The sequence below is a fragment of the Budorcas taxicolor genome, chromosome 11 (genome assembly GCF_023091745.1).
Source record: "Budorcas taxicolor isolate Tak-1 chromosome 11, Takin1.1, whole genome shotgun sequence".
NCBI classification, from domain to species: Eukaryota; Metazoa; Chordata; class Mammalia; order Artiodactyla; family Bovidae; genus Budorcas; species Budorcas taxicolor.
Window position 1 is genome coordinate 99,653,518 of NC_068920.1, and position 72,089 is coordinate 99,725,606.

Sequence of the window (72,089 nt, forward strand, 5' to 3'; positions counted from 1 at the left end):
TGTGAAGAGCTGACTCATTGGAAAAGACTCTGATGCTGGGAGGGATTGGGGGCAGGAGGAGAAGGGGACGACAGAGGATGAGATGGCTGGATGGCATCACGGACTCGATGGACATGAGTCTTAGTGAACTCTGGGAGATGGTGATGGACAGGGAGGCCTGGCATGCTGCGATTCATGGGGTCGCAAAGAGTCGGACACAAGTGAGAGACTGAACTGAACTGAACTAAAGAGCTATTCTTGAGATGATCATAGAACATGGTCCTTGGGATCTGAGAATGTTTAAAAAATATACTATACATTCTCTAGAGACTTCAAGTAAAGCAAAAGAGAAGGGATGTTGTATGTGCTAATCATTTGGGAAGACAGTGAAGGAGCCACATTGTGCAGTGCCCACCACAGTACATGGGCAGGATGCACTGAAGCAGTCACTAAAATTGCCTTGAAGGCAGCCAAACCTCAATGAAGAGGGCAGAAAAATTATGAGAAGGGAAAGGACACCAATTAGATTGACCTTTAAGAAGGTTCCCTACTACATATATGCAGGTGTGAGTAGGCTGCCTGCTAAGGAAATCATTAGCTCTCTGACCTAAGGCAGTTCATGTAGAAAATATTAAGTTACCCACTAAATTCCAAATTAAATTGTGGGCTTAGAATGTTTGATTATAATATTTCCTATCAAAGTAACATTAAGTGTCAGAAAAACAGAAATCAAGTATATGCTTAATTTGATAATATCAGCTTTTATACAAGAAGCTCAAATTATAGCTGTTTCATTTTTATTTATTATGAATCTATTTTGGAGCACAAATAATGATGGATTTTGTGACCTCTAAATAAGGACACTGGGTAGGATAAATTTTAGCAATAATACTTTAAATGAAGAGTTTGATTTTACTTAGGCAGTCACTGCATCTCATGGAATCAGATTTCATTAACACTCACTAAAGATGAATTCCTAGGATATTCCCAAATAAATTGACAATTTTTGTTCACTTGTGCCACCATTTTACTCAGAAGCCAGCACAGAATGTACTGAGGCCAAAGACAATGAAATTATCTGTCTCTGGGATTAAGGTTGCATTCAAAAGAGGCAGGATACACTTGACTCCCTATGAAAATGGGATTAGATTCAAACCTTTAAGAATTTGTTGTTCAGCTCACTGTGCACTCACTGGAGAGCCAAATAGTCTGTAACAGAAATGAGTGCAAAATAAAGTGCTCTTGAATGTTATAAGATTGACATTTTGTCAATACTTGCTCATTACAGAATTAACAGTGAAAAACAGAAATAATGGTTAAAAATCTCATTAATATATTAAAATGAAATATTGATAAATAATAATTTTAAACTTTAAATGTTAAATATTTATTTATTTAGTGGTGCCAGGTGTTAGTTGTAGCATGTGGGATCTGGCTCCCTGACTAGGGATCAAACCTGGGCTCTCTGTATTGGCACTGCGGTCTTAGCTGCTGGACCACCAGAGAAATCCCTAAATCTTTAACCCATTTAAAGATATATTAAAAATTCTGTAGATCCATTTAAACCTAATTGCTTTTAATAAAGCCAGGTGATATAAAAGACAGCTGATTACTGAAATCTGTGAGATTATCAAAACTGCTAGCATGATTAAATTTGACTCACACATTCCTTTCTGAATTGCTGTAGCTGTTGCTTGCTATTTATTTTTCCTGAATACTCTCAACCTGTTTCACTTCCCTTTTCTTGTTCACATCAACCCAGAATCAAAACTTTTATTTCTTCCTCTGTAGGCAACTCAAGTACCATCTCTTCTTAGTGTCAATCTCAATCCTCACCTCCACCAGCAAATGTTTCAGGATGCTCCACCCTAAAAGCAGCTGCAGCAGAGGCTTCCTGCAAAGCCTATCTGTGACCTTGCCATCTATGGAATTTGTTGACTTCTGTTTCTAGAGCAAGGTCAGAACCAGTCTTTCCTATGTCCACTAATTTTGCACTTAGTTATCTTTGATATTCCATGCATTACTTTAACTTTTTATTTATTGTTTCACCTGAAAATAAATAATGCACTATCTACACATCCAATGATTCAAATAAGACGGGAAATAGTAATTGTCATTTTTTCTATCTTGAACAGAAATAATCCAAAATTTTTAAAAGTAAAAACCCTCAAGTTAATTGCATTTACATCAGTATACTCCAGTACACTTCTCACCAGGGAAGATGAAAATATGGTAGGTTTCTGTCTTTGATTTTATACATGATAATCAGCATGACTTGTTGTTGTAGAGTAGGGGATGGTAAACTTCAAGTCCAAATCCAGCCCACCACCTATTTTTGTAAATGAAGTATTATTGGAACATACCCACACATACATTTACCTATTGTCTATGGCTGACTTTGTACAGCAACAGAATGAAGTAGCTATAACAGAGACTCAATGGCCTGCAAATCTTATTTATGACCTGGCAACTTACAAAATGTGCCAAGACCATTTCTATGTCAAGGTAGGAAACATTGTAGATATTTTAATCATTAAAAGCCTAGCTTCTGCTATTTAGGTATCATTCACTGACACAAGGAAATAGGGATTCAGTGAGAACTGGTAGCAATAAGTGAAGAAGTGCTCCAAATATGATGGAGCCATATCAAAAGAGCACAGGAGCCAATCAGAAAGAGCTCCCAATGGTCAAAGCTGGACTAATTTGAAGCACAGAATAAGTCGTGATAGTATTGGATTATAACCCATGGAACAAAATTTTTAGTCATGAATGAGTCCATGTTGAATAAGTAAATAAATGTAGAATAAATGAGGGAAACAGAAAATCACCAATAGAATACCATAATAACAGATGCAGGAAAGACCCACCAATGGAAGCTGAAATTCATGATCAAAAATTTAAGGAGAAACAGCAGTGCAACAGGGTTGCAAAATATTTTCCCTAAGATAGTCATTAATTTCAAATAGAAAAATATTAACGTAGAGAAACCCAGCAGACACTGCCTTAACCAGCCGATCAAAGTTAACATCGCCAGTAAAAAATCATAAGGAGATAATTTAACTGTTTGATAAGATACACTGTGGGAAGGGCTTCCCCAGAGGGCTCAGCAGTAAAGAATCTGACTGCCAATGCAGGAGACACAAGTTCAATCCCTGGTCAGGGAAGATTCCACCTGCCACAGAGCAAATAAGTCCATGCACCATACCTACTAAGCCTGCTCTCTAGAGACTGGGAGCTGTAAATACTAAGTCCATGCACCAAACCTACTGAAGCCCACACACCTAGAACCTGTGGTCCACGGCAAGAGAAGTCACCACAATGACAAGCCCAGGCACCACAACTGGAGAATAGCCCTCACTCTCCACAACTAGAGAATAGCCCGCGCAGCAGTGAGGACTCAACACAGCCAGAAATGAAATAAATAAATAAGTAAAATTATAAAAAAAAAATCAGACAAACTCAAAATGAGTGACAGTCACAAAAATAACTAACTAGCACTATTCAAAATGCCAAGGTCATGAAAGACAGATGAACTGTCACTGATTGGCAGGTATTAAAGAGACCACAAAAAATGCAATGTGGTGTCTTATATGGCATCCCAGAATAGAGAAAGGACATAGTGGAAAACTGGTGAAAGATGAAATGTCTTTAATAAATTAATAACATTGTTACAATGCTAGTTTCTTAGTTTTTACTACTGTGTTTGAGTTACAGAAATATAAATATTAGTGGAAACTGGGTAAAAGTTAGGCAGGGAGCCACTGTACTATTTTTGCAAATTTTCTGTGAGTTTAAAATGACTTCAAACTGAAAAGTGAAAAATGTGTTGGGAAAAAAAGAAATAATTTTCTGATTAAGGGAATGAATAGAAATACAACGTGCTATTGTTTTTAGTGACAACAGCTCCAGGTTATAATATTTAGGTTAATAAAATCTCTATACTGTCATGGCTGTTGGATTATTCTTAGGTAGAAGGAGTTTCTTTGACTTTCACGTAATCACAGAATTTTAACCTAGGAAAGCAGAAGAAATCCTAATTGAGTAGAAGATAAGAAAGGCGTGACAGGATCACATAAGACTAGAAGGCTCTTGTCCCTGAGGGTCCTCAAAGCCATTTATTCCCTGCACATTCTGATAGCATGAAGAAGACAGACCCAGAGATGGTACAGCTGGAATAAGGCTGGACTGTGGAGGCCTTAGGGGTGCCTTCCCTCCACTTTCCCTCTAAAAGAGAAATTTTCTCTTTCTTGTACTCTTGAGAAGGATCTGGTGTCTCTGTGTGGCTTATGGAAATCACTGTTACTATTTTAGAGGAATATCTTATGTTGGAATAAGGAATATAGAAAATGAGAGTGGATCATATGCAGAAACAAAAATTAGAAAAGGGAAAAAAATTTATTTTAAAGGATAAATTCTTATATAAATGACACATTGACACATTTTTTCCTAAATTTACATTAAAATTGGAGAGTTTGGAAACAAATCACATTATAATGTATTAATTTCAATCATTTGGCCCAACACTCTGCTAGTCTCTATTGAAAAAAATAAAGATAAATTACGCTATCTCTGTCCTCAAATGCTTGTCCTCTTTTGAGGCAACAAATGAACTCTTGAGAAATAAGAAAAATTAGGGAAAAAAGTAAGAGTGTATACAAATGGGATAGCTATTTAGAAAGATAGATACTTGTTAAAGGGAGCATTTAGCATGGATGTCATGAGGATTATGAGAGATAACTTGCTCCTTGAAAGAGGATAAAAATATTACCAAAATATTGCCTTTATTGTAAAGATCAGCTAAAATACTACAGGAAAGAAACTAAGTCCTATCCTTACAAAATACATTTTAAAATGTTCAGGTTTATTACAAGCCTAAAAGTGAGAAATGCAATTTTAAATTATTGGAACAAAATGTAATAAAATTTCCTACTTCAAACAACGCACAAAGTGCCCAAAGTTTGTTGTTCAGTTGCTAAGTCATGTCTGACTCTTTGTGACCCCATGAACTGCAGCAGGCCAGGTTTCCTTAACACATTTAACTAAATCAAAAAATTTAAATTCTTGATCAAAAGACTCTATAAAAACTGTAAGAAATGAAATCAGATATCAATTTGGCAGAAGAGATCAGCAATTAATTGAGAAAAAAATTAGAAATCAAGAATATGTATTATTACCTCAACTAAAAAAGGATATATATACATAATTCAGGAGGCTCATGAGCTTGAATGAAAACAAAGTTACTTCTTTATCATCATTAAGCTCTAACTAAAATCTTATCAGTTTCTTTTACTACAAATGTAGAGCACAAACCAGAGTGGCATGAGTCATACTTGAGACCATTGAAATTAAAGTTTATAGGTTTTTTTCCCCCATGGAACATTATAGTTGTTACATACATCCAGAAATACTGTTTGCTCTCATCACTTCTTCCAAATTATGGAAGTGTATATTCACTACTAGATCTTATTATTTCATGCATTAATGAAGAAAGATAAGTGTTGCTATATTACAATTAGTTTTTTAAATATATTGTATAGTTATCCTTTAATATAATTGAGTTCCTTTGTAATCCTATGATTTTTATTAAAGAAAATTGTAAATGTTCCCCAAAAAGGAGATCATTAACTTCACAAGACTACCGAAGGGGCCTATGCCACAACAGAGATTAAGAACCAGTAAACTATGCTAATACGAAAAGAATGCTATAAACAATGGTGAGAGAAAACAGCCAGTGTCAAAATGATGTACATATAACATGGTATGATTATACATGGGGGTTTGTGGAAATCACATGAAATAATACTACATATTTTCATGAAATCCTATTCATGCATCAGAATCTATGTTAATAAAAGGAGTTATAATAAATTCATGAGAGGTTTGCCTCCAAGAATGGAAGATGTACATAGGATATAAGACCATGGATTTAAAAAAAGACTTCACATACAGCTGTAAAACTTTCTTTTATTTTTTTAAAAAATGAAAGAACGTGTCATTTTTAATAACTGTAAATTTGGAGTTATGGATACACTGGTGGTTGTACTTTTGAATTTTTTAAAGATCTCAAAATTTTAATAAACCCTTTGAAATTAATTCAAAGTAAGATATAGTATCCCAAAGCATTTTGAAAAGTTTCTAATATAAACATAAGGTTTATATGGAAAGTTATAATTTCATAACTTTTGGACATTTCCATTGTTGCTATTAAAGATTTTAAAAAGTATTTGCTGAGAACTATAAAACACCGATAAAGGAAATTAAAGATGATTCAAAGAAATGGAAAAATAGACCATGTTCTTAGATTGGAAGAATTAATATTGTTAAAATGACCATACTACCCAAAGCAATCTGCAGAGTTAATGTGTCCCTATCAAATTACTCATGACATTTTCACAGAACTAGAACAAATAATCATAAAATTTGTTTGGAACCACAAAAGACCCATAATGGCCAAAGCAATCCTGAGGAAAAAGAACGAAGCTGAAGGCATAACCCTCCCAGACTTCAGACATTACTGACAACACAGAAAATATTAGAGCATGATACTGGCACAAAAACAGACATACGGATGAATGGAATGGAACAGAAACTTCATAAATAAACCCATACACCTACAGTCAATTAATTTTTGACAATAGAGGAAGAATATACAATTGAAGACAGTTTTTTCAGCAGGTGGTGTTGAGAAAGTTGGACAGACACATATAAATACATGAAGTTAGAATATTCCCTCACACCATACACAAAAATAAACTCAAAATGTTTTAAAGAGTTAAACATAAGACATGATGCCTTTATGGTATCACTAGAAGAGAACATAGGCAAAACATTCTCTAACAAAAATCATATAACAATGTTTTCTTAACTCAATCTCTCAAGGCAAAAGAAATAAAAGCAAAAATAAACAAATGGGACCTAATGAAACAAGCATTTGCACAGCAAAGGAAACCACAAACAAAATAAAACCACCTGTGTAATGGGAGAAAATATTTGCAAACAATGCAACTTAATTTCCAAAATACATAAACAGCTCAATATCAAAAAACAAACAAAAAAAAACCAGTCAGAAAAAGGGCAGAAGACTTAGACATTGCTCAAAGAAGGCATTCAAATGGCCAAACAGGCACATGAAAAGATGTTAGTCACTAAGTATTAGAGAAATGCAAATCAAAACTATAATACTGTACCACCTTACACCAGTCAGAATGGCCATCATCAAAAAGTCTACAATAAATGCTGGAGAGGGTGTGGAAAAAGGAAACCCTCAGTGTCAGACTTTATTTTGGGGGGCTCCAAAATCACTGCAGATGGTGACTGCAGCCATGAAATTAAAAGATGCTTACTCCTTGGAAGGAAAGTTATGACCAACCTAGATAGCATATTCAAAAGCAGAGACATTATTTTGCCAACAAAGGTCCATCTAGTCAAGGCTATGGTTTTTCCAGTAGTCATGTATGGATGTGAGAGTTGGACTGTAAAGAAAGCTGAGCGCCAAAGAAGTGATGCTTTTGAACTGTGGTGTTGGAGAAGACTCTTGAGAGTCCCTTGGACTGCAAGGAGATCCAACCAGTCCATTCTGAAGGAGATCAGTCCTGGGTGTTCTTTGGAAGGACTGATGCTAAAAGCTGAAATTCCAGTACTTTGGCCACCTCATGCGAAGAGTTGACTCATTGGAAAAGACTCTGATACTGGGACGGATTGGGGGCAGGAGGAGAAGGGGATGACAGAGGATGAGATGGCTGGATGGCATCACCAACTCGATGGATGTGAGTCTGAGTGAACTCCAGGAGTTGGTGATGGACAGGGAGGCCTGGTGTGCTGCGATTCATGGGGTCGCAAAGAGTCAGACACGACTGAGCTACTGACCTGAACTGAACTACACTGTTGGTGGGGATCAACTACTATGGAGAACAGTATGGACGGTCCTTAGAAAAACTAAAAATAGGGTTACTTCATGAGCCAGCAATCCCACTCCTGAGGATATATCTGGAAAAGAAAAAAATTCTAATTTGAAAAGATGCATGTACCCCACTGTTCACAACAGCATCATTTACAACAGTCAAGACATGGAAGCAACCTAAAAGTCTACTGAGAGAAGAAGACTGTCCGTATAAAGAAGATTAGTGCATTTTAAAAATTGGAATATTACTCAGCCAAAAAAGAATGAAATCATGCCATTTGCAGTAATACAGATGGACCTAGAGGTTATCAGGTGAAATGAAGCTAAGTCAGACAGAGAAAGAAAAATATCAAATGATATCATTTATATGTGGAATCTTAAATGATACAATTGAACTTATTTATAAAACAGAAATAGCCTTACAGACATAGAAAACAAACTTACAGTTACCAAAGGGAAAATGGGGGGAATAAATTAGGAGTTTGGGATTAACATATTCATACTATTATATATATATATATATATGTATATATATATATATATAATGATAAGCAACAAGGACCTATTGTATGGCACAGGAAATGACATCAATACCTTGTTAATAACCTATAATAGAAAAGAATCTGAAAAAGAATATATGTATATTTATAACTAAATCACTTTACTATATACTTGAAACTTACACACCATTGTAAATTAACTACAATTAAAAATTTTTTTTTTAAGTATTTGGAAAGAAAATGTGGAAAATGTTGGTTTTTCAGGTGGGGGATACTGCAGGATTAAGAGACACTAACATGGAGCATGTCAAGAGTTAATGAGATGTTGTCAGCAGCCTCGTGCAGCAATCCTCCATGTTGGAAGAGTTTCTATGAACTACCTGTCTTTCTGGTTCATAATCCAGAATATAGGCTCTGAATTTCTAATTATTTGTTATGTGGGCAAAACCAGTCCTGGGAGATCTGGAAGCCCAGGGCAGACACTGGTGATCTGATGGGTACTTGGGGTTCTTAGGGAGGGTCTGCAGGATAAGGCAGTGCTGGTGGCTCATCAAACAGACTTCCTCACCAAACAGGAGCCGCCATTCTTGAAAAGACTCTGGTTGAGGATGGAGAATCCTGATGCAGGGTGTTGCTAAGCAAGATGAAGTAAGGTAGATAAGGCTTTGTGTAAAGAGCACCCGGTTTGATGCAGAAGGCAGACACATTCTAGTGTGTTTGTGAAGACTGAAAAACTGTTACTTCAGCTTTCTTCCTTTTTTCTAAGTTGTTTCTCAAAGAGGTATGCCAAAGAAGAAGGGTTTGCAATATAAGCAGACAGGAAACACTGTATAATTTACCCTCCTCATGGAGAGTTATAAAATATATTTCAATACTAAAGGCTCTGAGGAGTCCTATTTCCTTCCTCAACTCATCATCTCTCCCAAACCGATTATTAACATGTCATAGAACTTATATTCTAAGATCATTTTGGAAATATTTTTCAATGTTTCAAAAAAATATAAATGATTTCAGTTAGTTTTTTGTAGGGGAGGGGACAGAAATTTCATAAACATCCAGTTTACACTTGAAGCATGACACTAAAAGATGATTATGAATATATTAGAGTACATAAAGCTGGATGAATTTCCAAGGCAGCAGGTTATCTCAGAGGTCTGATCATTGTCAAAAGTCTCTTTATGGTTTATGATCCTGTCAGAAACCCTCCGTTCTCCCATATGTACATGTATGGTACTCTTTCCTTCCCAGTTAATTGTGCTATAAATAATTTCTTCTTATCTGCATATCGATTACAAGGTAATGAATGCCACTTCATATTATGTGAAATACAAATCAAGCCCTAGACCCCATGAGATAATTTTCTTGGCCAAACTCCCAGGCCCTGTACTTGGGATGAACTTCAATTGTGTCTCTAGGGTTAGTGAGTGTTATGTTTCTAAGTGATGATATGTTTATTTCATGCCACATTTGCAAGCTGTCTTTTCCTCAAATGTACCATTAAGATTTATATTGAGATTTTTTAAGGTGTTCAGTTCTCTTTATTTTTGTAAATGTTCTTTATTCAAATTTATCTCAAAGTACAATTTGTTCATACCAAACCTCTCTAGAGAGCTTTGAGGTTATGCTTTCCCTACAGGGGGCTTGCAGGGGAAAAACATAGCAGTAAAATTCACATTTGACAAAGGCATATTTTCTTCTTCCCAATCTTTAACTTACTTGCTCCAAAGAAAATGACGACTTGCTTGCAGATGAACCAAAAGAGATTTCTCATTCATTGACTTTCCTCTTTGTATAAAATCACATACCTATGTCAACTCTTTTTGGAAATTCCAGTACAGTTTCTTCCTTTTTTAAATAAAACTTCGGGTGTCAATTTCACATTGGAAATTTATTTGATATCTGTGAGAGAAATATTTTCATCTGAAAGATATTAACTTTGAGATTGAGTCAGATTCCATGCTGAGAAAAGGATGGAGGAGATATAACAACTGTTGAAGAAGTGAAACTCAGTGTGTAAAATATTTTCAAACAAAGAAGCAGGGTACAGTGAAGGTGACAGATTGGAAAGAGGATTTCCTCTGACAATTTTGAATAGCTGTATCTTTATTTCAGTGCTGAAATGCTCTGTATATTTGCTTAATAATCATTTTTCCCAATATTAGTGTCTAAATAATTTCCTCCTGAAGGATTGACACAAAAAATTATTTGTAACTTTAAACTCAACATTTTTACCCTGAAATTCAAACCACATGTGACTCAAAGGGATTTCAATTATTTTCCTTTGGTTACCAGACACTGACATTTTTCCCCCTTAGACACAAAATTATAAATTTAATGAAACAATTCATACCCCAAATCCACCAAAACTTTGAAAATAGTAGAGTTAGGGACTGAACATGCTTCCAATCATTGTATAAATCATTTTCCTTTGCTGTTCATGAGATGGGTATCAGTAATGTTGTTAAGTGAGGAGAAAGTCTTAATTGCAGGATCATTCTGCAAGGTCATATTTTAAACCCACCTCTTGAGACAGCCCTTGACTTCTGACAGGGGACCCCAGTACACCTGAGCCTGAGCCATGAATTATTTCCTTCTGAAATAAGCCAAAGCAAGATGAAATACTGAGAAAGGAAACCCAAAGGATGCTCAAAATACATATTCACTCTAGGGAAAATACTTCAATATTTTGTTAAACTGAGGATCCACAAACGTGACAGAAACTTTCATATTTTCATGGTTAAGCTCAATTGCATCCTTGTGGGTTTTAATGCTCTCATTAAAACACATCATTGAAAACTTACAACTCTTTTCATCTTCTTTTATCCTATGAAACTACAAAGATTTCAGGCTCTAATTGTCTTTTGCTCTCTTGATCTCATCATGCAAATAGAGTTGGTATAACTAGAAAACACACTTCTATGAAGAGCATAATAAATGTTAAAGACTATATTGGCATCATTTCTCTTGCCCAGTGTTGAAAATGGAATTTTCAAAATGCCACTGGATTAATGAGTTTTTCTTATATCTATTTTCTTTTTATTGTGTGTCTTTCATGTTTTAATGTTTTAATATAGTTCATTCAGTTACTCAGGGAATAATTACCTAGGTTGTCCTTTTATTCATGGCTTCTCAAAATAATAAATTTGCATTTCAAATATTATACTTTTATTTGTAAAAACCCATAGCTTGCTTGTTAAACAGTATGCTTCTGTGCTAGGAAATTTTCATATTTTTAAATTATGTATACATAAATTTTATATTTTTAGTATACATGTGTATCATTAAACATGTGTATTTGACATTGAAGGAGAAATTTGGCAAAATTTTCAACTTTTTGTTGACTTTTTCTTTAGGCACTGAGGTACAAAACAAATCTGGATATAATTCTAATTCATAAGTCACTCAAATTTCCAAAGATACTTCAAAATTATAGATAATTCAGAAAGCATTATTTCTTTTTCCAGCATATATTCTTCTAACGTGCATTTTTTAAATAGTACATTGCCTGATCTGAGTCCTTTACTTTCTCTGCTTCCTCTTCACTTGAGATGCTAACAATCACTTGCAGAGACTAAGACATTGCTGAGAGAAATGCCCTACCACTGTCCATCAGACTGGGAAATGTCTTCCAGATTTAACCATATCTTGAAGTTAAAGTATTAATGGCTCAGTTGTGTCCGACTCTTTGAGACCCCATGGACTGTAACCCGCCAGGCTCCTATCTTTGGGATTCTGCAGGTAAAAATACTGGAGTGGGTTGTCATGCCCTTCTCCAGAAGATCTCAGCCCAGGGATCGAACCTGGGCCTGCTGCATTGCAGGAGGACTCTTTACTGTCTCAGACCACATGTCTTAGAACAACATAGGGATAGCTCAGAAAAGGAAAGCGTCATGACATGAAATTACTCAGTGCTAGTTGTATCACTATAAAGAGGAGAAGGTAAGATGAAGGCTCTAGCAAACTCCATTGGCTCGGAGTAGCAATTCTGCCCAGCAAGTTGTTTCTCCTTTCCTGACATCCCAGTGCTGTTGAAGGAGTTTACACAATCCAATGTTGTTGTTGTTCATATTCTCAGCAAAAGACAGTATCACTGAACTGACTAATTTAAGTTCTTCAACTTGGGCTTTGGAAAAGCTATTTAACAACTCTAAACTTTGGCTTTTTTAATCTGAAAAACAGAGAAATGGATATTATTTCTTTTTTACAGCTGTTATAAAAAAAAAATGAGTTAATCCCGGTTAGCACTGTACATGGTCAATACTTGTAAAATCCTGTTATCAACCTCCAAACAACGCTAACTTCTCTGAGCCTTTTGGTCTTTTTATCAGTAAAAGTGTTGTAGTTTCATAGTAAGGACTCAGGAAAGGTTTATTCCCTGCTTGTCCTCTGGAGCAGTGCTGAAACTCAAGACTTGGCTTGAGTACGCAGAAAATATATAAGACTTTGCTATATATCTCAGTTCCCTACTTTTAAGAATAAATCTTGCAGTCTGGCTTTTATTTTTAATAACACTGTCTTTAGAAACATTTTAAAATAAGAAAAAACCCAGCTTTCTTTCCATCTTTGAGTGCCTCCGTCCTCAGTGTGATTGTTGCTCACTCTCGCGGTGTGTCCTCAACATCATTCACGTTCAGCCCTCAGTATTAAGAATCTCCTTACTGAGGAAGCAGATGTTCTTAAAATATGAGGAAAATAACAGAGGATTCAAAACATGATTTAACAAAGGTCAAAATTGTGTTTGAACTAGTTGAGCATCCAACTTGGGCACATCACTGTGGAAGGACAAGCACTCGGCCAAATGGACAGTATGCTGGAAAAGGACTCCGTGGTCCCAGTTCCAGGCAGAGCTCCACCAACAACAACCCTGACCTGGGCAAGTTGTTTCAGCCTCTCTTAGAGGCATTTTCCCTGGCCCTTAAGTGGGTACATCAAATTTGCTTTGCAGCATTGTCCTGAGGCTTATATGTGAACTAGGCAGTAATTTAAGTTGGATGAAAAGGTATACTATCATGATAAATTTGCTAGACAGAGGGAAAGTACATAGGAAAGCAGTAAGGCATTAGAGGCCATGGGAAGAAATGTTGAAGAAAATTAAAGTGCCCCAATGTGTCAAACTGGCTTTGTTTTTGAGGCTACTTCCCTCTCTCATACCTTCCTCCCTTTGTTCTAAACTGAGGCACAGTCAAGAGGCTTCTCTCCCTGCAGACTCTATATTGCCATGCCACCTGGAATATGTTTTCAGCTTAAATCTAAACAATTTAATGTGAAAAATGAAGCTAACCTAACTTGAGGAAACATGAAGTAAGAGGGGCTGACTTCTATAATAACTTGAAAATTTTCCAAATGTCAGCTGGATCAATATAATGTTTTTAATGAGCTCTAATCATAAATACATTTGTATGACACAATTTAATTTATTGGGAAACTTTCATTTTATTTGATCTTTTTTTCTTTTTAATGTGAAAGCAAAACATCCAGTACAGTGCCATAATACAGTAAATACAATTTTCTAAACCAGAAACCATGGCAACAGCTTTTAATAATAGAATATGACTGGCTGCATATGAAAAATAAAACCACATTCTAAATAATTAAATTGTTTCTCAATATAAAATAATAATATTGCAAGCATTTTCATGTTTTTGCATGTACAGTGTGATACACTGTTTCAGTCTGTAGGGAAGCCTATAATTACCAGACTATCTTTTCATATACTACATTCTTTTTGTCACTAATCCAAGAATTAAAATGATAATTCAAATAAAATAACCTGTCTGAGAATGAGAAACCTGAGAATTAGGTCCTTTAGAATGAATTCTTTTTATGTTGGTCCATTCAATTGAGTACATTTTCAATGATTCTGCAGGAAGGGCTTTATAGTTTTTAAAAGGGGTCAAGGCAGGAATACTGATTTAAATATGATGCTGTCAATTTGGCCTCACATATCTGTATTCATATATCCCAGGAGTTTAAACAAATAGGCAAAGGCTTTACATTGACACAATGTCTGTTCAAATACAAAAATCTGCTGAAAAGAGAAAATTTTAATTCAAGCATCCTGATGTTTAGCTTCCTAGGAGGCATTTGGCACCACTGAAACAACACATCTGTATGGCTAAAATTGCTCCCTTTTCCTCCGCATTGTCTGGCAGGGCATTCCAAAAAGCAGACCATAGTGGAATCACTTTACCAAGTTTCAATTCAGAATTCAAATTGTATTCCCTATACGCTATTCAAATGTCTTATGGAATAAGGTTATGGGAATATATAACTAGATAAATGACTAGTGCAAATCACTGAGTCGTGTCTGACTTTTTGCGACCCCATGGACTGTAGCCTACCAGGATCCTCTGTCCATGGAATTCTCCAGGCAAGAATACTAGAGTGGTTGCCATTCCCTTCTCCAGGGGATCTTCCCAACCCAGGGATTGAACCTGGGTCTCCTGCATTGCAGGCAGCCTCTTTAGAGTCTGTGCCCGAGATAAATGACTGGATAATAATAAAAGAATGAACAATTTATATACATGAAAGGTTCAGGTAGTGATTATCACACACATGGTCCTGTTAAGTCAAAAAGAAATTCCTGTATCCAACATAGCACCTCTACCAGAATGAGTAAATAATGCTTTATTACTCCAAAGGTCAATATGATATTACTTACTCTGACAAATTCTAATAGTTATAGCATAGTTATTAGAGCCAAAGTCAGAGATGGTAGTAACAATTTTGACCCTAGAAATTTCAATCCTATTTTCCATGAGCTAATCAGAGGAAGGTATACTGCCTCTCTTCAATGTCTTGAATATGATATATTCTGGTTGCTGTTCAGAATATATTTCTCAAAGTCATATGTGCTATTAACAAATATTCATGGGGGGTTTAAAAGTATGTTCACATATTTCTCAACATGTTGTGATCCATCCTGTGGTTTCAGCATAGATTCTGCTGTGCAATATAGCATTTAATTTTCATAAGGGTACTGACCATTAAAACCAATCTTCTGGTCAAGATTATTAGAACTCTTGTTTATAATAAATAGAAAGTAATATATATAAATACATATATATAATACAATAATAAAATTTTAAATGTTTATATTTTTAAAGATTTCTCTTTGAGAATCCGAACTATTGCAGAGCTCGCTCCTTAATTGTTTATTTATACTAGAACCAATCATGTAAGACCTATTTCCATGTAATTGCCTACTACACTTCCTTTATATGGCTTACTTAGCATCTATTAACAACTCATCTTGGCCACATAGTAAGAAAGAATATGTGCATTTTATAAGAGCAGAGAAACAGCATGAATATTACCATAAGCTGTTCACAAAAGAAACAGGAATGATGCCAGATATACATCTGGCAGATCAGTACCTGATCTGTGTGTGCATTTCTGGTAAAAATGGATAAATGACGGAATACTGATTCAGCATCTCAACTGCTCTATTTCTTCTGGCTTTGATTATAAAAATATAGCAAAAAACAAGCTAATTCATTCCTTCTGTCTCACATCTACTTTGAGCTTAGCCCAGGAAATCCCAAAGTGTGAAACTCAAAGACTTTAAAGATTTCAATAGGATAAGTTTTCATTTAGAGTGAATCTCTCAACTCATACTTTACACTTTTTACTGAAATGTTACATTTAAGGTACTCTTGATTGTTTCCTTTTTACAAATTCCTTAAGTATGTTTAAAAGGTGATTACAATCATATTATTTCAGAGGTCATTCCATATACAATTGAAGAGTCAGAAAGAAATCCTTTGCAATACATTGAAAGCAATACTCATAGTTCATTCTAATGTATGGATGAATGATAGTTATCTTGGGCAAATAAGTATTTTAGAAACAGTGGTAAAACTCTCAGAAAGGAAAAATAAAAACACCCAGTGAAAGTACATACTTCTGCTTTTAAAGAATATAGAAATCGTCTGCAATTATTTAAGAAAATTAAATTTTAATTTATATTTAGAGAATTTGTTTCAGAAGCATGTTTATCATCCATTAGAAAAATACATTTCTGTTGTATGATGTATTATTTGTAAAATATGAGAATATAAATAGTAATTTCATGTTTTCCCAAGCACTTAAATTTTAAGTAACCAACATATGTACTATTGTATATGTTTGAAATACTTATGTTGTCTCTGTTACTTATGTTGTCTTTTCTCAATAAAAAAATACTAATCTCAAAAAATTCTTCATTTATTTTTTTCACCTTTTCTATATATAATGTTTCAAGTGGGAAATCATTCTTGGAATTCATACTTTAAAGTAGGAAAAAAGGAGAAAACTTATAAAATACTTTGTGGGTTAAAATTTGTATCCTGGTCAGTAAATTTTATGACCTAAAGCAAGTCCCTGTGGTATCATTTATTATAGCTAAAATGATTGGAACTGGGGGCCCATGACACTATTACCTGTTTCTGTAGATTTATTGAAAATTAGCAATTCCATTTATATCTCTGAGATTTCAGGGATTACATTGTTATAGACTAGAAAATTGATGGATTTATGAGTCTAGTGAATCTAGTTGTACCAACTAATAGAGCAACTGAGAAAATTTAGGGGTCTGTACTCCGAAAGGAGTTAACCTTTGGATAAAGAAACATTTTTCAAGCAGAATGTGAGAAATTATTGAATCCATAAATTGTCACTGCTGCAATGTTGAAGAGAGAGTGAGAGAGACAACAGCACATTTAACTTTTGTATGAGAAACAAAAGTTACCCAAAACACTATGACTTTAGTTTGCTAATATAATTGCTTATGGGGTATTTACTGCTGAATTGTAGTGTTTCTTGGCTGTGGATTTTCTTTTCAGTTGTCTTGTTCAAACAGCAGGACATCACTTATGGGAATTTCCACAACCCCTTAAAGTGTAGATCACATATCCTTCCTAATCTTCAGCACTGTCCCAGGCACAAAGCAGACATATAATTGTTGTTTGTGGTTTTTGATAAACCAGATAAATATATAAATAAATATTGACTGCCTGTGATTTATGTTAATACCAGAGATGCCAGCTCAGATTTCAAATAATTCTATGGAAATGATTTGCCTCCCAAGGAACTTGACCATGTCTTCTACGTTAGAAAGAGGTCTATGAAAATAAATAATAAATTTAAAAAATTAATTTAAAAAAAGAAAGAGGTCTATGTGTTTGAAATTTTATTAGATGCAAAAGTTTATTGAATTATAGTCTGATGGTACATATTTGTGAAATTCTTACTATTTTTTTCCTTGTTTTACTATTATTATATTTAGCCAAACAACATATAAGTAATTTATAGTAGTTCTGACGTTAAACTTGTTCATACAGCATGGATCTGATCGGTCCAGGTACATGCTGAATCAGTGGCTAGGTATTTATAATACCCTTTCCAATTTTAAAGGGTACTGAGAAATGACAAATATATATATATATATATATATACATATATATATATATATATGTATATATGTATATAGTGCAATCCCTACCATAAAAAACACTAAAATATTTAATGAAAAAAACTTTACCCACACTTGTGTGTACATACATATACACACATATAAATACATAAATGTATATGTATACATATATGTTTATATGTTGATAACACTTACATTTAAGGAAACAGCCTTGGTAATAGAAATGCAGAGCATCATCTGAGGATGGGGCAGATATCATGTAAGTAATAGGCCTTAATTTGAGGCTTGTAAGATAATGTTTCCTTGAATGGAGCTGAGTGAGGGGAATGTTTGAAGTAGTGGGGAACTTCTAGCTTAATGTATACAGGTCATAATGAAAAAAAAGTGGAGGCATTTTTGTTGTGTAATTTAGAAACAGTTGGCAGAAATTAATGTGGGGTGATCAAAAAGAAAAGAGAGTAATTTAATAGTTACATCTCTTTGTTAATAGTACTCTTCTAGTTATCAACCTGACAGCTGAAATACCTGTAGAAAAACTGAGACAAATCTTTTTAAGCATTTCTGACCATTGTCATGGAAGAATGATATCTAAACAACGTGCATTTAGAATTTAGCATAGTGAGTTTAAACAGGATGCATCTAACTGTATTCTCCTACCATTCAGCCTCCTTACTTCCTGCAGGTATCCTGTGAAAATTAAACTAGGTTATTAGGACTTGGTTTATTTACCATTTATATCCATTACAAAATTTTTTCTTAGATTGATATTGAGAGTTGACAAATGAAAGTATGTAGGAAAAAATAGGAATGAACTCAGTAGTTCCACAAACGCCTTTTTAAAACAAAGTCTACATAATGTCTTTCTCCATTAAAATTCACAACATGAAAGCCAGTTTTTGTTTTGTTAATAACAGATGAAAATTGTTTTTTAAGGTCTTTACATGCCAGCATATCACCTTTTCCCTGGTCTAATACTAAGTGACAGCCCTGTATTGAGCAATTTTAAACCAGGTCTTCGATTTACTGCAGACATGTTGAAATTTGTGATAAGTGAAATAGATATTTAATGACACCTAATGTGTAGTGATACAGCATACTATAGGTGGTTTGGCTTAGAAAAGACTTGGAAACATTATGCCACCAAAGCAGAGAGCTGAAAGCTTAGCATAATTTCTCTCCATAAGATATTCAGCTGCAGAAAGATTTCATAACAAAAAGATCAAGAAAATAATACATTCACTTGAGAATGTGAAAATTACCTTGGAACTTACCTTGCTATTTGCATTCCATCTTGGAACATGCCAAGGTGTTTGGAACTTAAGTTTTACTCTTTCTGTTTAATGAAGGTTCCTAGGTTTCAAGAGAATAAACACTTATTTCTGAGCAAGCATACTTCTGAATTTAAAAAAGAATATACAATTATTCTAAATAATCATCAGAATATTAATATATCTATCAACATTCTAATACTATGTGTATATAATTCTATGATAAAATATCCTTCATTTTATGTAGCTAATAGATTTGTTATCTTCAGATCAAAATATGTATATGTATATAAACATGCATATGTTAGAAAAATATAATAAATAAACATAAAAATCACTAATGATGTGTTCCCTCTGAGACTTTGATTTATCTATAAACATGTAAAAAATTAGATAAATATTTTATATCTTATTATATATATATTATTTATATACATATCTTATTTTTCCTACAGATTGAATTTTCAAATATTTAGGAGACTCTAACATGGACTTACAGCAACCTCTACCCTTAAAGAACAGTCTTATTTTATATAGACGTCATCCTTCTAGAGGGAGAAAATATAAGCAAAACAGTGGGAGAGGAAAGGAGCATTTGCCTAGCAGGTTAGATCAGCTATAAATATGCTGACAATAACAGCACAAGGGGTCTCAGGAAAGGAGGAATAGACAGCAAAAGAGTTAAGTGTCAATAAATAGATCTGTTTGCATCAAACAGAAATAAATCTATAATTGATTCAATTGAGAACAATAGTTAGATCAGAAAAACTTACAGAAACAGACTGTATTTATTGAGAGGAAAGTTTTTATCTTATCCAGTTGAGATTAAGAGGCCTGAGTATGACTCCACTCACACCAATGCACAGATCATCAAAACAGAAGATTAATAAGGAAACACAAGTCCTAAATGATACATGAGATGAGACAGATCTCATTGATATCTTTAGGACATTCCATCCAAATGCAGAAGAATACACCTTCTTGTCAACTGCACATAGAACATTCTCCAGGATAGATCACATCTTGGGTCACAAATCAAACCTCAGCAAATTTAACAAAACTGAAATCATATCAAGCATCTTCTCTGACCACAACGCTATGAGACTAGATATCAACAACAAAAAACAAAAAACCTGTAAGAAACACAAACACATGGAGATTAAACAACACATTTCTATAACCAACAGGTTACTGAAGAAATCAAAAGGGAAATCAAACAATTTCTAGAAACAAATGACAATGAAAACACAACAACTCAAAATCTATGAAATGCAGCAAAAGCATCTCTAAGAGGGAAGCTTATAGCAATACAATCCTACCTCAAGAAACAAGAAAAACATCAAATAGACAACCTAACTTTATACCTAAAACAACTGGAAAACAGAACAACAACAACAAAAAAAAAACCAACCAAAATTAGTATAAGGAAAGAAACCATAAAGATGCAAGCAGAAATAAATGAAAAATAAATGAAAGAAACAATAGTAAAAACTAATAAAACTAAAAGCTAGTTCTCTGAGAAGATAAACAAAACTGACAAGCCTTTAGCCAGACTCATTAAGAAAAAAAGAGAGAAGAATCAAATCAACAAAATTAGAAATGAAAAAGGAGAGGTCACAACAGACAATGTAGAAATACAAAGGATTATGAGACTATTATGAACAACTATATGGCAATAATGAAGAAATGGAAGATTCTTAGAAAAGTTCAACCTTCCAAGATTGAGCCAGGAAGAAATAAAAATTATGAACAACCCAATTATAAGCACTGAAATTGAAGCTGTGATCAAAAATCCAAAAAAACAAAAGCCCAGGACCAGATGGCTTCACAGAATTCTATCACATATTTAGAGGATGGGGAACTCGTGTACACCCGTGGCGGATTCATGTTGATGTATGGCAAAACCAATACAATATTGTAAAGTAATTAGCCTCCAATTAAAATAAATTTTAAAAAAAAGACGTTTAGAGAAGAGCTAATGCCTATCCTTCTAAAACTCTTTCAAAAAACTGCAGAGGAAGGAACACTTTCAAAATCATTCTACAAGGCCACCATCACCCTGATACCAAAACCAAATAAAGACAACACAGAAAAATAAAACTACAGGCCAATATCACTGATGAACATAGATGCAAAAATCCTCAATAAAATTTTATCAAACAGAAATCAGAAACACATCAAAAAGCTCATACACCATGATCATGTTGGGTTTATTCCAGGAATGCAAGGATTCCTCAATATACACCAATCAGTCAATGTGATATAAAAACCATATGATCATCTCATTAGATGCAGAAAAAGCCTTTGACAAAATTCAGCACCCATTTATGATTAAAACTTTTCAAAGGATGCCATATATGATAAGCCTACAGCAAACATTATTCTCAGTGGTGAAAAACTGAAAGCATTCCCCATAAGATCAGGAACAAGACAATGGTGTCCACTTTCACCACCACTATTCAACATAGTTCTGGAAGTCCTAGCTACAGCAATCAGAGAACAAAAAGAAATAAAAGGAATCCATATCAGAAAAGAAGTAAAGCTCTCACTGTTTGCAGATGACATAATACTGTACATAGAAAACTCTAAAGAAAGCATCAGAAAATTACTAGAGATAATCAATGAATTTAGCAATGTTGCAGGATACAAAATCAATACACAGATATCACTTGCATTTCTATATACTAACAATTAAAAAATCAGAAAGAGAAATTAAGGAATCAATCCCATTCACCATGGCAACAAAAACAATTAAATATCTAGGAATAAACTTACCTAAGGAGATAAAAGAACTGTACACAGAAAATTATAAGACACTGATGAAAGAAATCAAAGATGACATAAACAGATGGAGAAATATTCCATGTTCCTGAATAGGAAGAATCAATATTGTGAAAATGATTATATTAAAAAATGCACTCTACAGATTCAATGTGATTCTTATCAAATTACCAATGGCATTTTTCACAGAACTAAGACAAAAAACTTCACAATTCATATGGAAACACAAAAGACCCCGAATAGCCAAAGAAGTCTTGAGAAAGAAGAATAGGAACTGGAGGAATCAACCTTCCTGACTTCAGGTTATAATACAAAGCTACAGTCATCAGGACAGTATGGTACTGGCACAAAAACAGACATATAGACCAATCGAACAAGACAGAAAGCCCAGAAATAAACCCATGCACCTATGGATATCTTATTTTTGACAAAGAAGGCAATATACCATGGGGTAAAGACAGCCTCTTCAATAAATGGTGCTGGGAAAACTGGACAGATACATGTAAAAGAATGAAATTAGAACACTTCCTAACACCATACACAAAGATAAATTCAAAATGGATTAAAGACCTAAACGTAAGACCAGAAACTATAAAACTCTTAGAGGAAAACATAGGCATAACATTCAATGACATAAATCAAAGCAAGATCCTCTATGACACACCTTAAAAGTAAACAAATGGGACCTGATTAAACTTAAAAGCTTTTGCACAAAAAAGGAAACTATAAACAAGGTGAAAAGACAACCCTTAGAATGGGAGAAAATAATAGCAAATGAAACAACTGACAAAGGATTAATATCCAAAATATACAAGCAGCTCATACAACTCAATATCAAAAAAAAAAAACAAACGAACCAATAATAAGTTGGAAAAAGACTTAAACAGACATTTCTCCATAGAAGACATACAGATGGCTAACAAACACATGAAAAGATGCTCAACATTGCTCATTAATAGAGAAATACAAATCAAACTACAATGAGATGTCACCTCACACCATTCAGCATGGACATTATCAAAAAGTATACAACCAATAAATGCTGGAGAGGGTGCAGAGTAAAGGGAACACTTGGATTGTTGGTGGGAATGTAAATTGATACAGCCACGATGGAAGACATTATGGAGATTCCTTTAAAAACTAGCAATAAAACCACTATATGACCCAGTAATCCTATTCCTAGGCATATACCCTGAGGAAACCATGGTTGAAAAAGACACATGCATCCCATTGTTCATTGCAGCACTATTTACAATAGCTAGAACATGGAGGCAACCTAGATGTCCACAGACAGATGAATGGATAAAGAAGGTGTGGTACATATACAGAATGGAATATTACTCAGCCATAAAAATGCATTTGAGTCAGTTCTGATGAGGTGGATGAACCTAGAATCTATTATACAGAGTGAAGTGAGTCAGGAACAGAAAGACAAATATCATATTCTAACGCATATATGTGGAATCTAGAAAAATGATACTGAAGATTTATTTACAGGGCAGCAGTGGAGAAACACATAGAGAATAGACTTATCAACATGGGGAGAGGGGAGGAGAGGGTGAGATGTATGGAAAGAGTAGCAGGGAAACTTACATACCATATGTAAAGTAGATAGCTGATGGGAATTTGCTGTATGGCTCAGGAAACTCAAACAGGTGTTCTGTATCAATCTAGAGGGGTGGGATGGGATGGGAGATGGGAGGGAGGTTCATAAGGGAGGGGAAATATGTACACCTGTGGCTGATTCATGTTGCGGTTTGACAGAAAACAACAAAATTATATAAAGCAATTATCCTTCAATTAAAAAAAAATTTAAAAAAATAAGAAAAGAAAAAAAGATTTTATTAAAAAGGCCTGAGTATAGCCAGATTTACTATGCATGGGAATAAGGAAGGATTTTCTCTTCTTTTCCCACTTTTTAAAGAAAGTGGCAGGGGGTGGGATGGGCAGAAATGATAGGAAGAAGGAAGAGATGATGAAGGTGGAGCCATGAGACTGCAGAATATCACATTATCGTTTGAAATCCTGTCTATAATTTCTCCTCTCCAGCATTCCCTGCCCACCTGTCTTCAACAGAGACTATGAGAAGACACAATATGAACTGTGAATGAGTGCCTGTGGAAACCAGTGAAAGCAATGTGATGTAAGTCCAGGTGGTCCAGGATAAAAATGGAACACAGCTGAGGAGAGCATAATGAAATAAGATGTAGAATCTCAAAGAAAGCAAGCAGAAGGCTTCTGGACTCCCACAGAGCAATGGACACAGGCTTAAGTCAAATTTAACTGAATCACCAAGGGACAGAGTGGCCCTGGCTGAATGCAGGCTATGCATTTATATTGATTCATACCCTATGTTGGTCATCAACCATATCTCCTTTGCCATTAACATAGTATTATTGACTTCATAATGTTATTATGATAAAGTATTAAAGGTTTTGCATCCAACCCTTTCTATTTATTTCCAGTTTTTTAATAAAATAGTATTTGTACATAAATTAGGCAAACAAGTCTCTCTCATTAGGATGGAGGGAATGCCTAATCTTGAGTTGAAAAATGTTTACAAGTCACAATGATATACCTTGACAAATCTCTTTGAGATAATTTGTATTAATTCCCACTGTCACCAGAAGAATATAAATGTTTCTGCTTCATTACACCATTACTAACACTAGTATATTTTAATAGCATTTTACTTTTTAACATTAAAAATACTGTCTATAAGGATATATTTAAGGTGCTTTAGAACAGTTTCAACCCTCCTCTTTTTATTTATTTATTTTTTAGAGGCTAATTACTTTACAATATTGTATTGGTTTTGCCATACATTGACATGAATCCACCACAGGTGTACATGTGTTCCCCATCCTGAAAACCCCTCCCACCTCCTTCCCCATCCCATCCCTCTGGGTCATCCCAGTGTCCAGTGTACCAGCTCTCCATGCACCTGTGGTCACCTTATCTTCGACAAAGGAGGAAAGAATATACAATGGATAAAAGACAATCTCTTTAACAAGTGGTGCTGGGAAAACTGGTCAACGACTTATAAAAAAATGAAACTAGAACACTTCCTAACACCATACACAAAAATAAACTCAAAATGGATTAAAGATCTCAATGTAAGGCCAGAAACTATAAAACTCCTAGAGGAAGACTTAGGCAAAACACCCTCCTCTTTTTAACTGGGAATTTAGAAGTTATCAAAGCAAACCTATTAATACAAAGCAAACAAAACTGATCATTTGTACCAGGAAATGGTCATTAGTTAGGATTAAGACATATCATTTGTTTATGTTTATCATTTGTTGTTTAGTCACTAAGTTGTGTCCAACTCTTTGCAACCTCATGAACTGTAGCCCACCAGGCTCCTCTGTACATGGAACTGTCCAGGCAAGAATACTGGAATGGGTTGCCATTTCCTTCTCCGGGGGATATGCGCAACACAGGGATCAAACTTGCGCCTCCTGCATTGCAGGCCGATTCTTTACCCCTGAGCCTCCAGGAAGACTAAGGCATATCCATTACTTTCGACTTACATTAATGAGTTTCATATCCTTCTGAAAGAACAGAGACTCAGTAGAGGTCCCAAAAGGAGACTGAGCTGGGGAAAACATGGTTTCCTATAAATGAGATGTAATACAATATCATGAAAGCCATGTGGCCATTCCAGGGACTAAGCTGAGATGAACATAACAGTTGAGCAGACAGTTGATAACAATGCAGATCATGCAGGTCAAAAAGGAAAACATTGTTCTAGGTGTCATTTTCTTTGGAAGTCACCTTTAAGGAGACCAAAGAGGTAAAGGAAAATAAGTAACTCCAAAGTTAGGCAGCCTGGAAAAATAGAACATGTTCTTCTGTTCTAGGGAGTGAGATTAAAACCAGAAAATGCCACATGAGAGCTACTGGAGGAGCCATAGGCAATACTGATCACTGTGGCCCTAGTGATTCCAGCCAGATCAGCTACGGGGCTTAAAGGGAGGAGAAGTTGTAGGTTCTCAGTACAGTGATAAATGGGACTACTTCTGGCCGATGGAGCATCTTTCTGTCCTTGTAATTCTCCCCCAAACTTCTTATCCAACAAGAGATGAAAATCAGACAGGATGTGGACCTCCTTCCAAGGTTGAATTAGCTTGGATAAAGCCAAGTCCACATGGTAATAAACCTCCAGGTGTCTGCCACAAAAGCTACATAAGAGATTATAACACATAAATTATAAAAAAATCAATACATTTTGGAGAGTGCAGAATTCTATTTTCAAATTGTATGCAACTTGAAAGATAATCCTTGTTGTAATACCCAAAGCAAAGAAACAAAGAGGAAAAATATTCACTTTGCATACACTACTGGCAGGATACCAGACAGTTTAGCTTACAGAACAGAGAAGAGACCAGAAGAGGGAATGATGAGGGAAAATATTCATTTTCTCTAGACTGAGGACACCGAAGATGTTGCCTGTTTTTTTCAGTGGTAGGGTGGGGTAAATAACAGCAGCTTACTCACTTCTTACATGTTCCCGGAGACCTCAACAAAAAGCAAGCAGACTGAAAAGTAGAGAGGTCTTAAAGAGAATATATCTTCTCAGACCAGATCAATTCCTCCATCTTAGTTTTTTGTGTGTTTAAGGATGAAGTTAGAGCATCCCATTTTGCACAGAAGTATACTTCCCTCATTTTCAAGGCTCAGGATTGAGGATCTGATGAGGGAATGATAAACTTCTTGTTGAGAGATGTGTGTGTAGGCACTGGTGTTATCAACCAACACATGCAAAAAAACAGACATGCTCTAAGTAGACTCTTTTTTCCTAATTTATATCTCCGTTCAGTTCAGTTCAGTTCCTCAGTTGTATCCGACTCATGACCCCATAGACTGCAGCATGTCAGTCTTCCCTGTCCATCATCAGCTCCCGGAGCCTGATCAATATCATGTCCATCAAGTCGGTGATGCCATACAACCATTTGTATCTATTTTGCACTATTTTTGCAAAATTTGACCAATTTATATCTACTTTGCATTATCTTTGTCTGTATCTGGAACTGATTTTAAATTACTCTTACATCCTAAGATATGGAGAGATACAGAGAATTTTCATTTTTACTAGCCATTGAATATTCCCTATACAGTTGAAGCTAAGAGTGGGTAATATGTGTATCTGTTAAAGAGAATGCATTATTTCAAAAGGGTTAACCTCATATTCCATAAATAAATTTGCCAGTGTACAAAAGCAGAGACATTGCTTTGCCAACAAAATTCCATCTAATCAAAGCTATGATTCTTCCAGTAGTCATGTATAGATGTGAGAGTTGAACCACAAAGAAAGCTGAGCGCTAAAGAATTGATGGTTTTGAACTGTGGTGTTGGAGAAGACTCTTGAGAGTCCCTTGGACTGCAAGGAGATCCAACCAGTCCATCCTAAAAGAAATCAGCCCTGAATATTCATTGGAAAGACTGATGCTTAAGCTCCAATACTTTGGCCACCTGATGTGAAGGACTGATTCATTGGAAAAGACCCTGATGCTGGGAAAGATTGAGGGCAGGAGGAGAAGAGGACAGCATAGGATGAGATGGTTGGATGGCATCACCGACTCGATGGACATGAGTTTGAGCAGGCTCCAGAAGTTGGTAATAGACAGGGAAGCCTGGCATGCCGCAGTCCATGGGGTCACAAAGTCGGATACAAACGAGCGACTGAACTAACTAACCCCATATTCCATAAATAAATTTGCTAGCGAAAAAATGCTTCTAAACACACCAACATGACATCTCTCTGTCTTTTTCTAATATATGCCCTATGACAGGAAACACATGGGCCCTTACTCCCTAATGTTTTGATCAAATACACTTTGATTCAGTTCAGTCCAGTTCAGTCGCTCAGTCGTGTCTGACTCTTTGCGATCCCATGAATCACAGCACGCCAGGCCTCCCTGTCCATCACCAACTCCCAGAGTTCACTCAGACTCACGACCATCGAGTTAGTGATGCCATCCAGCTATCTCATCCTCTGTTGTCCCCTTCTCTTCCTGCCCCCAATCCCTCTCAGCATCAGAGTCTTTTCCAATGAGTCAACTCTTCGCATGAGGTGGCCAAAATACTGGAGTTTCAGCTTTAGCATCATTACTTCCAAAGAAATCCCAGGGCTGATCTCCTTCAGAATGGACGGGTTGGATCTCCTTGCAGTCCAAGGGACTCTCAAGAGTCTTCTCCAACACCACAGTTCAAAAGCATCAATTCTTCGGCGCTCAGCTTTCTTCACAGTCCAACTCTCACATCCATACATGACCACAGGAAAAATCATAGCCTTGACTAGATGGACCTTAGTCAGCGAAGTAATGTCTCTGCTTTTGAATATACTATCTAGGTTGGTCATAACTTTTCTTCCAAGAAGTAACCGTCTTTTAATTTCATGGCTGCAGTCACCATCAGCAGTGATTTTGGAGCCCAAAAAGATAAAGTCTGACACTGTTTCCACTGTTTCCCCATCTATTTCCCATGAAGTGATGGGACAAGATGCCATGATCTTCACTTTCTGAATGTTGAGCTTTAAGCCAACGTTTTCACTCTCCACTTTCACTTTCATCAAGAGGCTTTTTAGTTCCTCTTCACTCTCTGACATAAGGGTGGTGTCATCTGCATATCTGAGGTTATTGATATTTCTCCCGGCAATCTTGATTCCAGCTTGTGTTTCTTCCAGTCCAGCGTTTCTCATGATGTACTCTGCATAGAAGTTAAATAAACAGGGTGACAATATACAGCCTTGACGTACTCCTTTTCCTATTTGAAACCAGTCTGTTGTTCCATGTCCAGTTCTAACTCTTTGATTAGATTAGAACAAATACACTGCTGAAGGACATTATTCTTCCAACCATAGATAAGCACATGGGCAACTCATAGCGGTGCGGTCAGCCTTTTTCCTTATGGATGTTTGAGAGCTGCTGAAACTCTATAATCAAACTGACAGCTTAAAAACGTTATGAATTTGCAGGATAAGAGGTATTTTACCTTAGGACAAAATTACAGTAGCTGCTTCTCCTTGATTTTGCTTAATCACTGATTGTCTCTCCTCATTCACATATGTCTGATTAGATTTCAACAAAAGAAGCTCAGTTAGGAGTTAACAAACATTTCACGGCTATTCATTCTTCAGTGCTATACTGACTAAACTGAGAAAAACCACTCCCTATTATCGGATGGGAATTTTCTCTCCCAGTGACACATGCGACCGCAGAGACTGACAGATGACAGTGTCTCTTCATTGCTAAACACACTTGGAAACCCATCACTGGGCTCATGGATCTGGATGTTCTTGCCCAGGCTTACTACTGTTTGTAATCCTGCTTCCGAGAATCTTTAAAATGCTTGAAATTTTTGTCCGCAAAGGCTTCTTTCTGCTGGTAACTGGTGGCGACAGCTTACTGGCTCGTTTGTTGCATGCTCTGTGGCCTAGTCAAGTCTGACTCTTTGTGACTCCATGGACTGCAACCCACCAGCCTGCTCTGTCCAGGGAATTATTGAGGCCAGAATACTTGAGTGGATTACTATCATCCTGACCCAGGGATGGAACCTATGTCTCCTGCATTGACAGGTAGATTCTTTACCACTGAGACACCTGGGAAGCCAAGGTTTCCAGAAAGGGTTTTTGTTTTTTGGTTTTTGAGAGCCTGTGGATACATTGAGCTCAGTGACGTTGAGTTCTGCTCAAGTTCTCAGCACTTACTATCCACCCAGTTTAGGATTTGAGCTTGATCACTGTGGTTACACACACCCACTATATGACTCATAATTATTATCATTTATCTGCCTTTCAAGATCACTACCTTTATGCATGTGGATAAAGTCAAATTATTGAATATAACTTTTATTCTTTTATTCAATAAGTATCTATTATGCATCGTTTAAAGTGAAGTCACCCAGTTGTGCCTGACTCTTTGCAACCCCATGGACAGTAGCCTGCACCAAGCTCCTCCGTCCATGGGATTTTCTAGGCAAGAGTACTGGAGTGGGTTGCCATTTCCTTCTCAGACCCTGCTCTTCTTTAAGTCCTGAGGATATAATCTCTGCTTCCACAAAACTTATGTTCTAAAATCAGAGAGTGAAAAATGATAAGGGCAAAATATGGTAAGGATTAGAGAGTAATGAGAGAGAAGCCTGATGTGGGGGGAAATAGAAGGAAAGTAGGTCAGAGGGGTAGTCTGGATCTTGTGTATGTTGGAACTAACTCAAGTTATTGCACGAATTTCAGAAATTCTGTGAGCCTATTTGTTGAACCATTGGTAGCTTAAAATCACCTACAGTGGGAACGTTTACCTAGAAATCAGCAAAGTCTACACTTCAAGACTCCCTTCCCTGAGAGCCAATTGTTAAATATTTGCCTACACAGCAGCTGCCTAGAGCATAATGTTTCATAGGTATGATAATGTACTGAGATTACAAATTTGGCAGAACACTATGGGAGAGATGTATGCATGTCAGTAAATAATCTCTCTGGCTACTGCATTAAGAAAAGATGGTGGTGTGACAAGAGCGAAAGCATAGAAAACTTTAAGAATGCTTTTTGCAATTATTACTGAAAATTACACAGCTGAATAAACCAAAATTTACAAACCTTCCAGTTATTCATAAAAGAGACATCTTGAGCAGATTTATATGACCTAAATCAGAGTTGTCTGAAAACAAACCTTTGGTGTCAATGGTATGACTCCAAGAAATCCATGTTCTTGGATGGCTGAGAAATGCTCAGACTTCTCTTTTCAAGGTACTGGAGTATTTTGCTGATTGTTAGTGGACATTGCTGGCCCACTGATAAACCCTGGGTCACAAAGTAATTGTTTTAAATGTATATTTACTCCTAATGAAGTTTTAAAGTACATCAATGCTACATTTATCCTAAAATTCTCAAAGGAAATGCTCAGACATTTATAAAATTTAGACAAAGAAAAAACAAGGAGTTTTTGAAGTTTCTGAACTTACCCCCAAGCTCTCATATTTTTCTTCCTGAACTTCTTTGGGTAAAGAGAAATGGAGAAAAGGAAGATGAAATTGAATATAACCATGTTCCAAAAATTTCCAAATCTAGACTTGGGATGAGAGCCATCCAAAGAATCAAAGAAATTCCTCCTCTTAAAGAATTTCTCAGGCATCAGTGGTATATGATTAAAAGACCCTCTGTCTAATGTAGTGGTCATATCACTATTAGATGTGATCCATATGTCTTAGCTAAATATGTCAAGCTTACAGCTTACCTGTGATTAATGTAATATGTTGTTATTTGTTTTGTTTTGCTTTTCTGTTAATACAGAGAAATCGGTCACGGTACTGACATCTTTCTGGAAGAAAGATACTGTTTTTTTCATATATTTAACCCTTTTGACTGAAGTATACATAGCGATCAATGATTATTCACCTGCTGTAACTAGCATGAAAGTCAAGAATATTATCAGCATCTCAGTAAGCTCCACATTATGCTCTGTCATTCCCTTTGCAAAAGTAATCACTCTCCTAGCTTATACCACTTCACATCATATTACTATACACTAATATATCCTTCATTCTCATTGCTTTATGATAATCCACTGTAAGAATACACCAAGAGAATTTAATCCACTATACTGTTTACTGACATGTGGGTTACTTCCTATATTTACCTTTATAAGTAATACTGCTGTGAACACTCTATTAAATGTCTTTTCAGGAACAAATATACATATTTCCTTTGGACATATCTACAAATGGAGTTGATGTGTCCGATTGTTTGCACGTTCCACTTTGCTATATATTCACATAGATTTCAAGAATATTTTCACCATTTACACACCACAGTTGCATAAGAGAATCCCAGTTGCTCTACATCCTAGCCAATATTTAGTATTATCAATCCGTTAATTTTAATGCTATTCTGGTGTGTAAATAATGGTGTCTTGCCATTTATATTTTTGTTTCCCTGATTATTAACAAGCAGTTGCTTCTGTATTTATTGACTAGGTATAGATCTTCCTTTGTAAGTGCCACTGAAGTCTCTTGACCATTTTTCTTTTGAGTGATCTAATTGATTTGTTGATTTGTGCAAGCTCTTCATTTTGTCCTGTGTGACATGTTTATTTCATTATTTTAGTTATGTCATTTGATTAAAAAGTTCTTCATTTTTGTTTCAGTACATTTTTTTGTTTATAGCTAGTATTTCTGTGTCCAGTTTAAGAAAACTGTGTATATCTCAAGGTCATGAAGATGCTCAACTAGGTTTTCCTCATAGAAGTTTACTGATTTTTCTTTCACATCTAGTCTGGTGATCCAACTAGAATTCACACTTGTTTATAAAGTGAAGTACAGGTTCAAGGTAAATTTTCTCCTATATAATTATCTAACTTTCCTAGGGCCATTTATTGAAAAGAACATTCTTTTCCTACTTCACAGCCTTTACCATAAATCAGTTAGCATATTTGTATGAGTCTGTTTCTGGCTCAAACATTGTGCTGATTGTCTCCTGGCTTCCAGTGTTTCTGTGTGATTCCTTCTTCTCCATCATCTTAACCTAAATAGCTCCAAGTAGATGGTTGTCATATTTCATCCCAATCCTCTAGCTCTTTTCAAAAGATGCATTGTCTGCCATAAGCATGAACGTGCCCAAAGCAGAAGTCCACAAAGTTATCATTATTCACTTAGGTTAAAACTGAGCCCTTGAGGAACTTAAAAGTAATACTGTGATTGCTAGAAAATTCACACTGTGACAACAACTCAGAAAGGATACAACCTGAGCTTCCAAGTTTACTTCTAATTCCTTGTGTAGTATCATAACTAATGTATGTTTGCACTTATAAAAAAATCAAGTAAAATTTGTTTAAAATAAAATTAAATTAATAAAATTTCTTTATTCATTTATCAGAAATGCCAAAATAAATTAAAGGCTAATTTTTAAATATATTGAATAAAATTGAGAATTTCAAATTCACTTAGTGAAGAGGTGTTATTTCTGAGATATCTAAGAGTATTTCAGGAATAAGACTGACTTCAAGCATCACAGCAATGTAAGAAAAATTAATTTGAAATTAACCAAAGTAGTACTTTGAAGTTACTTGATGTTATAAAATCTGGATCCAATTTAGAACTATGCACAGTGATCAAATCTTGGCTCCTGACTTTCAAAAAAGTACAATTATATATAGTTAAAACCCACTAGCCTTTAAAACTGTATGTAATAGACGGGATTCCAATAGGAAATAAGTGGTACACTTAAATGATAATAAATCAAGGCCAGGTTTCTTACAAAGGCACTCTCTGTGGGTATAGTGAGCCAGAGGATAGTCCAATAACCTAAGATTAGTGGCCCTAAAGCTGCTGTGACCTTTTGGACATAAAGAGAAAAAATAAACCACTACCCAAACCAGAGGAAGAGAGCTGTATAAAGAAGGCCATCTTGAAAAGAAGTCATCTTAGTTTGAGGGGGAAAAGAAGACTTCAAATACTCTAAAATCTATATCAGATAACTAAATCTGGTTCTAAAGCCTTAAAATTAAATTCTGCTTTAAATGTTCCAGGAACAAGCCTTTAGCCTTACATCATAATTCTTTCCAAATAATAGAAACCAAGCCAAGGAAACTCTGTAGGGAGAGAGTTTTCCCTGCTTTGAAATAAATACCCAGAAACCCTGACCTGAATCCCCTTGTCTCTTTCCAGGCCCCTACTGACCAAACCCAATGAGAGGTCGGAGGGCATGGGAAACCACTGTTGGAGTCTATACAGATCAATCTCTCTCCAGATGCGAAGCAAAGTAGGACAGAGAGGGGGGCATGTGGGAGTTCAGTTCGGTTCAGTTCAGTCACTCAGTCGTGTCCAGCTCTTTGCGACCCCATGAAATGCAGCACACCAGGCCTCCCTGTCCATCACCAACTCCCGGAGCTTACTCAAACTCATGTCTGTCAAGTCTGTGATGCCATCCAACCATCTCATCCTCTGTTGTCCCCTTCTCCTCCCACCTTCAATCTTTCCCAGCATCAGGGTCTTTTCCAGTGAGTCAGTTCTTCACATCAGGTGGCCAAAGTACTGGAGTTTCAGCTTCAGCATCAGTCCTTCCAATGAACACCCAGGACTGATCTCCTTTAGGATGGACTGGTGTGGGAGAGATCTAAGCAAAGGAGATGTGGAATTTTAACTTTGCTATCATATCTGTACCTTTTTGACTCTTCTGTGAGTTTAATTATTATGTGTTAAAGCATAATTTGAAATCAATTAGACTTTGGGCTTTTAAGCAGATTAGGTTCAGATAGATGATAAGTGTTTAACTCTACAGTAAAAATAAATGTATATTTTGTGCAGGTAAGAAAGAGATCTGGAATGAGTTTTAAGGAAGAGGCAAGGGACATAGATCTTTCAGAAAGATTCCTCAGAAGGTTCTATTACAACAGTTATGGAAATAAAAGGGCATAATTAGTTCATCTGGGAACCCTTTTGAATCCTTTAAAAACCATTTGGCATTGATATTCTCTATAAGGAAAACTAGATTAAAGAAACCAGTAATTAAAATAGAGAGCTTTAGCTATACTTAATGGAGATGTTCTTTACTAAAATGCTAAAAATAATATTGGCTTGAAGCATTATGGTGATTTAAGAAATAAGAAGTAGGGAAGCACAGAGCTGGCTAGGGTGGAATATTTATAGACAGGTTTTAGATGTAAATCAAAACTCTACCAGGAACATTTAGAAAGGAATGGGTAGTTTATTAGGTAAAGGATCAATCTACAACTGTGAGTCAATTGAAAGTTAATAGCAGCTTTGTTAAAGGTCACAGATAAATGGCTACTGTAGTTTTAATGAATATTTTATTCATGTCACCTTTAAATTAGTTACATTTGGAAAGAGTAATGATGTAATGCCAAAGGCTCCTTCCTGGAACATTAAAAGCAAGATTTAATTTTAAGGTTTTAGTGCCAGTTATAGTTTTTGATACAAGGTTTTGAGTTATTTGGAGTTTTCTTTTTTCTTTTTAACATTTATTACATGTTAGAGGTGTTTTTTTTTTTAATATTTATGTTTTACACAAATAATGTAGCAAAAAGAGCAGAGAATTTACAATAAGATAGAACTCATTTTGAACCTGAACTTCATCAGTTATTACCAGAGCAATATTAAAGAAAATCATTTAAACCATTTCTTTGAGCCTCAGTTTTCTGAGAAATAGGAAATACTCAAATTTTTAAGCATTAAGTAAGATAGACTTTTTAATTAATACATTTACCCTGTCCAGTTTTGTCTCTGTAAGAATAGAGCTTCTTTTCTGTGGTTCAATATCCAGGAAGTCTGATAAAATAAAGAGATAGACTCAGAGAATTTTTCTTGTAAACACTATGATAACAAGCATTACTGAATTGAAGCCCATGGATTATGAGGGCCAGCTTTAGTAGAGAATGATAGCCAGAGAGAAATGATAGCTTGCAGTGATCTCCAAAGAAGAAAATTTAGCTTCGGGACCAGGGACCAGGCTTGATCCCTCAAGAGCTTTTGTGTAGCAAAGTTTTATTAAAGTATCAAAAGGGACAGAGAATGCTTCTGACATAGACATCAGAAGGGGGACAGAGACTGCCTCCCTTGCTAGTGTTAGCAAGGGAGTTACATACTTTTTACTTAATTATTACAATAAACCAAAAGAATATCTCAAGCTTGTAAAAATTTTACCAGACCCACTCCCACAAGTTACATTTTAGGATAACAGGATTAGAATTTAACACTAGAAAGATCCTATCAGATCAGCTCCCATAATATACTTTCTAAAATATCAAGATTAGCCAGAAGGTTTTCAGGAAGGAGAAACTGTCCTCAAGCAGTATACATTGTTGTTATATAATCCCTAGCACAGAGTTTAAACTGAGCTGTTTGTGATGTAATCATCAGTTTCAGGCTTAAAGAAAGAGAAAAAAAAATGTATTATGTGACTGAGATTAAGGAATGTAGAGGGAAAAAAAAAAAAAAAAAGTTTGTCCTTTCCTCCTTTTTGAGAATTCCAGACCCCATCTCCTCCTCGAGAACCCCGATCCATCTCTCTTCGGGGACCCCGGGACTTCTTATCAACCTGTCTAGGAATCAACTGTCTCAGAAACTGCAGGTAGCATTTCTAGATGAGACTTTCAGACATTAAAGGGAAGGAGCCTAGAGAGATGGAGAAGGCAATGGCACCCCACTCCAGTACTCTTGCCTGGAAAATCCCATAGACGGAGGAGCCTGGTGGGCTGCAGTTCATGGAGTAGCTGAGTCGGACAGGACTGAGCGACTTCACTTTTACTTTTCACTTTCATGCATTGGAGAAGGAAATGGCAACCCACTCCAGTGTTCTTGCCTGGAGAATCCCAGGGACGGGGGAGCCTGGTGTGCTGCCGTCTATGGGGTTGCACAGAGTCAGACACGACTGAAGAAACGCAGCAGCAGCAGCAGCAGCAGCAGCAGCAGCAGCAGCAGCAGCAGCAGCAGCAGCAGCAGCAGCAGCAGCCTAGAGAGAAGAGGCTTGGACCTGTGAAGCAAGACCCAACTCTAAGTCAGGTATCAGGTATGAGAAAACAAAAAAAGATGAGGTAAAAGGAACCAGGTCACTGGAATGAGAATAAATTGGGGAATCCAATGTATTCAAGTGCATAGAGGATATGTGTGTGGATTACTTTTATAGGAAAGATGAGCAGTCACATTGTGCAGTGTCTGATATGTTTTGTGCCCCCGAAGGCATTATTTCTGCTGTAACAAGATGCCCCAAAGAGTCATGAAAATGTAGACTATTTTGATTGCCTTCCTTAGTCATCAGAGACTGAAGCTTTACTAGAAAAAGCTTGTAAGGCATTATGAGATCAGATAATATTAGATAATATTAAATCATTTAGTAACTGAACATTCTCATGTCAGCTGTCCACATATTGTACATTGCCCTTCACCTGAAATTGGTAAATGCCTTTCAAAAAGTAATTTTCAAATTAAATGTAAACAAAATAACTGCTTGACTACTTGAAAAACAAACCCAGTTTCATCATTTTTTATGGCTGAGTAGTATTCCATTAGCTATGTACACTACATCTTCTTTATCCATTCATCCATAGATGAGCACTTCAGTTACTTCCACAACTTGGCTATTATAAATAATGTTACAATGAACATAGGTGTACATACATCTTTTCAAATTAGTATTTTCATATTCTTTGTATAACATTCGGAAGTGAAATAGCTGAATACTATCACAGTTATATTCTTAATTTTTTAAGGATATCCTATACTGTTTTCTACTTCCCTGGTGGCTCAGAGGTTTAAGCGTCTGCCTGCAATGTGGGAGACGTGGGTTCGATTCCTGGGTCGGGAAGATCCCCTGGAGCAGGAAATGGCAACCCACTGCAGTATTCTTGCCTGGAGAACCCCATGGATGGAGGAGCCTGGTGGGCTACAGTCCACGGGGTCGCAAAGAGTCGGACACGACTGAGCTAGTGGCTGTACCAATTTATATTCCCACCAATAATACATGAAAGCTCCCTTTTCTCCACATCCTCACCAACACCTATTATTTCTTGTCTTCTTGATAGCAATCATCTGGCAAATATGAGGTCATATCTCATTGTGGGTTTGATTTGCACTTCCCTAATAATTAGTAATATTGAACAACTCCTCATGTGCCCGTTGGCCATCTGCATATCTTCTTTGGGAAAATGTCTGTTCAATTCTTCTACCTATTTTTTTTTTAATGATTTTGTTATTAGTTGTATGAGTTCTTTGTACATTTTTGGATATTAATCCTTAGTTGGACACATCATTTTCAAATATATTCTCTCATTTAGTAGATTGTTTTTCTTTATTTGTTTCATTGATAGTTTCCTTTGATGAGCATACATTTTTTTTCAGTTTGATGTAATCCCATTTGTTTATTTTTGCTTCTGTTTCTCTTGCCTGTGGAGACATAATTAGAAAAATATTGCTAAGATCAATGTCAAAAGCATACCACTCATGTTTTCTTCCAGGAGTTATATGGTTTCAGGTCTTACATTCAAGTCTTTAATCCATTTTTAGTTCATTTTTGTGCAAGATAGTGGTCTAGTTTCATTTGTTGGTATCTGCCTGTCAAGTTTTCCAAGAATCATTTATTGAAGAGATTATCCTTTCTCCACTGTATGTTCCTTGTTCCTTTATCATTAATTAATGGTACATATAAACATGGGTTTACTTTCAGAACCTCCATTATGTTCCATTGATCTAATCGATCTATGTATCAGTTTTACCGCCCAAATCATGCCATTTTGATTACAATAACTTCTTTTAACATCAGATAGCATGACACCCAGTTTTGTTCTTTTTTTCATGATTGATTTAGCTATTCACTTCTTTTGTGGTTCCATTTAAATTTTACAGTATTTTATTCTATTTCTGTAAAAAACGTTCTTGGAAATTTGGTAGAGAATGCATTGAATCTGCAGATTGCCTTAGGTAATATGGACATTTTGACAATGTTAATTCTTTCAACCCATAAATACGGGGTATCTTTCAGCTCTTGGTGTCTTCTTCAATATCTTTCAGTGTATAGGTTTTTCACATTTTTGATTAAACATATTCCTAGGTATCTTATTCTTTACAGTGATTGGTATATTGGATTATTTTCTTAAATTTATTTTATATTGGTTTTGTATCTTGCAACTTTAATTGTATAGCTTTTCCATTAGTTTTCAAATAGTGACAGTTTACTTCAGTTTACTTTAGTTCAGTCACTCAGTCATGTCTGACTTTTTGCAACCCCATGGACTGTAACACACCAGGCTTCCCTGTCCGTCACCAACTCCCAGAGCTTTCTCAAACTCGTGTCCATTGAGTTGGTGATTCCATCCAATCATCTCATCCTCTGTCATCACCTTCTCCTCCTGCCTTCAATCTTTCCCAGCATCAGGGTCATTTCAAATGAGTCCGTTCTTCAAATCAGGTGGCCAAAGTAATGGAGCTTTCACTTCAGCATCAGTCCTCCCAAGGAATATTCAGGACTGATTTCCTTTAAGATTGACTTGTAGGATCTTCTTGCAGTCCAAGGGACTCTCAAGAGTCTTCTGCAACACCACAGTTCAAAAGCATCAATTCTTTGGCACTCTGCTTTCTTTACAGTCCAACTCTCACATCCATACATGACTACTGGAAAAACCATAACCTTGACTAAATGCACCTTTGTTGGCAAAGTAATGTCTCTGCTTTTCAATATGCTGTCTGGGTTGGTCATAGGTTTCCTTCCAAGGAGTAAGCATCTTTTAATTTCATGGCTACAATCACCATCTGCAGTGATTTTGGAGCCCCCAAAAATAAAGTCTCACACTGTTTCCACTGTTTCCCCATCTGTTTCCCATGAAGTGATGGACCAGATGCCATGATCTTAGTTTTCTGAATGTTGAGTTTTAGGCCAACTTTTTCACTCTCCTCTTTCACTTTCATCAAGAGGCTTTTTAGTTCCTCTTCACTTTCTGCCATAAGGTGGTATCATCTGCATATCTGAGGTTATTGATATTTCTCCCAGCAATCTTGATTCCAGCTTGACTTCTTCCAGTTTTACTTACTCATTTCCAATGTTATGCTCCCTATATTTCTTTTTATTGCCTAGTTGCACTGGCTAGGACTTCTAATGTTATGTTAAATAATAATAATGCGAGTGAGTATCCTTGTCTTGTTCCTGATCTTAGAGGGATAGCTTTCAAATTTGTACCATTGATTATAATGTTAGATGTGGGTTTGTCATATATGGTTTTTATAGTGTGGTGGTACATCCCTTATATATCTACTTTATTGATAGTTTTTAATCATAAGTAAGTGTGAATATTATGAAATGATTTTACTGTATATATTGAGATTATCTTATGTTTTTATCCTTCATTTGTTAATATGGTATTTATCATGTTCATTGATTTGTGGATTTTGAACAATCTTTTCATTCCTGAAATAAATCTCATTTGGTCATGATGTATTGTTGAATGTTACTTGCTAATATAATAAAATATTGGGATTTTTGTATCTATATTCCCCCAGAGAAACTGGTCTATAATTTTGTTCTTGTGATGTCTTTGATATCAGGGTGATTTTGGCCTCAGAAAATGAGTTAAGAAGTGCTCAACCTCTTCAGTTTCGTGGGACAGTTTGAAAAGGACAGGCATTAAATCTTCTTTGAGTGTTTGGTAGAATTCACCTGTGAAGCTGTTCAGTACTGAACTTTCATTTTGGGGGAGCTTTTTGATTACTGTCTTAATCTCTGTACCAGTGATTGTTCTATTCAGATTTTCTACTTTTTCATGATTCAGTTTTAAAAGATTGTATGATTCTAAGAATCTGTTCATATTTTCTAGGTTGTCATATTTATTGGTATATAGCTGTTTATAATATTCTTATAATCCTCTGTATCAGGTATCCACGGTATGATGATATCCACTGTTATTTCTCATCCTCGATTCTTGATTATATTTATCAGGGCTTTCTCTGTTTTTAGTGAGGCTAGCTAACAGTTTGTCAATTTTTTTTTTAATCTTTTCAAAGTACCAGCTCTTGGTTTCACTGATATTTTCTATTATCTTTTTATTTTTTATTTATTTATGCTCTGATCTTTATTGTTTCCTTCCTTCTACTAACTTTGTGCTTATTTGTTCCTATTTTTTTCTTGTTACTTTAGGTGTAAGGTTAGATTATTTGAGAGTTTTCTCATCTCTAGAAGTAGGTCTTTACTCCTGTGAACATCCCTTAGTTCTGCATTTTCTATATCTCATAGATTTTGTTATGTTGTATTCTCATATTCATTTGTTTCAGATAATTTTTTATTGCTCTGATTTCTTCAGTGACTCTGTAGCTGTTCAGCAGAATACTGCTCAGTCTCAACATATTTGTGATTTTTTTTTCAGTTTTATTCTTGTAGTTGATTTCTAGTTTCATACCATTTTGACCAGAAAATATCTTTAATATGATTGCAGTCTTCTTAAAATTTTTAAGACTTGTGTCCAAACCTATGTTCTATCCTTGAGACAGTTCTATGTGCATTTGAGAAGAATGTGTATTCTTCTGCATTTAGGTGGAATGTCCTGTACAAAATTATGAAATCCAACTGGTCTGTTTCATTTAAGACCACCATTTCTTTGTTGGTGTTTTGGTTGGATGATATATCCACTGATGTAAGTGGGCTATTAAAATTCCTTACTATTACTGTGCTACAGTCAATTTCTCCCTTTAGGTATTCTAATAGTTATTTTATGTATTACCATTTCTTATATAGGTGCATATATGTTAACCAATGTTATGTCTTCTTGATGAATTGACTCCTTTATATACTATCCATTTTGACTTGTTATCTTTTTTGGCTTGAAGTATATTTTGTCTGACATTAAGTATGCTTGGAATATCACCTTCCACCCCTTCCATCCCTTTTAGACTATATTTGTCTTCACAGATGATGTGTGTCTTTTAGAGGTAACATAGTTGGGTCTTGTTTTTCAATCCATCCAACCACACTCCCTATCTTTTGACTGATGAACTTAAGCCATTTACATTTAGGGAGATTATTGACTGAAGAAAACTTATTATAGCTATTTGGTATTTTATTTTCTGGTTTCTCTATAGCTCCAGTGTTTCTTTTTCCTTGTATTTCTGTCTGCCATTTTAGTCTGGTGGTTTTCTCTGATGTTTTTCTCAGTTTCCTCTTTTGCTATGGTTCACGCTACTGATCTATGTCTATGTTTCATAGTTATCTTTAGGTCTGAATAAAAATCTCAGATAAAATAACTCCTTTTCTGTTGATATTATCTCATCTTCATTTACCAAATGAGTTCCATTCTTTCTTTTTCTCCTTTTATGTAATTGTTGTTTCAAATTATTTCCTTTTATGTTCTGAGTTTTATAAAAAATGGAAATTGCTATAGTTATTTTTCTGCTTTCTTTTTTCTCTTTCTTTAACCGTTGGGGTAGGTATAATAAAGTATTGAAAACTCATTCTGGAAAAGAGTTACAATTTTTCACTGAAAACTCAGTGTAGCCTTTGCCTTTCTTTTTTTCCTAGTAAAAGAGCTCCTTTCAACATTTCTCAGGTGGTAAAGAATCTGCCTGCAATGCAGGGGACCCGGGTTCAATTCCTGGGTTGGGAAGATACCCTGGGGAAGAAAATGGCAACCCACTCCAGTATTCTTGCCTGGAGAATCCCATGGACAGAGGAGCCTGGCAGGCTATAGTCCATGTGGTTGCAAAGAGTCGGGCATGACTTAACAACTAAATCACCATCAACAACATTTCTTATAAGGCAGGTGTAGTGTTTAACTCCTTCAGATTTTGCGTATTTGGGAAAGTATTTCTCTATCATATCTGAATGATAACGTTGCTGGATAAAGTATTCTTGGGTGACAGTTTGTATATTTCAGTGTTTTGAAAATGCTATTTTACTTTCTCCTGATATGTAGGGTTCCTGCTGAGAAATCTATTTATAGCCTAATGGAGATTCCTTTGCAGGTCACCATCCTTTTTCCCCTGGCTGTCTTTAAATTTTTTTCTTTGTTATTGACTTTAGACAATTTTAGGATTATGTATATTGGAGAAAGTCTTTTTACATTGAAGTAATTAGGTGTTCTCTTAGCTTCACAGACTTATATACTCAGCTTCTTCTCCAAGATTGGGAAGTTCTCAGCTGTTATTTCTTTGAATAAACTTTCTCCTTCCTTCTCCCTCTCTTTTTTTTTCCTGGAATACCCATTAACTTAATATTACCCTTTCTAAAAGAATCAAGTAGCTCTCATAGAACTTCCTCATTTTTAAGTATGTTATTTGTTTTCCCCTTCTATTTGTATGATTTCTAGATTTTCATCTTCAAGCTCATTAATCCTCTGTTCTGTATGGTCGGCTCGATTTCCAATACTTTCTAATGCATTCTTCATCTTGTTTACTAAATTCTTCAGCTCCAGAACTTCTGTTTGCTTTTCTTCGGAGTTTCAATCTTTTCGTCTAAATACTTCTTCTCTTCATTAATTTTATTTCTGAGCTCATTGAACTGCCCTTCTAAGTTTCCTTGTAGCTCACTGAATTCTCTGTCAGTTACATAGCAGGATTCTATGACTTCAAGCTTGATTTCTGAAGAACTGTCATTTTCTTTATGTGGAATAGTGTTTCTGTGGTTCTTCACAGTACTTGGAATAATTGTTTTACTGTTGCCTTTGAAGTTAATGACTAGGTTGGAAGTTACCCTTTCATCTGTTTTCCTGTAGGTGGTAATATAACACAAACTTTTTGTTTCTCTTACCTGAGTTGCCTGTGATTACATTGAGAGTTAGCATTTCTCAGTTTCTACCATCTCTGTAAAAGTATGGTTCCAGGTCTTTATGATCTCTCCTTGTGCCTCTGGTGGCCTTGCTGCCTTGCTTTTGCCAGAGCCACTGTCATCACTGGAACAATGGGCTCTTCCCTCACACCTGGGATTCCCTGAGTCACAGGCTTCTTTGCCTTGAGGGAAGAGCAAGGACAGGGTAGGGATGTAGGGCCCGAGGCCCATCTGCCACCACTGCCCTATTACCTATGGTAATGGACGCCGCTGCACTTGGGACACCAGAGCCGTGATAGGCCCTCCTCTCTGCTACTGGGTTCTCTGAAGCTGTGGGCTCAGCTGTTGGGGTCTCAGAGCCAGGGTTGCAGGTACTGACTCTTCTCTCTCAGTTCTGCTTCCTCTATGTGTTCCAATTAGCCCTGAGGACAGGCCACAACTTTTGAAATAATGGCATAACCCAAGAACACAACATAAACTGATTAGAAGCAAATTGGCCAAGATGGCAGACAAGACTAGAGCTTGATCTTCAATCAGCAAATGAAATGACACACCCAGAGGTGCCATGACAGTTCCAAGGCACTGGTAAAAGATCAAGGAGTGGATGAGGGCCAAATCCTGGAAATTTCCACCCCTTCCCCAAAATAAGGGAAGCTTATTTTTTTATATAAGCTGGGTAACTTCATATGCTAATGAGTGGGACATGGGTTTTTGTGGCATATGATCGTGGAGTAGAAGGATGTGTGCTCATCCTCTCTTGTGAGAACTCCAAAAATACAACCCACTGCTGAACAACCATCAGCTGGAGAATGTTGGCAAAGGAGAAGCCTCAGCCAGACAGTAGGAGGGGCGAAATCACGTTTAGAATCAAACCCCTTACTCATCAGAGATGCTCAGAGAGCTCAAACAAATCATGTCCCTCTCATTAGCATATGAAATTACCCAGCTTATAAAAATTAGTCACGCCAAATTTCGTGGCTGCACTTGTCCTCTGCAATGGCCCACACTCTGTCTGTGGAGCGTGCTTCTCTCTGAATCTGAATAAATCCACTTTTAACCTATCACTTTGTCTCTCACTTAATTCTTTCTGCCATGAGACATCAAGAACCCGAGTTTCATTAGGTCCTGAAACCAGGCACTGTGGGTTTTGGCTGGGTTTGAGCCCCAGCCACGTGGGTTCAAGTCCCAAGTAGGGTTTTGACTCGGTTTCAGTCCCAGCCACAAGGGTTCAAGTCCCAATCAGTGGAAAACAGTTTCACTAATGTGTGGAATTCTCAAGCATCCTGTTCGGGGCAGGTTGCCTCTGTCAAATTATATATATTTTACTACTTGTAGATTGAAGAAGATAAAGAAAGGTAGATTTTCACTCTGCCATTTTGTTGATGTCACTCAACCAATCATTTCTTAACGAACTCCATGTAAGACAAATTACTTTCAAATTTCAAAATCCATTAATGCTTGCACAGTTATTCAGAAATTAATTCTTTCATCCAACAAGTATTTATCTAGCCTCTACTCTGTGTCCTGCCTTATTTTAGGAAATGGGAATAACACAAAATGTCTGGCCTTATTATGCTTTCATTCCAGTGGAAGAATATAATTTATTAAGACAAACAACATAAACTTGAGAATTAAGTACAACAGAGTATCAAAGAGAAACCAGTAGAAAATAAAGTGAGAAGACAAAGAACAGATTGACTTAGATAATGTGGTCAGAGAAGGCCTCTCTGAAGCAATCCTTTTAAGAAGACTCTTGCATAAGAAAAGAAGCAAGCTCTACAGATCTTTGGTGGAAAAGCATTCAGAGCGGAACAGCCAACTAGTGCAAAGAGCCTGAGATGGGAAGAGTCTTTGAGAATTAATTTATTAATTAACTAATTTAAATTAATTTAAGTTTAAAACTTAGAAGTCAATTTCTTATTTGTACTGGTCACATTTCGAGGACTCACACTGATGGTGACTACCATCATGGACAGCGCAAAAATAGAACATTTCTATCATCACAAAAATGTGTTACAAACTAATGGTATGACTATTTTAGTTTTTGTCTTTGAATATCAATTTATATGTTATTGAATTACTCAAATCATATGCTATTTAGTTTTTTGCTTGCTTCAATCCTATTATATTCAGTATTAGTTCTGTCCATTTTGTGTATAAAGGTCTTTTCTGAGAGAATGTTCCAAAGCCAGGCCAGAATTCTTTGTAAACAGAGGTCAATCACTCAGTCAGTTCTGAAAAGAACTTTACATTGTGAATTGTTGGTTTACATGGTAATCATTTCACTGTTCATCCATTTTGCCAAGTCTCTTTCTTTCACTTCCTTTAACTAAGCTAAGTCATGTGACATGGTTTGGTCACTGAAATATGAGCAAGTTTGATGTGTGTCCCTTCCAAGAGGAAGGCACAAACTACTTAGAGCATGATTTAGCATGTTACTTTCCTTTTTTATATCAACTGGCAATGTTTCTGATGCTGAGAGTTCTGTGAGAGTTGGTGGAAGAAAGGAAAATGAAAAACAGAGCACAGAGTATGCAGAATGGACTTGAAGATAGACATATAAAATGAGTGAGAAATAACTTTACTGTTTTAGAGTATACTGTTTGTATTAGTTTTCATTAGATAAGGCTGCAGGAACAAGCAACTCCACATTGTAGTGGTTTACAACAGCAAACTCACATTACATGAGGCTCTGAGTCAGTCACACCTCTGAATCATTATTCTATGTGTATTCTCCATCCCAGGACGTACTCTGTCTTGACCTAATGCTGAGAAGAAAAGAGTAAAATAGAACCACACAATGGCCACTAGAGTGTCTGAATGTGGTATACATCACACCCATTCAAATTCCATTGGACAAAAAATAAGACAAATGGCCTAGGGTCACATCAACAGGTTAGGGATATACATTATCCCACCAGGAAACAATCATGTTTCATGGGAATCAACAGGAATGCTATGATCATGTGACCTGAAAAAGAGAAAAATCATTGGAAATAATATGATCTATCACATTACTTCATTGTTGTTGTAAGTCGTGTCTGATTCTTTGCAACCCCATGGACTGCAGCACCTCTCTATCCCTGACCATCTCCCAGAGTTGGCCCAAGTTCATGCCCACATTATTTTAAGCTACTGACTTTGTTTCTTCAACATAACATAGTCCATCCTATCTAATAATTCATTTTAAAAGCCTAAATAGAAGGCATCTATCAATTAAAAGCTATTTGCCAATTTATCTACTTATTATCTAACAAAGTTACATGTCAAAGAATTTTAAATGCCTGCCTTTAGCAGGTTAACAGCAAGCATACATTTACATCAAGCTGAATTCAACCTTATTTCCAAGAGATCAAAAATGATTATATATCAAGACATCTCTGGAATACCCCAGTAAACATTATTTAGCACAAAAGAGGGTGCCTGGGATTATGAATGATGTTTGTTGGATGAATAAATGTAAATTAAATTAGCCCTATATAACTTATCACTAATATATGAGATTCCAGTTTGAAGAGGAATGCATCATCCCATTATTAAGAATGCTTTAAACCCATATATCTTCCTCTCTATCTAATGAAGACCTAGGTTAATTACCAGTCTGTCAAAAGTGATACTCCAGAAAGTATTATAGAAAAATGACTAGTAGAGCTATGAACCATACTGAGAAATCTTATGACAGAAAGAAATTAACTCATGCCATTTGTACTCTGAAGGCAATAAGAAGTTCAGAAATAATTAAATGGCTAAAATAAAGTCTTCAGGCTTGCCTAATAATATGGGAATCTATAGAATTCATCAAAATGGTTCTTTAATGATTCACATTACTCAATCTCCAATCCCCATCTCCAAATTTGGCCTGTGCAGTACCAGAAACACTCTTTCGTTTAGAATATAAGTACTGAATTCTTCCTGTATATCAGGCACTGAAAATAATTTAGAGATTATAACACCATCACCCTGCCCTTATGGAACTTCCAAGTAAGACTTTCAGAACATTGTTTCATTTTTATTTTTGAAGCAGAACTATTTCATATACTTTCAAGAATAAAATATTGTTCTAATTAATCTACAAAAAATGGAAATAAGAATGATTTTCAAATAAACTTGAAATGTGTTGAATTCAGGATACCTTTCTAACATCTTGAATAGTATAGAGTTTGAGGCCAACCTGCACCCCTATGGGTTTTATATTTTCAAGGTCAAGATGCCATTTCAACTACTAAGAATATGTGAGCTCCTCCTCTACATGTCCACAATAAAAAATAATAAAGCTTAACTACTAGCTCAAAAACATGAAGCAGCATGAATAAAAACTATAACTCAAATTTCAGAGGCTAATATATCAATAAGATCAGCAAAGTGAAGCAGGGTGACTACAATTTCCTTTAGATCTATTAAACTGTTTAAAGTGCAGAGAATTAGGGAATCACTGATGACTTATTGATGATTAATGATTCAACAGATTTAAGCATGAATTATTAAATATTAAAAACCAATCCACAAATAGTACCAAGGCTTAGCATACTTATGTTAACCCAATCACACACAAATTCTAACCACTGACATATATTTAAAACCTCATTTATCAGTGGCCATTTATCTGGATTTATAGTTCACAGGAACTATTTGCTTTCTAAAACTGTCTTAAAATCTCCACTATCAAATTTTTTGCAAACTGTAACATACATTAAAATATAGCAAACATTTTGGTAAACATGTCTAGGAACCTTGACTTGTTAACACATAATTGGAGAATTCAGAGTTGGGACAATGAAGGGTCACACATCGTACCTGCTCACAAGACAGATGTTGTGCTTCATCTAAAATAAATACAACTAACACAACATTATAAAGCAATTATACTCCAATTAAGAAATAAATAAAATAAAGCAAATACACCTATACATTGTTCCTGGGTGTTCAAAATCAACACACTCACTAAGAGGTGGAACAACAGTATTGTATAATAGAAAAAAGTATTTCAAGATCTGGATTTCTCTTCTAGTAATATTAGAAATGTCCTCAGTGAGTCACAGTTTGTCAATTTCTAAAATAGGGATAAATAAGGTCAAATATGAATAATGAATCTTACCTTCACAGTGACTGTGAAGGACATACAGGTGGAAATACAGATAAAGATAAAAATTCAGATATAGACCCATGTACATATACAGTGAAATTCTCATTATCATAAAAACAGATATATTTGAGGGCTGTGTTGTACTGTATGGAACTTAATAGGCTGAGAAAGCATATGACGTATACATAGGAACACTAATTTTGAACCCAAAGCAATTATCTACTTGGTCAGAAAATCACTTCAAAATGAGTTTCCATTTGGCAGGTTATGGATATTTAATACATAGAGAGAACTTGAGTTGAATAAAAACACTTTCAGGAGTTGCTTTGAGGAGTTTCATTCTCTCTGAATTAAACTCTGAGTGAAATATGTGATTCTTTCTGCTGGATGAACTTCACCTCAAAGACGGCAAAACTTCTGTGAAATGCAGCATAATTTTAGCCTACTTATTTCACAGATTACAGGAAACCATCTGGACATTCTTTTTCCTGGAAATCCTTAAAAATTGGGTCCCCATAAGATGAGAGTCCTTTGTCGGTGCACAAATCAGAAGAATGAGGATGAAAGTGCCTTTAATGATGGTCCTGCTTTTGGTCCTCATCCATCCCATGTATTTCCACTGCTATGGAAACTCTAAGGTACATTAAGGTCCAGATTTGGTACAGTGGTTATCTGTACACTTAGTTATCAATCATTTAAAATAGAAGATGAACAGATCAATGTACTTCTGTACATTTTGAGATGATTAAATATTTTAGCTTTTTGTAAATAGATGTGGAGGTAGATAGTAACAGAAAATGTTATATGACATAATCTTTTCTAACAACCAAGTACGTATGTGTGTGCATGTGTGTAGAAACCTAAGAAGTAACACTCTATTTATGAAGCATAAATATGTAGTTTAATAAAAGTAAATCTGTGGAACTCAAGTTAAGAAAGGTATTGACTTTGATTTTTAATTCCAATGTATCCATTATTCAGTTTTGTATTTCTCATTAATTTTTTAAGTGTGAAAATCACTGTCAAAAGTTATTGTAATTCATTTTCTCAGATGTGAAAGTCATATGGAATCCAATTAATAAGGGCTTACATTAACCAAAATAATGACATTTATGTTTGGACACTAAGTTTTTCATTTCTTTTATTTCACAACTACCCCCTAATCCTCTCACCAACATATACATGTCATATGCACACACAAACATGCCTTGGTCATATGCTCTTTATATACAGCATATATATATACAATATATACAGTACACACACACACACATATAGAGATAGACACACAGAGACAGACAGAGAGACAGAGAGAGATCTCTGAGCTAAACCTAAGTAAATGAGGTCATAAAAAATGGGGCATTTATGATAAAGTATACCCTCAAAACATGTTTCATAAGTACAAAGGAGGAAAACAGTAATCTCAGAGTGGAGATATCGATGATTAAGTGATCAAAGTTAATATTACCAGTAATGGGAGACTCTATATCTATATACTGAAATCTATACCTATAGCAGTACGAGGGGGGATGGTGAAGCAAATTGGGGAAATGTAGAATTAATTTGCAGAATATAGATGAAGGGTATTGGTAATTTTTAGTGTTTTTTAAAATAATACCATTATTGAATTATGATTTTAGCTATCATAAAATTCACCATTTTTAAGTGTACAAGTGTACAATTAAGTATGGTTTAGTAGTATGTTCTCAGAGTTGTGCAATAATCACCACTTTCTAATTTTAGAACACTTTCATCACCCATTAACAGTTACTCCCTCCCTACTCTCCCCTAAACTCGACCCCCAACGATCACAAAATCTTTCTGTCAGTTAAATTTGTTTATTCTGGACCTTTAATACAAATAGAGTAATACAATATGTGATCCTTTGTAACTAGCTGCTTTCAACTAGCATAATGTGTTCAAGATTCATCTATGTTGCAATCCCTCATACCTTTATTTTATTGAAGAATGATATCCCATTGCATTGATAAACCACATTTTATTTATCTGCTTTCAGTTGATGAACATTTGAATTGCTTTTAGCTTTGTTTGACTCTTCTGCTAATGCTGCTGTGAAGACTTATGTGCAAGTTTTTGTGTTGGTATATGTTTCATTCCTCTTTAGTATAGAAGGTGAATTACCAGATCACAGGGCAATTCTATGTTTAATATTTTGAGAAGCTGACAAACTGTTTTCTTCACATTCTTGTCACCATTGTTATCTGTCTTGGGTGTGTGTGTGTGTGTGTGTGTGTGTGTGTGAGAGAGAGAGAGAGACCATCCTAATGGACGTAAAGTGTATTTCTTGTTTTTATATGCATTTTACTAATGACTGATATTAATTTTTTGAGGGGCTTACTGGACATTTGTATATCCTCCTTGGAAAAATGCAATCCCTATGAAAATCCCAATAGCATTTTCCATAGATATAAAGAAACGCAATTCTAAAATTTATATGAACTCAGAAAAGATCCTGAATTGCCAAATGAATCCTGAAAAGAACAAAGCTGAAGGTATCATACTTCTTGGTTTCAAACTACAATATAAAGTTACAGCACTCAAAACATTATGATACTGGCATAAAAATAGACACATAGACCAACAGAACAGAATCAAGAGCCCCAAAACAAATCTTTCATATATAGTCAACTAATACTTGACAAGAGACCTTTCCCCCATTGAGTAATGGGAAAGGACAGTCTCTTCAATAATTGGTGCTGGGAAAATTGGATCATCATATGTAGAAGAACGAACTGGAGTCCCAGTTTATACTATTCACAAAAACTAACTCAAAATTAATTAAAGATATAAACATAGACCTTAAACCATAAGATCCCTAGAAGAAAACAGATAGAAAAGCTCCTTGACATTAGGCTTAGAAATGATTCTTTGGCTATAACACCAAAAGTACAAACACAAAAACAAAAATCAGCAAGTGGGACTTTATGAAACTGAAAATGTTTTGCACAGCAAAAGAAACAACCAACAAAATAAGACAGACAATGAAATGAGGGAAACTATTTGCAAATCATGTATTTAACAAGGGGTTAATATTGAAAATATATGAGGAACCCAGACAACTCAACAGCAAAAAAAAAAAAAAAAAAAAAAGAACTGATTTAAAAATGGGTAGGGAAATTAAACAGACATGTTTTTCCAAAGAAGACATACAAATGGACAACAAGTATATAAAAAGCTGCTCAACATCACTAATTATTAAGAAAATGCAAATCAAACCACATGTATCACCTCACATCTTAGGATGGCTATCACCAAAAAGACAAGAGATAATTGTCGACAAGGATGTGGAGAAAAGGGAATCCTTGTGCATTGTTGGTGGGAATGTAAATCAGTGCAGCCACTATGGAAAATGACATCAAAGTTCCTCAAAAATTAAAAACAGAACTGTCAGTACTATATGATCCAGCAATTTTACTTTTAGATATATACCTACAGGAAAATAAATCACTATTTTGAAAAAAAAAAAAAATTTGCACCCCATATCACTGAAGCACTGTTTACAATAGCCAAGACATGGAAACAACTTAAGTATCCACTGACTAATGAATGGATAAAGAAAATGTGCTGCATATATACAATGGAATATTACTTAGCTATAAAAAGAAAGAAATTCTAACATTTGTGAAAATATGGATGGATCTTGAAGGCATTATACAAAGTGAAATAAGTCAGACAAAAAGTTAAATACTCTATGATATCCTTTATATGTAAAATCTAAAATAAAAATATCAAACTCAAAGATACAAATAGATTGGTGATTGACACAGGCAGGGATGGGGAGGTTAATAAAATAGGTGAAGGTCCTACAAAGGTAAAAATTTCCACTTAGAAGATCAATAAATCCTGGGACTATAATATGCACCATGGCTATAGTTAATGATACTGTATTGTTTATTTGAAAGTTTATGAGAGAATAGATCTTGAGAATTCCTTACACAAGAAAAAAAATGTGTAACTATGTGAGGTAACGGATGTTAATTGGACTTATTATGGCAAACATTTTGAAATTATATACATATCTCAAACTAGTATACTATATACTTTAATAAAATGTTATATGTCAATTATATGTAATAAAACTAGGGAAAATATTAAAACTAGAAGGATCAAATGATCCAGTAATCTCACTTCTGGGTATATATCCAAAGGAAGAAACTTAGGATCTCAAAGAGACATCTACCCTCGCATGTTCACTGCAGTTTATTACAAAATAGACAAGACAGAGAAGAGGGAGGGAGTGTGTGTGTGTGTGTGTGTGTTACACAAGGACATACAAAGGAACATTATTTGGCCATAAAAAATAAGGAAATCCTATCATTTCTGACAATATGAATGGAACTTGAGGACATTATGCTAAGTGAAATAAATCAGAGAAAGGCAAATACCATATGATATCACTTACAGTGGAGTCTACAAAAGCCAGTTAAGGAAACTCTTAGAGAGTAGGATAATGGTTACTAGGGTCTGGAAGATGGAAGAAATAGACATGTTGTTCAAAGGGTACAAATTCCCAGTTATACAATGCATGAATTCTGGAGATCTAATGTACAGCATAGTTTAATTCTTTAGACTTGGTTTCCTTTAGTTATTGAACATACTTATAATGACTGATTTAAAGTTTTTGTCCCATATCATAGGCAGAATACTGGTCCCTCCTCAAAAATATCTACTCCCCAATCACTGGAATCTGTGTGTGTATGTTACCAACCCTACACTGTTGAAAGGACTATGTAGATGTGATGAAGTTTATAGACTTTAAGACTGGAAAACTATCTTGGATAATCTGACTATGCCAGACCTATTCACATGAGTCCATGAAAGCAAAGAGTCTTTCCTGGCTATAATCAGGAAGAGATACAAATATAGCAGAAGGATCAGAGAAATACAAAGTGTTAAGAACTCTGTCCTCCACTGCTAATTTTGAAGACAGAGTAACATGGGTGGCCTCTGGAATCAGGGAAAGGTAAGGAAATGGAATGCTTCCTAGAGGCTCCAGAAAAAAATTCTGTCCTTCAGACTGCCTGATTTTAGCTTGGTGATCCACATCAGACTTCTGACCTATGAAACTTCAAGGTAATAAATTTATATTGTTTTAAGTCACCATGTTTTCAGTAATTTGTCACGTCAGCAAGAGAAAAATAATTCATCTAGTAACTCTAACTCTGAGCTTTCTCAAGGACATTTTCTATTGTCTGCTTTTGTGCATGTGTGTGTATAAACCATACTTCCCTGTATCTATGTGTGTCTCACAATTTTCTTAAAAAATTGGGCATTTTAATACAGTATGAGTAGTCTGGAAATCAGATTCCCTGTCAAAGATTTGTTCCTGCTGTTGTTTCTGTATTGGGTTTTGTGTCGTTGTAATCTGTTTATTTAGTGACATTACTAGACTAACTACACAAAGTTTGTATTCCCTGTTGTATCCAGCCATGGGTTAGTTTGCATTCAGTTAATAATGAAAGATTTCTTCAAATGTCTTGAAGCAATATGGCTTCTACCCTTTGTCAAAGGCCTTTGTGTGCCCTGAGGCACAGCATCAGTGTTCAGGCAAATTTGAACTCTGATTTGACTTTCATTTAAAAGGACCCAAAGTTGACCAGAGGTCTTCCCTAATCACAGGTCTTTAGCATGCCCACAGTCCTGCAGAAGTACATGGCCTATGCAAGCACATGGTGTTCTAGAGTCCCAGGAACACAATGAAACTTTCCAAAGTCCCCTATGGACTTTTCTTTCAACAGATATTTGTAAAGTTTATGGCCTACCACTTGGTTGCTGCAACTGGTATTACTGCCTAGAGCAACAGTAATTTTAAGCAGTTGCTGCTGATTGACAAATAAATGCCCTGGGGGTACAATCCATTCTACCGCCTCCAGTGGATGCTACCCTGATGGTTTTTGAGGAGCTTGATATTAGTGAGGAGTTGGAAATAGGGCAAGTTAAAATGGCTTCCCTGGTGGCTCAGAGGGTAAAGCGGCTGTCCACAATGTGGGAAACCCGGGTTCGATCCCTGGGTCAGGAAGATCCTCTGGAGAAAGAAATCACAACCCACTCCAGTATTCTGGACTTCCCTGGTGGCTCAGACAGTAAAACGTCTGTCTACAACGCGGGAGACCTGGGTTCAATCCCTGGGTCGAGAAGATTCCCTGGAGAAGGAAATAGCTACCCACTCCATTACTCTTGCCTGGAAAATCCCATGGATGGAGGAGCTTGGTGCAGGCTACTGTTCATGGGGTCCCAAAGAGTTGGCACGACTGAGTGACTTCACTTTCTTTAAAGTGCTACAAACTCAATGTTCTTCTTTAGATGTAACCATTTTGTCAAATAAACTTTCTTTGAATTTTTGAAATCCTTTAGTTTACTTCCAAAATTCTAAAAAGGCTGATTGCCAGAGTTTTTATTGCTTTAAGTGAAAGCAGATTTTCAGAGGTCCTTACTCCAGCACTGTGAAAGTTCAGCTCCTTTTAAGTACCATTTTTCCAATTACTCTGTAAGTCTCAAACTAGTTCAATATAAGATTTTTCAAATAATATTTATATCAAAAAATAAGTTAAAATAGATATACACATAGACATATAAGTAAAGATGTTTAGTGAAGAAAATAACAGAAACTGATTTATTGAAAATATGTTTATATTAATTGAGCTTTTCCCCAAATATAACTTCAGGAAACTATAATGCTTTATAATGAAGTTTCAACTTATTTTTCATTTTCACCTTAAGTATACTTAAGAATACTTAAGTTACTGAGGTGTAATATAAGTATGCATGTAAGTGAAAATTGATAGAAGTATTCATAAAATTATTTTGCATCAGCAACGTGTATGAAAAGAGAGACCTGATTCCATTAGTTCTCAAATTCATTTTCATAAATCTACTCTGTAAGTTTCATAGGAAAGGACAAAATGTATATTAAATTTATCCTCCAAAATATTGAATGAGTCTTTCTGATTTCATCAATTTTCTAATATATAACATGTAACTGTCTTGAATATTTATCTTTATAAAAAATATTATTTTAACCACAATGAATGATTAAATAATACTTTCCTCTTCGTGGTTCAAGGATTACAAAAATAGAAATAACTGTTTAAAAGATAAAAATATCCCTATTCATTAGGGAAGTTGCCCAAACAAAAGGGAATTTCAGATGAACTCGCAAATAGGGAGAATATGTAGCTTCTGCAGTATATCCTACTTCACTTTATCATTTTTTTTAATTAAATGTTGTTACTGAATATTCCCTAAGGGAACTAAAAAACTTGAATATTTTATATTTTACACAGCCAAATCTGTCTGAAGAGAAATCCTGAGAAAGGAAAAGTCAGTCTCAAGAGCAGCTGCTGAAATGATGCCTAATTAAATTTTCACACACAGATTAAAAGGATATGTTAATATTTTGTGTGCACTCACAATTTGTAAAGCAACCTAGGCAATCAGAATTTATCAAGTATTGAGAGATACTCTTAAATTCTACCTGCTGCTGTTCCAAGTTCCATGGTGGCAGTTTGTGACATATCGTTGCTCACTCTGGGTACACACTTGAACCACCTGGGCATATTTTAAAAAATATTTGTTTGTTCATTTTATTTAGCTGTGCCAGGGTCTTAGTTACAGCATGTGGGATCTAGTTCCCTGACCAGGGATGGAACCTGGGCCCCCTGCACTGCAAGGTGAATTCTTAATCACTGGGAAGTGATTTCTTAATCACCGCCAGGTAAGTCCAGGGTATCTTTAAAATACAATTGTGATGTCCAGGTTCTACTCATTCATCAGAGTTAGTCTTAATAAAAATGAAGTGTGGCTTAGGCATCAGGGATTTTCTAGCTCCCCAAATAATTCTAGAACAATATTTGTCTAGAGCAGTAGCTCTTGAACTTGACTATGTATATGTACCACCTGGGTTCTTTTTGAAATGCAGATTCTGATCTACCGGAGCTGAATTGGGTCCTGATAATCCACATTTCTAACCAGGTCCTAGGTGACACCCAAGCCACTGGTGTTTGGAACACTTTGCATAGTATGATACTAACAGAAATTTAAAGGAATACCAAAAATAAAGTCCCTAAACACAGGCTACTCACTCCTGCAGGACAGCACCTCAACGTACATTTGACACTGATCTCAGAAATAAAGAACATCAATTTCCACTAGGTACTTTCTCCTCACAAGGCTCCCCTCTCACCTCAACTGTCTTTCTGCTAAATTTCAGGATATTGGGAAACATGTCTATTACTCAAACCCAGATCAGGAGATCCCATCCTCCAAAATAAGTTTGACTTCTTACCTCTTTCTTAGAACTCCTCTTAAATTTCAGGCAGCTCAGCACTGAATTTTCTTTCATTTATGCCATTATAAATTTTACAAACCAAGGGCTATGCCTCATATTTCTCTTAGCAAAATTTAAGGACAAGAAGGGGCTTCCACAATGGCTCAGCAGATAAAGAATCCACCTACAATGCAGGAGACGCAGGAGATGCATGTTCAATCCCTGGCTCAGAAGGATCTCCTGGAGAAGGAAGTGGCAACCCACTCTTGTATGCTTGCCTGGAATATCCCATGGACAGAGGAACCTGGCAGGTTATAGTCCAATGGGTCGTAGAGTTGGACTAAGCACAGCAAGAACAAGACTCAATAAGTATGCGTTAATTAAATCGCATTCAGACAGACCTCAGCTATTATTAATATATAGATACTGAGAAGCTCTTGGCCTAAGAAGTTAGGTTGAAAATATATATATATATATATGTATATATGAATGGTTTACATTTTGTATAAGTTACTGTTTAACTTTATTTTATTTTTTAAATTTAATTGGAGGCTAATTACTTTACAACATTGAGGTGGTTTTTGCCATACAGTCACATGAATCAGCCATGGGTGTACATGTGTCCCCCATCCTAACCCTCCCTCCCACCTCCTTCCCCATCCCATCCCTCAAAATCATCCCAGTGCACCAGCCCTGAGCACCCTGTCTCATGCATTGAACCTGGACTGGCGATCTAGTTCACATATGATAATATACATGTTTCAATGCCATTCTCCCAAATCATCCCACCCTCAGCCTCTCCCACAGAGTCCAAAAGTCTGTTCCTTACATCTGTGTCTCTTTTGCTGTCTTGCATATAGGGTCATTGTTACCATCTTTCTAAATTCCATATATATTCATTAATATACTGTATTGGTGTTTTTCTTTCTGACTTACTTCACTCTGTATAATAGGCTCCAGTTTCATCCACCTCATTAGAACTGATTCAAATGCATTCGTTTTAATAGCTGAGTAATATTCCATTGTGTATATGTACCACAATTTTCTTATCCATTCGTCTGCCAATGGACATCTAGGTTGCTTCCGTGTCCTGGCTATTGTAAACAGTGCTGTGATGAACATTGGGGTACACGTGTCTCTTTCAATTCTGGTTTCCTTGGTATGTGTGCCCAGCAGTGGGATTGCTGGGTCATATGGCAGTTCTATTTCCAGTTTTTTAAGGAATCTCCTCACTGTTCTCCGTAGTGGCTGTACTAGTTTGCATTCCCACCAACAGTGTAAGAGGGTTTCCTTTTCTCCACACCCTCTCCAGCATTTATTGTTTGTAGACTTTTTGATACCAGCCATTCTGACCAGCATGAGATGGTACCTCATTGCGGTTTTGATTTGCATTTCTCTGATAATGAGTGATGTTGAGCTTTTTTTCATGTGTTTGTTAACCATCTGTATGTCTTCTTTGGAGAAATGTCTGTTAAGTTCTTTGGCCCATTTTTTGATTGGGTCATTTATTTTTTTGTAATTAAGCTGCAGGAGCTGCTTGTATGTTTTTGAGATTAATTCTTTGTCAGTTGCTTCATTTGCTATTATTTTCTCCCATTCTGAAAGCCGCCTTTTCATATTGCTTATATTTTCTTCGTTGTGCAACAGCTTTTAAGTTTAATTAGGTCCCATTTGCTTATTTTTGCTTTTATTTCCATTACTCTGGGAGGTGGGTCATAGAGGATCCTGCTGTGATTTATGTCAGAGAGGGTTTTGCCTGTTTTCCTCTAGGACTTTTATAGTTTCTGGTCTTACATTTAGATCTTTAATCCATCTTGAGTTTATTTTTGTGTATGGTGTTAGAAAGTGTTCTAGTTTCAGTCTTTTACAAGTGGTTGACCAGTTTTCCCAGCACCACTTGTTAAAGAGATTGTCTTTTCTCCATTATATATTCTTGCATCTTTTGTCAAAGATAATGTGTCCATAGGTACATGGATTTATCTCTGGGCTTTCTATTTACGTTTAACTTATACAACATGTATGTGATTGAAATACTATACTATACTTCTTTAAAAATAGGAACACACGGTATACCAGCTGCCTGCTGAATTTTTCTTCAATGTCTCTTGAACACTGAATACCTATGCAATATACAACCTGTTCTAGCATCATGCTTAAAAATGAGGGCATTAGAAAAGTCTCTGTGGACCCTGGAATCCTCTTTCACCCATTAACTGAGACATTAATTTCTCTTCTCTGAATTTCATGTCTTCTGCTTTTATACAACAAGCTTATTAAAATGTGGGATATCAGCAGAGGGAAGACAGTTCAAAAATGCATTATTAGTAATCTGTCTACAAGTAGAAATGAAGAATTTAAGATCCAGCTTGACAGACACAGGAATACAGAAAGGAGAGTACAAGCCATAATTCTATACATGGCAGTTTCAGAGAGACCTAATGTTCCCAAACTTGACGCTTGTCAAGTTGACTAAAGCTTCCATTCAAACATCATCTCAGAATAAATCAAACATACTCAATTCATGTAGTTAGTATGTGCTTACTAGCTACTATGTACACAGTTGTGTGTGTGTGTGTGTGTGTGTGTGCGCGCGCGCACGCATGCACATGTGTGCACAAAAGTCACTCAGTTGTGAGCAATACTTTGAGACCCTATGGACTGCAGGCCACCAGCTTCCTCTTCCATGGGATTCTCTGGGCAAGAATACTGGAGTAGGTTGCCATCCCCTTCTCCAGGAGATCTCCCAATCCAGGGATCGAACCTGGGTCTCCTGCATTGCAGGCAGATTGTTTACCTTCTGAGTCACCATGGAAGCCCTACACAGTTATACAGGATAATTATAATAAACTGAAAATTTTCTCCCCAAAAAAGTCACATGCAAATTAGGAGGTACAGTGATAGAAAGTAAGGAAATGAATTTATAAACAATAGGAAGAGCTATTATATAAGGTGTGTTGTAAAGACAAGGTCATTAGCTACTTCTCTCTTCTGAAGTTAAAACAATGCAGGAGTGCCCATGACAATAAGGATAAAATGTCCACTGATCTCAGTCAAACATTCTGGAGTCAGGTCACATTTATCTTTAACAGTATTTTTCTAAACATGCTTTACCTTGCATTATACATGGTCTAATCTTTTCATTATACAAAGCATTAACATTAACCTTTCTTAGATAAAGGTGATATATTAAGTCCATATTTAAGCAATTTCTAGAGTAAACTCAACTTGTCATTCTTTTTGAGTTTTTCCTATTGACAGTGTCTAAAACTCCAAAAGGAGGAAAAACTAAGTGCAATAAAATCTGGATAACACACACACACAAACACGTGCACACAAATAGGATCTAAATGAATAACTTACACAGTTAAAAATAAATACAAACAAGAGAGTCTCAGAAAGTTCTAACCAGGACATAAAGAGAGAGTGCAAGTCCATTTTCGCCTATTATAGAAAATTCTCCTTCTGTGCTTATCTCAGGTAGTAGATCTCTGCTTTGTTTCCATATATTAATTTACATTTTCTAGACTGTATTATACAACTGTCAAAAGTTACCACATTGAACATTTTAAATGGAAGCAGTTTATAGTACATACAGAATTCTTTCCCTTTCATAGATCACCGTCTTGTCATGGAGAAGAGGCTTGTGTAACTCAATGAAGCTATGAGCCATGCCATGGAGGGCCACCCAAGACGGACAGGTCATATTAGAGAGTTCTGACAAAACGTGATTCACTGCAGGAAGCAAACCACCCCAGCATACTTGCTGTGAGAACCTCAGGAACTGTATAATAGGCCAAAAAGATATGACACCGAAAGATGAGTCCCCCAGGTCTGAAGTTGTCCAATAAGCTACTGGGGAAGAACAGAGGAGAATTACCCATTGCCCCAGAATGAATGAAGTGGCTGGGCCAAAGTGAATATGACACTCAGCTGTGGATGTGTCTGGTGATGAAAGTAAAATCCGATGTTGCAAAGAACAGTAATGTATAGGAACCTGGAATGTTAGGTCCATGAATCAAGGAAAACTGGATGTAGTCAAGCAGGAGACTTGTCAGGTAAGAATAAACATTGAAATGTTAGGAATGGGCAGGAATGGGCAAATTTAATTTAGACGACCATTATACCTACTACTGTGGGAAAGAATCCTTAGAAGAAACAGAGTAGGAGTAGCCCCTGCAATCAGTAAAAGAGACCAAAATAAAAGAGATCAGTACTTGAGTGCAACCCCAAAAATGACAGAATGGTCTCAGTTCGTTTCCAAGGCAAGCCATTCAACATCACAATAATCTAAGTCTATGCCCCTACCAGCAAAGCCAAAGAAGCTGAAGTTGATCAGTTTTACAAAGATCTAGAAGACATTCTAGAACTAACACCTGAAAAAAAAAAAATGTTCTATTCATCAACAGGGATTGGAATGCAAAAGTAGAAGTTAAAAGATATCTGGAGTAAGAGGCAAGTCTGGCCTTAGAGAATAAAATGAAGCAAAGGCAAAAGTTAAATTAATTCTGCCAAGAAAATGCACTAATCATAGCAAACACCTTTTTTCAACAACACAAGAGACAACTTTACACATGGACACCACCAAATGGTCAATACTGAAATCAAATTGGTTACATTCTTTGTAGCCAAAGTTGGAGAAGCTGTATACAGTCAGCAAAAACAAGATCTGGAGCTGACTGTGGCTCATATCATCAGTTTCTCATAGCAAAACTCAGGCTTAAGGTAAAGAAAACTGGGAAAAACAATAGGCCAGCCAGGTATGACTTAAATCCCATATAATTCACAGTAGAGGTAATGAATGGATTCAAGGGACTAGATCTAGTTAACAGTTTGCCTGAAGAACTATGGGCAGAGGTCCATAATAGTTACAGGAGGTGGTGAACAAAATCATCCTGAGGCAAAAGAAAAGCAAGAAGGAAAAGTGGTTATCTGAAGGGGCTTTACAAATAGTGGAAGAACGAAGAGAAGTGAAAGCAAGCGAGTGAGGGAAGGTACATTCAATTAAACACAGAATTCAAAAAAATAGCTAGAAGAGACAAAGTGAAGTGAAGTCACTCAGTCGTATCCGACTCTTTGCAACCCCATGGACTATACCCTACCAGGTTCCTCCATCCATGGGATTTTCCAGGCAAGAATAATGTAGTGGGTTGCCATTTCTTTCAGGAGATCTTCCAGACCCAGGGGTTGAACCCGGGTCTCCCCACTGTAGGTATATGCTTTACCATCTGAGCCACCAGGAAAGCTCAAAGTCTTCTTCAGTGAACAACACTTAAAAATAGGAGAAAACAACAAAAGGGGAAAGACTAGAGATCTCCTAAGGAAAATTGGAAATATCAAGAGAGCATTCCACCCAAAAAATGGGCACAATAAAGGATAAAAATGGTAGAGACCTGGTAGACACTGAGAGAGCAAGAAGAGATAGAAAGAATACATGGAAGAACTATATAAAAAGATCTTAATGAACTTGATTACTACAGTGGTTGTGGTGAGTCACCCAGAGCCAGACATTCTGGAGTGCAAAGTCAAGTGGGGCTTAAGAAGCACTGCTGTGAATAAAGCTAGTGGATGCTATGAAATTCCAGCAGAACTATTCAAATCCCAAAAGGAGGATGCCATCAAGATTTCACATTCCATTATGTCAACAAATCTGGAAGACCTAGCCATGGCCACAGGACTGGAAAAGGTCAACCCTCATCCCCATTCTCAAGAAGGGTAGTACCAAAGAATGTGCTAACCATCAGACAGTTGCACTCATCTCCCATGACTTGCTAGCTTAAAATCTTGCATGCTAGGTTTCAGCATTATGGAAACCAAGAACTTCCAGATGGCCAAGTTTGGTTTAAAAAAGAAAGAGGAACTAGAGAACAAATTGCCAATATTCACCAGGGTATAGAGAAATCAAAGGAATTTCAGAAAAACATCTATCCCTGTTTCATCAACTATGCTAAAGCCTTTGACTGTGTGGATCATGACAAACTGTGGAAAGCTCTTAAGAGATGGGAATACCAGACTGTCTTGCCTGTCTCCTGAGAAACCTGTATGTGTGTCAAGAAGCAACAGTTAGAACCCGGTATGGAACAACTGATTGGTTCAAGATCGAGAAAGGAGTACAACAGGACTGTCTGCTGTCACCCCGTTTCTTTAACCTATACGCTGAGCACATCATGAGAAATTCTAGGCTGGATGAGTTACAAGCAGGAATCAAGATGGGTGGGAGAAACATAAACAACCTCAAATATGTGGATGATACCACCTACTCAATGGCAGGAAGTGAAGAGGAACTGAAGAGCCTCTTGATGAGGATGAAGGAGGAGAGTGAATGAGCTGGCTTAAGACTAAATATTAAAAAAAAAAACTAATGGGGAGGGAGGTGGGAGGGAGGTTCAGGATTGGGAACACATGTATACCCGTGGCGGATTCATGTTGATGTATGACAAAGCCAATACAGTATTGTAAAGTAAAATAATAAATAAATAAATAAATAAATGGGCAACATTAAAAAAAAAAAAACAACTAAGATCATGGCATCTGGACTTGTTACTGCATGGCAAATAGAAGGGGGAAAGGTGGAAGTAGTGACAGATTTCCTCTTCTTAGGCTCTACAATATCTAACGATGGTGACTGCAGCCATGAAATCAGAAGACGATCGCTTCTTGGTAGGAAGGCAATGACAAACATCGACAGTGTGTTCAAAAGTAACATTACTCTGCCAACAAAGGTCTGTATAGTCAATGCTATGGTCTTCCCAGTGTTCACATACAGTTGTGACAGCTGGACTGTAAAGAAAGCAGAACGCCAAAGAATTGATGCCTTCAAACTATGGTGCTGGAGAAGACTTCTAAAAGTCCCTTGTACAGCAAGAAGATCAAACCAGTCAATCTTACGGGAGATCAACCAGTGAATATTCACTGGAAGGACTGATGCTGAAGCTGAAGCTCCAATACTTTGGTTATCGATGTGAACAGATGACTCATTGGAAAAGTTCCTGATGCTGGGAAAGACTGAGGGAGGAAAGAGAAGAAGGCATCAGAGGATGAGACGGCTAGATGGCATTACTGATGTAATGAACATGAACTTGGGTGGACTTTGCTAGATGGTAAGGGACAGGGAGGCCTGGAATGCTGCAGTCCAGGGGGTCACAAAGAGTTGGACACGACTGGGTAGACTGAACAACAAAAATAGAATTCTTTAAATAAATCGACGAAACAAATAATCTCTCTGCTCTCTGCTAAGTCACTTCAGTCGTGTTCGACTCTGTGCGACCCCATAGACGGCAGCCCACCAGGCTCCCCCATCCCTGGGATTCTCCAGGCAAGAACACTGGAGTGGGTTGCCATTTCCTTCTCCAATGCATGAAAGTGAAAAGTGAAAGTGAAGTCGCTCAGTCGTGTCCGACTGTTAGCGACCCCATGGACTGCAGCTTTCCAACCTTCTCCATCCATGGGATTTTCCAGGCAAGAATACTGAAGTGGGGTGTCATTGCCTTCTCCAGAAACAAATAATAGGACAAATTTTTTTAAGTTTTTTTTTTTTTAATTTAAACTTTTTGATCAAGAGCCTGTTTACTGAGTCCCAAGATGCCACATGATTCTAGTTTCCTACTTCTTTCTCAAGAATGAAGAAAGCCTTGGAAAAGAGTGATTGATGAATCTCTAGAAAGACTACTCAGCCTGCCTTGGGAGCCAACAGATACCCCAAAGAATTGACACAGTTAGCTTGGTATCCCCAAGGTAATTTTGTTTCTGTGTCTATCTCTAAGTGTGTATTCAACTACAAATAAGAGCAAACAGTTATAATTTCCTTAATTTTCCTTCCTGGGTAAGCTTGTATATCAAACTTACACTCCAATTCTTCCTTCTCAGTCTAAAAATGATAGATAGATAGAGAAATAGTTAGGATTCCTAGGTGGTAATAGTGGCAAAGAACCCACCTGCCAATGCAGGAGCCTTAAAAGATGAGGGCTTGATCCCTGGGTTGGGAATATACCCTGGAAGAGGGCATGGTAACCCACTCCAGTATTCTTGAGAATACCATGGTCAGAGAAGCCTGGTGGGCTACAGTTCATGGGGTCACAAAGTGTCACACACAAATGAGTGACTAACAGACACAAATAAACACACACACACATATGAGGGTTAGTCATTCAGTCATATCCAACTCTTTGTGCCCCCATGAACTGTAGCCAACCAAGCTCCTCTGTCCATGGAATTCTCCAGGAAAGAATAATGGAGAGGGTTTCCATTTCTTTCTCCAGGAGATCTTCCTGACCCAGGCATCTAACGATAGAACCTAGGTCTCCTAGGTCTCCTTCACTGCAGGCAGATATTTAACATCTGAACTACTAGGTAAGCTATATATATATGATAAAATATTAAGTCCTCTAATTTAAGAACCTGGTTTAAAAACAATCCCAGGAAAGTGCCATCCAAATCATGGTTAAGAAATTTGGCCCTTGTGATTTTCTTGCCTAAAAGTGGTGTTATAACATTAGATCTCAGTGCTTTGCTTTATTTTTATTGGTATGAAAGTTCCTATTGCAGTAGTATTTGGAATTACTATCTCCAGATACCTCATGAAAGTTTAATCATCACATAGGTTTTCCATTACAAAGTAGAATTGATTTGCCTTGGAATAATGTATCATAGTAGTACAGGAAGATGTGGGAGAAGGGGAATTAGGGTTATCCAAAATTTTTCGGAATCACAGTAAGCATCATCACAAAAAGGGCCATGAGACTATAGATATAGCTCCATTTGTAAAGGAGAGAGTTCTAAATGGTAGGCAAATCAAACTCTATTTTTAATACCAGATAATCTAAAATTATCCCAGGATGAATTCTTTGGTTAATTAAAGAATCACTTTGAACTTTAATTGCTTTGGAATTCCAAGGCTCCAGTTTACTTTCTTAAAGTAGGCTCCATTTATAAAGATTTGTGGGTTTTTCTCTGTCATCCTCATTTCCCTCTTGTTTGTATCATCAAAAACGTCATCTCCACTTAAACCACATACACTGTTGGCCACATTTTTGCCAAGAAACAGAAAGAAAACATGGTCTTTGAAAAATCCAAAATCTTGGGAAGTGGGAGTTGATAAATCTCATTTCATTATGATGAAACACCTTTGATATCTTGACATTTAGTGCTCACACTAAATTCTTCTGAAATATATCACTAATCTGCTCAGAGTCCTCATGTGGCATCCTGGTATGATGAGGAAGCGAATATTGCAAAGTTGCCAAAAGACCAATTTCAACCTAATTAGGACTTGTGCTGCTTCAGTGGAGGCTACATAAACACTCTGTTAATATTCACAGCAGCAGCTTTGTCGATAACTCCCCCAGAATCTTCAAATTTATAATGGAAATCAGCAAACTATTGATTTCCTGACACTGATAGATCTATCCAGATTCACTGCCTTCTTTCCCATGCCTCTGCCCCAATAGAGGGGACAAATGCCAGTCGCTCTAATCGGCTCCTAAACACTGAAGGATCATTATTAAAGTATGGCTGGCATCCCTGATCATTAATTATAATCTTGTGCACATATGCAGTGTGATTGCAGGAAATAATCAGCTTTGTCTGCCAAATTGGCAACATTTAGAAACTAATTTGTTATGACACAGCATCAAAGATATTTAAACAACAAACTCAAGGCTCTGCTGCTCTGCATACATGTTAAAATATCAGATAACATCATTAAAAAATAGTTAACATATCCAGAGGGAGGTGGTATGTATCCTTGAACTTCCATTGGAGTGGAATTATCAAATATAATGTTTATGGGCTCCCCAACCTGCAGTCACATGTTGGGGATGCCCCTCCAGCATGACGGCCACTTAGGGGGCTGCCTAGAAGAGCAGCTGTCAGTCTAGTGTAATTAAGTGGGCATTGGGAGGATGATTCAAAGTGTGCAGTGGACAAAGATTAGACAGGATTGCTAGTTTTTTGTCTGGGATACACTAGAATTCATTTACGTACTTAATTCTTGATGGGTCAAATCACAGCAGCAGCTTCCTCATACTTGTGTACACTGTAGTGAAGTAGAAGAAATCCTTTTAAGGAAGTTATGTTCATTGCATGCCCAATGTTATTTTGTTCACTCCAGAGTGAGAAGGCTGAATTACGGAACTCTGAGATGCACACTGTGTGTCTCTCTCCCTCTCCCGACCTTTCACTCTGGACAGCAATGTAACTCTTCTGAGCCCACGTTTCTACCATGGCTATTAAGAGAACTGTTTTTTAAGATTGCATCTGATCTTTTATTTGCATAATTTTGTTATATGTCTATTTTCAAAAAAAATGGCAATATCTTAATAAAAATGAAAGAATATAGGTACAAATTCAAGCTTAACATGATAGCATTTACAACAGAAAATGAGATAAATATCTGAATTCATACTCATATATAATAAATGCTGATATGTATCCATTCTTTTTAATTGGAGTATAATTGCTTTATGATGTTGTGTTAGTTTCTGCTGTATAGCTCAGTGCTCTGTAATAACCTATAGGGCTGGGATGGGGGGGCGGGTGGAAGGGAGGCTCAAAAAGGAGGGAATATATGTATAAATTTGGCTGATTCAGGGTACTTTTAAGCCAATGCTTTTACTCCATTATTTCCTTTTATCTCCCTGAGAAGAATCAAGCCCAAGCCATGTGCTTCATCCTCCTGCCAAGCTCTCTGTCTTCAACTCCCTAATGCCTCTCAAATACACACACATGTAAGTTTGCTTCATTTCTTTTACACATGAAAATACAAATTATAATATCATTTTTATAACAGTTTCTTTCAAACCATTCCAATTACTTCTAGAAATGTTACTATTGATTCTCTTTCATACCCCACCAAAAGGAGTTAAATATTAAACAGTGTCAATAATCCACCTGTACAAAGTAAATGTCTTGAGTGTTTGTTGGGACAACGTTCCCCACTCCAACCTGAGTGGGTATACACTTTGGCCTCTCTCTACAGTTTTAGTCACTCCATTTGGGTTGAGGGTGTAATTTGGGGAAAAATAAACAAGACTTACATAGCCAGAACCTCCTTGCTTCCTTTTGAGACTAAGCTGCCCACAGAAGCAGCTATTTATTCTCCACTGTTCTCCCAGGGCACTCTTTGCCCATCTCTATCAGCTGGGGCCTGCCTAAGTCCAGTGCTACCTGTCATCTGTCCATCAGTTCAGTTCAGTCACTCAGTCGTGTCTGACTCTTTGCGATCCCATAAACCGCAGCACACCAGGTCTCCCTGTCCATCACCAACTCCCGGAGTCCACCCAAGCCCATGTCCAGTGAGTCAGTGATACCATCCGACCATCTTATCCTCTGTCATCCCCTTCTCCTCCTGCCCCTAATCCCTCTTAGCATCAGGGTCTTTTCCAATGAGTCAGCTCTTCGCATGAGGTGGCCAAAGTATTGGAGTTTCAGCTTCAGCATCAGTCCTTCTAATGAACACCCAGGATTGATCTCCTTTAGGATGGACTGGTTGGATCACCTTGCAGTCCAAGGGACTCTCAAGAGTCTTCTCCAACACCACAGTTCAAAAGCATCAATTCTTTGGTGCTCAACTTTCTTTATACTCCAACTCTCACATCCATACATGACCACTGGAAAAACCATAGCCTTGATTAGACGGACCTTTGTTGACAAAGCAATGTCTCTGCTTTTTAATATGCTGTCTAGGTTGGTCTCGGGGAAGACAATGTCACCCACTCCAGTACTCTTGCCTGGAAGATCCCATGGATGCAGGAGCATGGTGTGCTGCAGTCCATGGGGTCTCTAAGAGTTGGACACAACTGAGCGACTTCACTTTCACTCTTCACTTTCATGCATTGGAGAAGGAAATGGAAACCCACTCCAGTGTTCTTCCCTGGAGAATCCCAGGGATAGAGGAGCCTGGTGGGATGCTGACTATGGGGTCGCACAGAGTCAGACATGACTGAAGCGACTTAGCAGCAGCTTAGCAGCAGCTAGGTTGGTCATAACCTTCCTTCCAAGGAATAAGCGTCTTTTAATTTCGTGGCTGCAATTTCCATCTGCAGTGATTTTGGAGCCCCCAAAAATAAAGTCTAACACTGTTTCCACTGTTTCCCCATCTATTTCCCATGAAGTGATGGGACCAGATGCCATGATCTTCGTTTTCTGAATGTTGAGCTTTAAGCCAACTTTTTCACTCTCCTCTTTCACTTTCATCAAGAAGCTCTTTAGTTCTTCACCACTTTCTGCCATAAAGGTGGTGTCCTCTGCATCTCTGAGGTTATTGATATTTCTCCCGGCAATCTTGATTCCAGCTTGTGCTTCATCCAGCCCAGCATTTCTCATGATGTACTCTAAATATAAGTTAAATAAGCAGGGTGACAATATACAGCCTTGACATACTCCTTTTCCTCTTTGGAACCAGTCTGTTGTCCATGTCCAGTTCTAACTGTTGCTTCCTGACATGCATACAGGCTTCTCAAGAGGCAAATAAGTCAGGTGGTCTGGTATTCCCATCTCTTTCAGAGATGTCCATCTGTCCATAAGTCTACCTACTTTTGGAGCTTCTTGTGCAAGTTCATTTGGCCCTTAAACTCTGCTAAGTCCTTCAACTTAGCATTTACCAAAAAGTAAAACTAACATTCTGATTGTTGTTGGCCATCCTTTTGTTTTACTTTTTAAAATTTTTCTGAACCTTGGCAAGGAAATAGGATGCTATTTATTGGACCTCCACAAAGATGACAACAGTTTCTATATTTTATATAAAAAAACAGAAGCAGAAAATATTAAGAAGAGATGCACGATGGTGTGATCACTCACCAAGAGCCATATATTCTGGAGCGTGAAATCAAATGGGCTTTAGGAAAAATCATTGCAAACAGTTAGTGGAGGTGATGAAATCCCAGTTTAGCTATTTCAAATTCTAACAGATGATGCTGTTAAAGTACTGCACTCAGTATGCCAGCAAATTTAGAAAACTCAGCAGTGCCCACAGGAAACAGTCAGTTTTCATGCCAATCCCAAAGAAAGGTAATGCCAAAGAATGTTCAAACTATCACACAATTGCCCTCATTTCATACGCTAGCAATGTTAGGCTCAAACTTCTCAAAGCTGGGCTTCAACAGTACATGAACTGAGAACTTCTACATGTTCAAGCTAGATTTAGAAAAGGCAGAGGAACCAGAGATCAAATTGCCAACATCCACTGGATCATAGAAAAAGTAAGAGAATTGCAGAAAAACATCTATTTCTGCTTCATTGACTACACTAAAGCCTTTGACTGTGTGGATCACAACAAACTGGAAAAGTCTTCAATAGATGGGGATATCAGACCACCTTACCCACCTCCTGAGAAACCTGCCTGCAGGTCAAGCAGCAACAGTTAGAATCAGACATGGAACAACAGACTGGTTCCAAATTGGGAAAGGAGTACATCAAGACTGTATATTTTCACCCTGCCTATTTAACTTATATGCAGAGTACATCAGGCTGGATGAAGGACAGCTGGAATCAACATTGCCAGGAGAAATATCAATAACTTCAGATATGCAGAAGACACCACCCTTATGGCAGAAAGTGAAGAGGAGATGAAAGTGAAAAAGGAGAGTGAAAAAGCTGGGCTACAATGTAACATTCAAAAAACGAAGACCATGGCATCCAGTCCCATCACTTCATGGCAAATAGATGAGGAAACAATGGAAACAGTGACAGACTTTATTTTATTGGGCTCCAAAATCACTGCAGATGGTGACTGAAGCCACAAAATTAAAAGACTTGTTTCTTGGAAGAAAAGCTATGACAAACCTAGACAGCACATTAAAAATCAGGGACAATACTTTGCCAACAAAAGTCTGTATAGTCAAAGTTATGGTTTTTCCAGTAGTCATGTATGGGTGTGAGTGCTGGATGGCAAAGAAGGCTGAGCATTGAAGAATTGATGCTTTTGAACTGTGGTGTTGGAGAAGACTCTTGAGAGTTCCTTGGACTGCAAGGAGATTAAACCAGTCAATCCTAAAGGAAATCAAACCTGAATATTCATTCGAAGGATTGATGCTGAAGCTCCAATACTTTGGCCACCTGATGAGAAGAGCCAACTCATTAGAAAAGACCCTGATGCTGGGAAAGATTGAAGGCGGGAAGGGAAGGGAACAATAGAGGACGAGATTGTTGGATGGCATCACTGACTCAGTGGACATGAGTCTAACCAAGCTTTGTGAGATAGTGAAAGACAGGGAAGCCTAGCATGCTGCAGTCCATGGGTCTCAAAGAGTCACACAGGACTGAGCAACTGAACAACTACGACAATATAAATAATAAAAATGAAACAGAATTTGGGAGAATAAAATATGGTATAGAGAAATTTCTAGTAAGGCTAGGACATGGCTGTCTAGGTCTGCCTCCAACCAGGTGGTAAATCTGCCTAATACTAACCTACATCCTCTCCTCCATCTTGTAATTTATTAATAATGAAGCTGAGATTTAAGTCACCATCAAACAGTCTTTTTTTTTTTCTTCATTTTTTTTCAGAACTTGAATTGGAAGAAGCTTTTGAAGAGTAGAAGCTATAATAATAGGAAAGTGAGAAAGAAGAATCATTGAACTAATATGTGATTTAATTAAATAATTTTTGTTTTCTTCATTTTAAATTACCAATGTACGCAGACTGGATGAAACATACTCTTTACTTCATAACCAGCACCATCTACTCTCCTAAGTTATGTTATGCTTAATAAGGTACTAAATACCTACCTCTCCCCAATCTCCATTGCTAAATCCACTTCTTGTTCCAGTATAAGAACCACAAAGTCATGAATCTGTTCTATTCTTAATCTATATTCATTCATTATAGGTTCTCATCCAATTCACTGGCTTCAAAGAGGAGCTAAGTATCTTGACCCTTACTTAAAACCCACACTCACATACCAAATGGCTACATGATACTTCAGTATAGCTAAGAAATATTTTCAACTTAACCTATCCATGATGGACTTCCAGATCTTTCTGCCCAATTCCGCTCCACATGTCTTGTGATGAAGCCTACATGAAGGGATGGATACACATGAAAGGACCAGTGGAGGAGAACCAAAACCCCACTTTTAGTTCTTGGCCTTCACCAACTGTCAAACCCATGAGGTAGGGCTTCCGAAACCAAGCAGTCCCCCACTGACTGCCCACTGACCACCTAAGCACTTACCGAGCTCAGCCACCTCCCTGGAGCAGAGTCAAGACATCCTGGCCACACCCTTCCCACACGGCCAACACACACAACTGTGAGCAAATTAGTGGTAGTTATATTAAGTCACTAAGGATTCTGATACCTTTTGGAACAGCAATAAATACCTGATAGGCTTGGAAGCATAAGGTTCTTGGTGACTTCTCACCACAGTTAGAAGGAAATCCGAAGTCTGCACCACGACTCCAGTTTCCAAGACTTAACCTTCTGGTCTCTGGCTCTCAAAAACCTCCTGCCACTCTCCACTGCCCACTACAGTCCAGTCCTCAGGCCTCTGTGTGGTCCCACAAAAGAAGCAAGGCATCTTCTACCTCAGAGCTTGTACACAGCTCTTCTCCCTGGGGATTCTTTTCTGCTAAATATTAACTGATTTTACTTCTGCACCTCACCACTCTTTGTTAGCATATCATCTCCTCAG